This window comes from Sander lucioperca, chromosome 20 (assembly GCF_008315115.2).
Source record: "Sander lucioperca isolate FBNREF2018 chromosome 20, SLUC_FBN_1.2, whole genome shotgun sequence".
NCBI lineage: Eukaryota > Metazoa > Chordata > Actinopteri > Perciformes > Percidae > Sander > Sander lucioperca.
Window position 1 is genome coordinate 27,763,115 of NC_050192.1, and position 61,787 is coordinate 27,824,901.

Below are 61,787 nucleotides of genomic sequence, written 5' to 3' on the forward strand. Positions count from 1 at the left end.
CTCCCGGCGTGTGAGGCGTCCTTTCCTTGTAGTGTTTTTCCTAAACCCAACCTCCGCCATCCCGTTATTGTCGCGCGGCCGTCTCCCCGTAGGCCGTCTGAGCCGTCTCAGTTGTCCACTGTATTGGTTCCTCCTGAGAACAAGGTCACCCTGTAAAAGAACAGACACAATTTGTGATGTTAAAATAATACTCTAAAAGTTAATTCCAAATGTATTTACAATTCTATATTACATTACACAATAAAGAACAGGGAAAAATAAGAGTAGCAATATTATAGTATTCTTACAAAGATTTCTACTTGCCTGTATGAGACTACCTCTCCTGGAACCATCACCTTATCGTGGTGGAGAGGTTTGTGTGTCCCTATGAACCTGAGGGCTGTGTTGTCTGGAGCTTTGTGCTCCTGGTAGGGTCTCCCAAGGCAAAGTGGTCTCAGGGGAGGGGCCAGACAAAGAATGGTTCAAAAACCCTATGAAAAAACGAGGTAGAGATGGAGTGACCCTGCCCGGAGGAAGCCCGGGGCCCCCGTCTGGAGCCAGGCCCAGATGGAGGGCCCAGATGGAGGGCCCAGATGGAGGGCCCGTCAGCGAGCGCCTGGTGGCCGGGTTTGCCACGGAAAAGCTACATGGCACCTTTTTCTCCAACCCATGGGCCCACCACCTGTGGGAGGAACCGCTGGGGTCGGGTGCGCTGCCACATGGGTGGCAGTGAAGGTCAGGGGCCTCGACGGACCAGACCCGGGCAGCAGACGCTGGCTCTGGGGACGTGGAACGTCACCTCTCTGTGGGGGAAGGAGCCGGAACTTGTGCGGGAGGTGGAGCGCTACCAGTTGGATCTGGTGGGGCTTACCTCTACGCACAGTCTCGGTTCTGGAACCATACTCCTGGATAGGGGTTGGACTCTTTTCTTCTCCGGAGTTGCCCAGGGTGTGAGGCGCCGGGCGGGTGTGGGGATACTCACAAGCCCCCGGCTGAGCGCCGCTACGTTGGAGTTTACCCCGGTGGACGAGAGGGTCGCCTCCCTATGCCTGCGGGTTGTGGGGGGGAAAACTCTGACTCTTACTGTTTAACTTATTTTACTATTTTACTATTTATTTAATTTTTTTTAATTTATTTTTTTATTTATTTTATCATTATTAATACATACTGTGTGTATATGTTTATACTTATATTGTTTATATTCTTTTTATCCTTCTTATATTTGTATGTGTGACATGCTCCAACAACACCATGACAAATTCCTCGTATGTGCAACGTACTTGGCAATAAAGCCCTTTCTGATTCTGATTCTGATTCTGATTCTGTTGTTTGTGCGTATGCACCAAACAAGAGCTCGGAGTATTCGGCCTTCTTGGAGACCTTGAATGGAGTCCTGTATGGGGCTCCAGTGGGGGACTCCATAGTTCTGCTGGGGGACTTCAACGCGCACGTGGGAAATGATGGAGACACATGAAAAAGAAGAAAGAAAGAAAGAGAGCTGAGCCAGAAGGCAAAGCTCTCAATCTACCGGTCAGTTTCCGTTCCTACCCTCACCTATGGTCATGAAGGCTGGGTCATGACCGAAAGAACGAGATCCAGGGTACAAGCGGCCGAAATGGGTTTCCTCAGGAGGGTGGCTGGCGTCTCCCTTAGAGATAGGGTGAGAAGCTCAGTCATCCGTGAGGAGCTCGGAGTAGAGCCGCTGCTCCTTCGCGTTGAAAGGAGCCAGTTGAGGTGGTTCGGGCATCTGGTAAGGATGCCCCCTGGGCGCCTCCCTAGGGAGGTGTTCCAGGCACATCCAGCTGGGAGGAGGCCTCGGGGAAGACCCAGGACTAGGTGGAGGGATTATATCTCCAACCTGGCCTGGGAACGCCTCGGGATCCCCCAGTCGGAGCTGGTTAATGTGGCTCGGGAAAGGGAAGTTTGGGGTCCCCCTAGGTTTTATTTTCATTAAAAAGGGTTAGGGTTAGGGTTTCAAACGCACTTTGCTTTTCAAATTAAAATTGACTTAGTATATTTAGGATAATGTGCTGTGACTATAAAACATTAAATAGTATTTGTATGATAAAATTTACTTTTTCTTTTCAGTTATTACATAAATATAAAATAAATGTATACATTATATGAATTAATTTAATACATTTTACCATACCACAAAGTCATTATTTTTTTAGTCTGTTCATACTGAATTAATTTCTTTTTCATGCATTTTCAAATCTTGTCTATTGATTCATATTCCATTGAAACCTTAAGATGTTTCACATCACAACAAAGACTTTTATTCAAGATTTAAATCTCATTCATACTAATTCGATGCTTTTCCACTTTTTCTACGAATCATAACACAATGGGAGTAGAAAGGAACAATAAAAATATTGTCAGCCAACAATACTACAAAATAATAAGACAATAAAACAACACAACACCAACAGTGCTGTTAGCTACTGCCAATGTCTGGACTGGCACCCACAAATCTAGCACACCTGGCATTAGCTCCATCAGCTGCAGCTGCACCCCACACCCATACCGCCTTATTTTAACAGAAAATATTACTTAAAGCTGTTGAAACTCAAAATGTCTTTCCATCCTGGATAATATATGCAGCCAATAAACTTTTGTCTCTGGGCTTGAAATTGGACTATACCTGAATTTGGAAAATACTGACAATTGTAACACAGCAAGCCTGATATTTTATCTTTAGATCAGAAATGTGTTGGATTGCATTGTGTACAGATGTCTGTTGTTGCTGAGTGAGGATGAGTTGAGGTGGCTCTACATTAACAGCTGGGAACTCTTCCTGATCAAGTGTAGGCAGTGTTCTCATTCCAGTATTGCGCTAGGATAGCATCGATGTTTTGGTCGCTGTAGGGATTTTCCCCAAACACATTGTTGACAGCTGTGCTGTCTGTTCCAATGTTTTTGAGCATGCCCTCTGTCCAGAGTTGAGTTGGTGTGTGATTATTTTCTGTTTGCAACGGATGGAGGTTCCAGGCCTGTCTAAACTGCTCCAGTCTTTTTTCCAATTTTTTGATTGTGAACTGATTGTCCGGTTATGAAACCTCTGTGTTCAAGTCCTTGAACTAGATGCGTGAATAAAGCCACAAGGATGTTTTCACCACCATGGTCAGATCTGACTCTTGACGGTAGGGCAAAGAGGCATGTTGCTTTCAAAAACTGAGAAAGCACTGTTGTGGCAGTATTGTCTGTGCTGCAGTTGAGGTAAGTTATCAGACGGGCGTATCCATCAATTGCACCATGAATCACAAAGCCCCATCTAGAAAGGTTGAAAAACAAATATAACCTGAAAATGATAATACCACTGATAGTAGTCTGGAAACAATATAGCTGTAAACTCCAGTTCTTCACTTGCTTAAGTTCTTTTCAAAATATAAAAAAGTATGACAAGTCTGGTAATAATAACCTTATGAGACGCATGTTCCTATCAATGTGCCACAAACTATTGGAGTAAGGTACATGAGAAACACGTCTTGCAACTGTCCGGCTACATCTCTTTGCAGCAGCAGTAGGATTCACCTGTGTCAACATCTCACGCACCCTGGACCGGTAACAAGCACACCCTGTGCATGCAACAGGGCTCTTATCATCTGAAACTTGATTTTTGAAAAGATCTAAATTGACATGATATTCACAAAACAATGGCACACAAATGTGAATTAAATACAGACTAAAGATAAAGACCACCAATTACCTAATTTCCAGAATTAGGACATTGGCTCTGAAGTGGCCTCACATGTTGTTCTAGTTCACCATCATCTTTTGCAGACAGCCTACTTCTAACAGGTATACACATCAACTTTGACTTCTTGTACAGAAATGATGATGAGCATCCCAGTATTTCAGCAGTTTTTGCAATTGTATGGCCTTGCTTAAGCAGAAATTCAATGTGTTCTCTTGGTAACATCAATGGCTGGTCAGCCTCTTCTCCATACAAAAAGTCACTAAGTTTAAGTGTTTAAGCAGCATTGGACTGTTTATATTTTGTTTTTTGTATTTATAGTATACAGTACACACGTCAGCTATGTAATCGCTGACAACCAGGACAATTGCAGGGCAGATCACACATTTTGATAGGCCTACTGTCAAATTATGTTACCCTATTGTTGAGTATAGTGTTAACTAGCTAGCTGTAGGTTAATGTTAGCTGCTGTTGAGTATAGTGTTAACTAGCTAGCGGTAGGCTAACGTTAGCTGCTGTTGAGTATAGTGTTAACTAGCTAGCGGTAGGCTAACATTAGCTGCTGTTGAGTATAGTGTTAACTAGCGTCACGTGCAGCGGTGTTTGGGTTACCTGTATCGTCTGTTTCAGAGCATCAGAGAGAAGTGCAGACATATCAGTGGCACCAGATTTGGGGCTTCCATGGTCCACGTGTTGAACACATGTCATGTGAAACCACCGGTCACATGTGTCACATTGGACGTGTAACAACAAAGGTGAAGACAACATAGCAACCATTTGAGAGTAAATATTTGAAATACACAGTAAAATAGACGCTATAATTGAAGTATAATGATGGATTCCTTTACCCATTTGGTTGTCTCCCCCATCTTTAGAGAAACATTTGTGTTCTCCACAATGGTGGCACAGCTCACGAAGGTCATCTGGTCATCAGTGACAACAATAAGACTTGTCAACAATTGTGTCAATACAATACAAATACAATAACACTTGTCAATATTTGTAGGAATACATGCATCATGATTACAGACCAGAATATAAGCTACATTACCAGACTTCAAAAGTGCCCTGGCCACCTCCTTCCTGTAGAGAGCCACTGCTGCTCTTCTATTGGAGAATATCAGTGGCTCATCTTTCAGTATCTTCTCAGCATACTAATGTGACACAAACTTAATTAGCTGTTTGGTCAACTGGTCATACATTCAACACTTTGTATTGTTTGAAACCACACAGCCTACACAGAAACAACAAACTTACTTTCAGGACAAAGGCTCCGCAGGAGTTGCCGTCGCCCTGCAGGGTGTGTGGAACAGTGCCGGCTGTCCACCTTGACACATTGCACCCTTTCTTCCGGATGAATGCCCTGTTGGTACACCAACACCATGACATATGGCAATACATTCTCAAATATGTGTTTTTAAGGGAAACTTTTTTACCTTGGTTTTTATGAGTTACCTTGTAGATTCCAAACATTGTTGGACCCTGCATTCATCATCGCCCAGGGGGTCCACCACAATACTGCGTCTTTCCTTGGAAAAGATCACCTAAAGAATCAGAAAGTCACATATGCTTACATTGTCTTCAACATATTTGTCTGAATAAAGGTCTGAAAAATATGTTGGGTTTCCCCTGCAATTCTTCTGCAATTCTGAGGCGGCCCCCATTGGACCATATGTGTATTTCTGTGTGTGTGCATATACAAGACCAAGTACTTGAACTTACAATTAATATCCAGTGGCCTGGCTCATGGACAGCACCCATAATTAGGTTGTGTTGGGTGGGATCACACTACAAAAGACCAGGAGCATTTACAGAATCACTTACATGACATCATTAAAGTTGGAGTCTTTTTACAGAACTAACCTCGACTCTGTCTACCTTCAATCTTGACCCCTTTCCTTCCCAGATCCTAGTCATTTCAAAAGACTCGATGAAGAGGGCCTTCTCCCCACCTTGTTTTTCTCTGCTACCATCTTGGACATCAGTGCGTTGATCACCTGAAGTGCAAGTACAGAGTTGGGAAATAATTGTAAGTCATGTGACATATGAATTATGTAAGTATTAATGAATTACTTTATTTCAATATGACTATACAAGTACATTTCAGATTTCCCTTAAAGTGCAACCAGTAACACAGCTTACCTCACTGTCCAACTGTTGTCCCGGCACAGTTCTTGCAATGTCCCAATAAAACACTTTATATGGGCCTATGTGGGACAGCAGGACATGGGTTTTATTCCCTCCCCAGGTGTCTGCTATGCCTTTTGATGACATGATATTTGGCTATCAATTACTTGTAAGTACATGGCATTCATTTCTATTTCGATACACTGATATGTATACAGGAGTTTAAAAAAAAATCAATAGGCTAACATGATTACAGTTAGAGTTATTTTGTCCACCTACACTGCTCATGGAACCCAGGGTTTGAGGTTTGGTTGCCCTGGGGGCATCCTCATCCATGGGGGCTGGGGAGGTAACAGGGTTCGAGGAGCCAACAGGGGGTGGGGTTGGGGAGGTGTCATCCTCATCCTCATCCTTATCCATGGGGGCTGGGGAGGTAACAGGGTTTGAGGAGCCAACAGGGGGTGGGGTTGGGGAGGTAACAGGTGATGAGGTGTTAACAGGGGGTGGGGTTGGGGAGGTAACAGGGGTTGAGGTGTTAACAGGGGGTGGGGTTGGGGAGGCGTCATCCTCAGCATCATCCTCATCCTCCTCCTCATCCATGGGGGTTGTAGTTGTTATCGGGGTTGAGGAGCCAACAGGGGGTGGGGCCCTTTTCAGCCTTTGTGGCACTCTTGGGACCTCCTCCACATACATTTTCAAGTGGTCGATGCTGACCTTGGGGAAAGTGCGGCCATTAGTGTTGATCAGGTCCACACTTTTCCCATCGACCTTGGCCACCGTAAAAGGTCCCAAGTACTCGGGGTCAAGTTTCCCCTCTTTCCTCTGCTGGCTCCTCACATTTCTTACCATACCAGAGCCCCCAATGGTAACACAAGACCCTTCTGTCTTGTCCTTACCCTGATTCTGTCCTGCTGCTTCTTGGTGTTCTCCTCCACAATCCTCATGATCTCCTCGTGGTGCAACGTCAATGGCCACCTCTTCAGCCAGGAAATCATTCTCCATAGAGTGCTGCATCTGTGGAGACATGTAAGTAAAGATGTCATCTATATATCATATCTGTTAAATGTATATATTATGTTTCAGTGGACATTGACAAAGTCTGTAAATGTTATGCTTCACCTGAAAACGCTCAGGGACCTGACACGGATAACGTGCCTCCCTTCCAAACATCAGGTGGAAGGGGGAAAACTGCGTTGTAAGCTGACAGCAGCCGGACAGGTTTGGGAGCCCAAAGTCTAATGCCAGTGCTTCCTCTTAAACCTCAAGCCAGCCCCCACTTCGATGCCAAGGCGTCATGACATAAGTAGCAATCACATAATATTTTACTTCTATATGGTAATAATATTTTACTTCTGAATGGTGTCATTAAATTTTTCCACCAGTCCGTTCGTCTGTGGGTGGTAGGGGGCACACAGGCTCCTCTTGATCCCCAGCAAACCTTTACATTGCCAAACACTTCACTTAACATTATTGACAAACCCTGCAATCCCTGCCATTGTCTGTCAGTATCTTTTGGGAACCTCAAACTGAGGCAGCACTAAGGAGGCAGTTTGTGACCTCCACTGCAAATTTTCGTTTCATGGGGTATGCCTGCGCCCATCTAATTCTGTAATCAATCATTACACAGTGTTTTGATTGTCATTGTCCGTTTTCAACAACTTCCCGATTAGGTCCATCCCCACCAATTCAAATGGAGTCTTGGTCTGTTAACAGATAATAATAGACAACGTTAACATAATGAACAAAATAGATTTTAGCTATTATAACTGCTCTTGTTTTAAATGAAATTCTGGAGTTGATACCGTTATTTGGGTGAACTCTGGTTGGAGTTTGATGGATTTCCTCTTGGATTGGCACTCTGTGCACTGTGACACCTGCAAACATTTATAGAGTGAATACATGTCAGATGTTAATGTATTAAGTCAATTTATTCAGTTAATGACAATGTCCTCAGACTGAACCATCCATCTATGTGTTCTTTACAGTGCAGGAGCCTACCCATTTTTCTATGTCTGTGGACATGCCAGGCCAGTAGAAACGCTGCAATATGGCATCTCTTGTTTTCAACTGGCCTGGATGCCCACTGATGTCTCCACAATGAAATTCTCGAAAACTTTGATCTGCCTCCTCTGCTGTGCTCACAACTTTGCTGGCAGTTTCCGGCAGTGTGCCCTTCCTCCTCTTGTAATAAAGCTGTTCCTATGTGGAATATGATATGTAATTGGTCATACTCATTATATATCAGCCCAGTCTCATGGCAGTTCGTGAAATGGTCACGTTATTGAATCTATTGATTCGTGAACAGGACACGAATATGTCGTTTTTTTCGTGTAGTGAATTTAATGTATTTAAATGGGAAGCATATTTCGTGATCACAGCACGACAACGGTAGGGAGTAGTATGAATAGCAGAAAATCTCAAGTGTATCTCGCTGCAGTCTGCAGGAAGGCAGGGCTTGACATCAAGTCAGCCATTTTTCTTTGCTGACGTCACTCCCTATACGCTCGAACGGACCAAGACAGCCTGGTAGCATTTTTTACTATGAAGAAAATTATTTGGATAAATGCCATGTTTTCATTTTGAATCTTTTAATTTTATTTGAAAATGTTATATCTATAAATGTAAATGATCTGAAAGAAAACCGAATAGGCTATTCACCAATTTAAAAATGACATGAAATTATATTTTGAAACTTTAAAAAAGGACTGACAAATAAGAAAGCCATCCGGACTCTGAACATTTACAATGCCATACAACCTCTTTAATGTAAATTTCATGCGCCCCTTTTTCGTGTATGTATGTATACATTTAATGTTTTCAATGTGTTTATGGATCTGTACTTGAATAATAAAGTTTTTTGAAGACAAAAAAAAAAAAAAAAAAGACAGCCTGGTAGCGAAGCTGATATAGCCTCTTGATTCACATTAGATAGAAACTGATGATGTAGGCTAAACACAAACGACATTTCATGCAACAGTGAAGTTTTCATGTAGTTACTACTGATTTCCGATTTTGAAATGAAATCCAAATTTGAAAAAATGGGTCATTTAAACCTTGTTAATATTGATGACAATGTGCTCAAATGGAAAACGAGCCATATTTCATTTAATTTAGCCCTCAAAAGTAGAATGGTGTGTTGTTTCGTTATGGACTTTCCTATTAACAGCAAGAATTCAGACTACAGGTGCATTTATGCTGATATCTTGTATTATAGTGAAACAGTATGCAATTAAAAGTTTAATATATTTACCAAAAATCAACAAAAAGACATTTTCTCATTCTGATTGCTGTAGTAGTTGCCAAAGGCAGGCTGCTACTTAATGTAGGTGACTTTTTTTAGTGAAACAAGATGGGAATAATTATGAAAAACACACCAAAGGCATTGTTAACAAGTCATTTTTTAATTAGAGTAGTAAAGAAGGATGGATGTAGGCATCCTTCTTAAACAAAAACAAAGCCCAGTAATGTGTGGGAGTTTCTCCCATCTAGCGTTGAGATCATATATCAATCAACTCTCTCGCACCACGCAGTTCAAAGTACGTATTACAGCTACGGTAGCCTTCACACTTCAAAAAGCCGGTCTCTTGCTCTTTTCAATCTCCTTTTGCTTTTTCTGGATGAAGAAGAAGAAGACTCCTGTTCCTGAAATTTGGATTTTGAATATGTGTGGTCCTCCATGTTTCCTTCTTCAGGAAGCTACGATATCCATTAGCAGCATTAGCAGCACCTGTGAGTTTATCATGTGACAGCGAAAACGCGAAAGGGGGAGCAGTATGTCCTGAATGTCCCTTACCAGCTAACGTATTTCTAGATGGAGCATGAATATGGAGCGTCTACCCCAGTTCATGCAAATGCAAATGTAAAATTTCAAGCCAATAGGAATACTTGGAATTGATGGTGGAGGTAAATATTCATGAAAAAGGACACGTTTGTGAACGGGCAACACAGATTTAGCTAATGAACAACTAAACACGTTACACACTGGACCTTTAAAAAAGAAGGAAAAGAAAAATGGAAGTGTGACCATTGTGTGGGCCGTAGTGACTGATAAAATGGGTGCTGTCATTATATGAAAATAATACTCTGTGAACTGACAAAGGAGAGAGGAGGATGTAGGCTAGATGAAACTACTTTACCGGAAGCGTTTACCAGATCACTCTCAGGGTCAGCAGGATCAACGATGAATATTTGGCTTGTTGGAGCATGAAGGTACTGTCCAGGGATGCACAAAAATATCATTCAGAATACATACAAGATTAAAGAATGACCCGCCCATTACATTTAACTTTGGTGTGTCAACTTCTTTTACTCATCACAGACTTCCAGTGGTTGTTGTTTTCATTTACGAATCCAATCACACCATCGTACTGATCAAAGTCCACCTATGACATTATTTAAATAACAAATTAGTAGTTTCAGAACAATGTTATCATTTCAATGACAGAGTAGACATGTTCATAGTCATTCTGTACTTACATTCTTTAAACTTTGCCTTGAGACTCGTGAGGTTTCTCCGAACAAAATTACACCCACGACGAAGTGATGTAACACATACAGTCGGCGCACACCCCCCATCCTTGAGAGTGGCTTGAATGAAAAACTCTATTGTCTAGAAATACATTTTCAGAAATACTGTGCCTGTTATGGACAGCAGGATACATTTTTAGTATATTAATGTGTGTGAAAAAGGCATGTTCACCTACCTCACCATTGAGCAGATTGTGTGGTCTTAGTGGGATGAAGTCATTATGCCTATGCAAGGTAAATGGTTGAATTACTATTGTTTGACTTAACTGCTGCAATGACAACCTCAGTCCCCTTCCTTTTCCAAAGAGTCTGTGTCTAGGTCAGGTAATAGGACAATATCAACAAACCACTTATTTATTACATTCTATCAAACTATTTTGCAAGCACTAATCACAAATTACTCCCATAGCATCAACCAAGCAAATAACTTCATGAGTGGAAATGACACACACAGTGCAGCCCAGTCTCATGGCAGTTCGTGAAATGGTAACATTATTGAATCTATTGATTCATGAACAGGACACGATTATGTCGTTTTTTTCGTGTGGTGATTACAAATTTTAATTTAATTATTTAAATGGGAAGCATGTTTCGTAATCACAGCACGACAACGGTAGGGAGTAGTATGAAAATCAGAAAATCTGCGTAGGGAGGTTGGTCGGGGTGGTGGATGGGTCAAACAACACAGGACTTTCACCCCGGAGACCGGGGATCGCGTGCCGAGTGTTGCAGTTCCTTTCAGCTTTATTCTCTTCCTAACCACAACCGTCCCGTTGTTGTAGTTTATCGTGTGACAGTTCCTTTCCCAGTTTTTCTTTTCCTAACCTCAACCGTCCCGTTGTTGTGGCGTTTCATGTCTCCGTTGTTGGGGTACAGTGTGGTTGTTGGTAAGCATTAGGGATGAGCGAGTACAGCATTATCTGTATCTGTATCTGTTAACCATATTAATTATCTGTATCTGTATCTGTACTCGGACTGGGCGGGGCCTAACCCGGAAGTGGGTTGGGTTGTCTTGAAATGGGCGGGGCTTTAACCGGTATGTTATTTTAAGCATGCAATTGATATGGGTTGATCAGAAATTGTTATATTTATTGCTGATTAGAAAACTATTTACATGATAGCATCAGCATTGAGCTTCAGATCAATGGTTTTGATCACGATAACAAACTATATACAGAACGTTTTGCAACAATGAATACAACACATGTGGTTGCAATTATGAAGTAAAATGTAATGAACAAGAGTTTTCATACTCAACATAACTTTCTTTTTTTAACTTTTAATTTTTTTATGATCAGTGTGATTTATTTTTTTTTTTTTTGGTTCTTTTTTTATTTCCACACCAGGTATGTGTGTGTGTGTGTGTGTGTGTGTGTGTGTGTGTGTGTGTGTGTGTGTGTGTGAGTGTGTGTGAGTGAGTAAGAGAGAGACAGAGAGAGAGAGAGAGAGAAAGAGAGAGAGGGGGGCGGGGGGGACTGTGTTCTACGGATCAAATAGTCCGACGCTGTTTTTCAGATCTGTTTAGAGCCAGCTGACGGTTTAAAAAAGAAAAAAAATCTCCGACAGGCAGAGACGCAACGCGAGTCGCATTCTACCAAGCACCACGTCTGAACAAACCCCACGTTTACCAGAACTCTACTGGTTAATAAGTAAGTACTACAAACCGAAGTAAAAAACAAACCTGAGAATCGGAGATTTTTTTTCTTTTTTAAACCGTCAGCTGGCTCTAAACAGATCTGAAAAACAGCGTCGGACTATTTGATCCGTAGAACACAGTCCCCCCCGCCCCCCTCTCTTTCTCTCTCTCTCTCTGTCTCTCTCTTACTCACTCACTCACTCACACACACACACACACACATATCTGGTGTGGAAATAAAAAAAGAACCAAAAAAAAAAAAAAAAAATTAAAAGTTAAAAAAAAGAAAGTTATGTTGAGTATGAAAACTCTTGTTCATTACATTTTACTTCATAATTGCAACCGCATGTGTTGTATTCATTGTTCTTGTTCTGTATATAGTTTGTTATCGTGATCAAAACCATTGATCTGAAGCTCAATGCTGATGCTGTCATGTAAATAGTTTTCTAATCAGCAATAAATATATAAATTTCTGATCAACCCATATCAATTATCAATTGCATGCTTAAAATAACATACCGGTTAAAGCCCCGCCCATTTCAAGACAAACCGACCCACTTCCGGGTTAAATCCCGCCCACTTGCGGGTTAGGCCCCGCCCAGTCCGAGTACAGATACAGATACAGATAATTCATATGGTTAACAGATACAGATAATGCTGTACTCGCTCATCCCTAATACACACACTACACTACCAGTAGGCAAGAACACCACCAGAAACAAGTTTTCATCACCACCACCAGACAAGGATGACAGGCTGCTTTTAATATTGGAACCCTATTCCTCTGGCTAACTACCTAACCAATACTACCTCTCTCACTCATCCCTAGTCTTCATGCAGGCTAGGCGGGATAAATTAAGCATAAGCCCAGTAAACCGGCTAACTTTCAGCATGCTGAAAATCACCTAGACAGCCATGGAGTGTGTAAAGATTTGGTGTAAAAATGTGACCCAATACCGGTCTGGCCAAAAAGGCCAAAATAACCTATCTGACTCCATTTAGATCACTACACCTCACACCCCCAAATTTTAAGTGTTCGTTGACTGGTAGATCAGAAATAAAAGTCAGGATTCGTTCAGTTAAAATTATAACAAGCTTTAGTGAAAATTATATTGCAACGTGTACACGAATCAGGTATTACAAGACAAGTCTATCTCTCCTAACAAACCGACAGAGTCTCGCCAAGCATCTGATGCCGCTAAGTTAAAATCCTGTCTTTTTATCCAATTCTGTCCCATCTTCTGGTGGTGCTGTCATCAGGGTTAGGGTTAGGGTTGTTTGACCCATCCACCACCCCTAGAAAAGCACTATATAAATACAGTCCATTCCATTTAAATACATTAAATTAAAATTTGTGCTAACCACATGAAAAAAATCGTGTCCTGTTCAGAAATCAATAGATTCAATAACATGACCATTTCACAAACTGCCATGAGACTGGGTTGGCCAACACCACCGTGTTGCTGGGTTTTTATTGATTGCAAAGCTGTGTTATCCACGTTGTAAGCAGAGCACCGCGGAGCACTATAAACGTTGTATTTTTCAATATGGGTAGTCTCAATTGCAACACTTGCTGGTAGCCAGGTTTCTGTTACAGCAATACAACTATAATCAAATTGCTGAACTGAAACTGTTAGGTCAGGCAAATGCCCACGTAAAGTTTGCACATTTAATGACAATACTATGAATGACATAAATTGTTATTTAAGACTGTATTGGTACAGGGTATAAACTGTGGCATGTTTTTGATAGAGTCCTGGATGTTCTCTTTGCAGTAAATGGTTTTCTCTGCAAAATCTTGAATGGTCAACCCAGTTACACTCTTAACACGACTCAAAGCAACGTATGCCTGATCTGGTGCAAAAATCTTCTTAAGGGAAACTACTGCTTGATCAACGGTTAAACCCTGGACTTTGTGGACTGTACAAGCCCATGCTAACTTCAGTGGGAACTGTCTACATATCCCTCCTTTCCTACAAGCCCTTTCTTGTTCCATATTGGAGTGGCAAACCTGCTTGTACTAGTTGAACACAAGAACACAGCCTTTTGCTTGCTCCTACTTTGTCATCATCAAACTGCACAAACACAGTACTCACAAATGTGTTATTAATATTCTTAACCTTTGTGTGGTCCTTCGGCCTTGTGCGAGTTAGGTGCGTGCATGCAACACAATCACATACACAGGGGTCTCTGCGACCCCTAGGACGAGGCGAGGCGGTTCATGCGAAATGAAATGAAATGAAGGGAGGGTCCCAGAGACCCGAAGGATCGAGGCATGGGTAAAATGCAGAGTAATGCAGAGTCATGCTTAATGTTTTATTTATTTATTTGTTTGTTTGTTTGTTTTTACGACTGGCGCACCCCGGAAGTTCGCCCTCAGACAAGCAGCAGAGAAGGCTACGGGCTCACACATTCCGTGCAATAGGCCCGCGCGCAGCTCCCGCAGACGTACCTCCGGCAGACGGCGTTCGTTTTGCGGTCGTTGCTCCTGGGACAGAGCTGACACCTCTTCCTCTCGCCGGCCGCTCTCGGCGCGGGTGGTTCCCGCTCGCCCTCTCGTCGTCGTGGGCCCTCGACGGGCCCTCTCGTCGCGGCTCTGACAAGCACGGCGGACGCCTCCTCCTCTCGATGAGCGGCGCGATGAGCGGCGCGAGGAGCGCCCGTCCCAGCTGCTCGAGGAACGCCCTCCTCCTGTTGAGCTTGCCGCGCATCCACGCGGGCCAGAGCTCTCGCCAGATCACGAAGGCGTTGTAGGCGGACACGTCGAGGATGTTGTGGAACACGGCGAGGGGCCAGCGCGCAGTCTTCCTACGGCAGCTGTACGTGGCCACGAGCTTGTCCAGGTTGTCCACGCCGCCCTTGGTGGCGTTGTAGTGGAGCACGATCTCGGGTTTGGCTGCGTGGCTGCTGGACACGACGAGCCGTGCGTCCCCCGCGTGCAGCGTGCTCAGCAGCAGCACGTTCTTGTTCCTCTTGGGCACGTAGGACACCAGAGCGGCGGCGGGCATGAAGGCGAACCTGGACGAGGCGACCGCGCGGCCCCTGGTGTCGAGCAAGGCGGCCGGCAGCTCGGGCTTGTTTTTGCGCATCGTGCCCACCAGGGTGAGGCGCCTCTCGCGCAGGAGCCGCCGCGCCAGGTCGTAGGAGGTGAAGAAGTTGTCGCACGTGACGTTGCGAGGGCCCGCGAGCCCCTCGGTCAGGTCCAGCACCACCCGGGCGCCCTGGTTCCTCTCGGACGCGCCGCACGCGGACTTTCCCGTGCAGACCTGCACGTTCCACGCGTAGCTGGACTTGGCGTCGCAGGCCACCCACAACTTGACGCCGTACCTCGCGGGCTTGCTGGGCATGTACTGGCGGAACGGGCATCGACCTTGGATGTGTGGCACAAGAAGAAGAAGAAGAAGAAGCAGAAGAACAAGACGAAGAAGAAGATGATGAATAAGAAGAAAGAGTTAGGTACACTCTTAGGTAGCTGCTCGTCCACGGTCACGTCGGGGCCCGGGTTGTAGAGGGCGGGAAGCCGCCGCGCCCACGCGTCAAACACGTCCCGTATGGCCGCCAGTTTGTCCGAGGCTCGTCTGGCGGCTCTCGACTCGCGGTCGTCAAATCGTAGCAGTCTCGAGTACGCGTGGAACCGTTTGACCGGCATCGTGGCGCGGAATATGGGCCTGCCGCTCTCCTCGTGCCACAGGCTCTCCGCGGCCTCGTTGCGGGACCTGTACACGCCCGAGAGGATCAGCAGCCCGAGGTAGCCGCGCAGGTCCGCGGCGTCCATCGTTTTCCAGTCGTGGCCGCATTTCCTCAGGCCCTCGAGGTTTGTGGCCGCCACTACGATCTCCTCCACGTCCCGTACCGGGCAGCAGCAGTAGCAGCAGTAGCAGCAGAAGCAGAAGCAGCAGAAGAAGCAGAAACAGCAGAAGCAGCAGAAGCAGCAGAGGCAGAAGCAGTAGCAGCAGAAGCAGAGCGTATGTGCTCATGTTGTTGTTGTTGTTGTTGTTGTTGTTGGTCTTCATTTTCGTTTTCGCTGCCACAGCGACGAGGTCGAGGGCTGCCGGGATGATACGTTTTCGAGGACCACTCGATTTTACCGTCTTTTGATACAAACGATTCCTCTTCTTGTTCTACTACTACTACTGCTGCTGCTACCACTCCCCCGTTGTCGTCTTCTTGTTCTTGTTCTTGTTCTTGTTCTTCTTCTTCTTCTTCTTCTTCTTCTTCTTGTCGTTGTCCTTGTTCAATGTCCTCGTCTTGGCTTGTCTCGTCATCTGACGCGCAACCGCAAGATTCGCATTCTTGGTCCTCATCAGAGTCACGTTCTTTTTCTTCTTCTTCTTGTTCTTCTTGTTCTTCTTATTCTTCTTCTTCTTCTTGAACATTGCGTACAGTGCCGGTCAGTAGCCGCCCTAGGTTCCCATCTAGAGTGACACAGCGGGCCATGCTGGCTTTGCACCTGGCTGCTAAATTGAGGATCAAATGTCCACAAGAATAAAAAACGGACACCAACGACAAAAAAAAACACATGAAGACAAATGTGTACAGTATGTGTGTGTGCATATAATAAAAGTGTTTAGTATGCCGAGGTCAAGCCAGGACATTCCCTTTCCCTTGCCCTTTCCCTTTCCCTTTCCCTTTCCCTTTCCCTTGCCCTTGCCCTTGCTCTTGCCCTTTCCGTTGTTGTTGTCGTGTAGCGGAACCGGTGCTTGTGTAGTAGAAACCAGACGCCGCAAGCAACGCGGGGGTCTCCGGGACCCGAAGGGACCGGGCTTTGTGTAGTAGAAACGGTGCGCGATGAGCAACGCGGGGGGTCTCCGGGACCCGAAGGGACCGGGCTCGTGTAGTGTAATCGGTGCTTGTGTAGTAGAAACCAGACGCCGTGAGCAACGCGGGGGTCTCCGGGACCCGAAGGGACCAGGCTCGTGTAGTGTAATCGGTGCTTGTGTAGTAGAAACCAGACGGCGTGAGCAACGCGGGGGTCTCCGGGACCCGATAGGGACGAGGCTCGTGTGGTAGAAACCGAACGCCGTCAGCAGTGGGGTGGGGTCTCCGGGACCCGAGAGGGACACTAAAGCTCGTGTAGTACAAACGGTGCGTTGATGAACAAGCAACGGGGGGGTCTCCGGGACCCGAGAGGGACACTAAGGCTTGTGTAGTACAAACGGTGCGTTGATGAACAAGCAACGGGGGGGGTCTCTGGGACCCGAGAGGGACACTAAGGCTCGTGTAGTAGAAACGGTGCGTTGATGAACAAGCAATGGCGGGGTCTCTGGGACCCGAGAGGGACACTAAGGCTCGTGTGGTAGAAACCGAACGCCGTCAGCAACGGGGTCTCCGGGACCCGAGAGGGACCGGGCTTGTGTACTAGAAACGGTGCGTTGATGAGCACTCGGGGGGGTCTCCGGGGACCCCAAAGGCTTAGGCTTGTGTAGTAGAAATGGTGCGTTGATGAGCGATAGGGGTAGAAACCGAACGCCGTGAGCAAAGCCCGGGGGGGTCTTCGGGACCCGAGAGGGACACTAGGCTCGTGTGGTAGAAACCGAACGCCGTAAGCAAAGCGCGGCGGGGTCTTCGGGACCCGAGAGGGACACTAGGCTCGTGTGCGTGATGAGCAGTGGGGTCTCCGGGACCCGAGAGGGACACTAGGCTCGTGTGGTAGAAACCGAACGCCGTCAGCAAAGCGCGGGGTCTCCGGGACCCCGACAGGGACTAGGCTTGTGTAGTAGAACCGGAGTGTGACGAGCAATGGGGTCTCAGGGACCCGAAGCGCGAGGAGAGGAGAGGAGAGGCCAAAATCTACTCAAATACACTGAACCGGTCCCCGTGACCCCCAAGGACAACACAAGGGCTAAGGCTTGTGTAGTAGAAACGGTGCGTTGATGAACAAGCAACGGGCGGGGGTCTCTGGGACCCGAGAGGGACGAGGCTTGTGTAGTAGACCCGGAGCCTGACGAGCAATGGGGTCTCAGGGACCCGAAGCGCGAGGAGAGGCCAAAATCTAATCAAATACACTGAACCGGTCCCCGTGACCCCCAAGGACAACACAAGGGTTAACAATGTCTGTTACAACCCCACAAATTCCATTAACTAATCCATCAGTCACATCAATATTTTGAATCAACATAACTCGTGCACCCTTTCCCAACATCGTCTTTGGGGTAAACACGAGTTGTACACTTTTGAAAAGTGCCCCCTTTTCAGCTGAAGACGTCCTGTTTGTTTATTTTTCTCATAGTCTTGAGCCTGTATACAAATATAGTCTAGGCAGCATGCATTCAACTGCAAAATATTGTGTTCATCTACTTGTGCATTTGTTGGGAAAATATGCAATGCAGAAGAGCTTTCCCCCATTTCACGTTTTTGCAGAAAGTCAACATCACTAGCAACAAGTGGTGTGCTCTTAGTTCTTGTACGCAACCTGTTCAAAACTTCGGCAAAGGTAGGGTCTTGTTGCCGAACAATATAAGTTCAGCAATTCAGAAACTTCAAAATTGCCATTCCACAAATCCACAGGGGCATTTTCTAAATACAAGGATTTACCCTTAACTGGACTCAGTTGGAAAAAGTCCCCCACGGCAATGGCAATTATGCATACTTTACCAAAAGGAAAATGGTCACCTATCTGCTTTATTTGCCTGTCTTCCATGTAATTAAGCCAAAGAGTTGTGGTTTACCATGGAAATCTCATCAATAACCAGTATCTGTATCTCACTATAAGAAGCACGTAAGGTATTCAGCTTTTCTTCACTCAATGGCGTGTATGGAGGTTTGACATCAAGTCCTATAGAGAAGGTGTTATGTAGTGTGCCAGCTCCTAAATTGAATGCAGCAATTCCAGTAGGAGCAGTCAACAACACAGAAACTTTGTCTGGTGCACTTGCAACTTGTGACAGCAATCTCGTTACTTCATAATGAAGAGCCTTAATTAAATATGATTTGCCCGTCCCAGCACCACCAGTAATAAAAACCCGGAAAGGTGTTGGATTTTTACTGGTTACTTTTTTAATGCACCACTGTCTAACTTCATTAAAAACGTCCCCCAGAGCAGCCCAGTGTCATGGCAGTTTGTGAAATGGTAACGTCGAAAATCGTGACCTGTACACGAAATAAACGAGAAAATTGTAAACCTGTACACGAATCAATAAATAAAAGTAACGTGACCATTTCACGAACTGGTGTGAGACCGGGTTGACCTTTGGTGTCTTCCTTTTGAGAGAACTGCATCATTTTGAATCTTTTCTTCCTTGGCATCTAAAAAAGAGACAAAAGAAAAACAAGCTATTTAATTGAAATAATGCACACTTGTTAAAAAATTAGAAGTATTGCTTGTCTAACTGTGACATGAATATGTTGTTAACAAAGTGTTTTCTTAATGTTCATGTTCATATTTTGTTGACCGTTGAGCTTTACATAAAGAGTTATAGACTGTTTTGAAGTCATGTTATTGTATGTTCATATTGTAAATGAAACTATTGGTTCTAATGTAATGTATTTATGTAATGAAGTCTGTTTATTGGATAATAATTCAATTAAATAACTTGAATAACTGAACATAGGCCAGGCAATTTTATACAACAACATACATGAACATAAATATAAACATTTTATTTCAATCAGCGTACTCCGCGAGGGGGAGGAGCATTAGCATAATAAGGTCTTCCTCTGCTGCTACCTCTGGTTCTCCTCCCATTCCATCTCCTCCTCCTCATCCTCCTCCTCCTCCTCCTTACATTTAAAAGAGAGGCGATGGGGGGACAGCTCCGAGCCGTCCGAAACCGGGGAGGGATTGGGGTGCCGGGCTCCTCGGGGATGGGGGGCAGTGTGGTCCTCGGCCTCGGAATGAGATTTACTTCCTTAAAATAAGCCACCTCCTTTAAATGAAAAATAATTTACTAATTAACTCAACAACATATGATCTATATTGAGTCGAATAACAACAGCTGTTATCTCATACAACTTTTCATATGAACATATTCTATAATATATTATTTAAATAAGTACAGATATTAAAACATGATGGATTATTACTATTTTATATAGTGAAACACTTACTGAACAGGTGGGCTCCTCAGCCAGGAGGGGGGTGAGGTTGGCAAGGAGCCTCGCCTCAGCTGCTGCCAGTTGCTCCACGCTGGGACAGTGGGCCACCTGTGCAGGGGTGTTCTATAATAAAGAAGATGCACAACAAATATGTTAATTTCAATTACAACGTTGTAACCTTTTATGGAACGTTCCCCTAATGTTCCCCTAACGTTGTAACCTTGGAAAATTCAAAGCCACTGTACCTTCAATCGGGTCCCAAGATGAAGTGGCAGGCCGAGCTCACGTTACAATAGACCCATCCAGCTCTGGGCGACCGGCTGGTTTCCTGTGTGGTGTTGACTCATCTAAAAACAAAGTTGATATGAATATTGGTCAGTTCATTTATGGTAGGTTTCTTGCACATTCCATTGCAAAAGATGAACCTATGCTGTTACATTAGACAATCGCTAAAAAAATAAGAAACTTAGGTGGTGGAGGCAGTGATGTCTGCTGACCTGAAAAAGGGCAGGAAGAGACAAACACATCAGAACAGTCACATGATACGCACCAGGTTGAGTGTCAGTAGTTCCATTGTAGGAAATATGACTCTGGTTTCTTAAATGTATGCATAAATGTTAACTTCCGGACAGGGCTTCCAGACACACGCTCCGTCCTGGAATGCTTTCTTGCTTGTGGATTCATCTGAAATAAAAGACCATACAATTTGTACTGATTGCAAAAAGAATATTTGAATGTATGTAAACATTGTATGTGATAGGATTTCTCCGGATTTTTTCATTGTAGCCCAGATACTTTCTAATGGGGAGACACAGCATCCATAGAAATGCATGGGGTTAGTTTGTAAAGCCAGTAGGTAGCTGTGTAGCCTACACATATTCTGTCCCTTCCTGTACGCTTCCCCATTCACTTAAATAGGAAAATAGCTTGCCGATAACTGCCCAAAGTGTGTTGCAAGATGGCCGCCGAGCACACGTCGTGCACATAGACTGTATATAAGAGTGGACCAACAGATCCCGTTGCTCTGGATGGAGACCAGTGAAGGCCGTTAGAAGCACTTTTCCGGTGAGCGCTGAGCGTTACTGCGCAGCCTCCAACTGAGAGAGACGACGTAAATGTGACGTGAGCAACGTGTCTTAAAGTTGTAAGTCTTCTGGTAGCTGTGCCAAGAGAAATCTCAATCATTCCCAATCTAGCAGAGACAGAGAGCGTAGATATATGTAAGGAGATGACAGACACAGGCTAATTATTGCTAACTAAAATGATAGTTAACATTAGTAATTAAACTTAAACAGCTAATGTGAGACGAAACTGCCTGCGCGCTTCTCCTGTACTATACGGTAATTCCTCTACTATGCGACAGCAAGTCGCGTGGGTATGACACAATCGTTAGCCTATTTTTATAAAAACGTCTGCTACGGAGCCATAACGTGAGGTACAAGGTAATGGAGCCTTTTATACATTGTCGTGTTTCTTTAGAAATAAACTTACTAAATTAGAAATAAAAATGGACAAATAGAGTCTTTAAACGCTTCAGACGTAAAGTTATTCGCTGTCAAAGTGGCGCCAAAATGAATGGCAGTCAATGGAATGCTAACGGGAGGTGATCGCTTTGTAGCATTAAAATGGCGCCATAGGAGGTTCGCGGTCCGAGGAGAGGCTTACCCCCTTGGTCATGCACAGCAGCACAGCAAACAAAGACTTAAACAAAGCGCAATATATATGCAGTCCATTAAAAGCGTAACTCTCGCCAAAATGCAACCTATGGTCTTTTTGTGAATGTACCCGAGTCAAACTTTCGTTTAAAAGAATATTTATGATGGAAGCGCCACTTTTAAGATTTTACGTATTCTTGTTTTCGGGTCAAATGGCCTTTTGAGTGGGAGTGCTAGGGGCTACTATGATCGCATCAAAATCACTATTTTTAAAACACTAAGAAGGCTCGACACAACATGAAACTTTGCTCCAAGTGTCACCAGGGGCTCTACACATGAACTCAGCATTGAGAACATTGTTTGTGTACCCAGAGTTTACTAAAAAGAGAGGATTTGAACAACTCACTGCTTGACAAGATGGCGACGAAGGGGAAAACAACTGCTAAAGTGAGTTGTTCAAAACCTTTCTTTTTGGTCAACCTGATCAAAATCGGAATATAACAAAACCCTACGAGGGAAAGGGCTTAAGGTTAAACCCCAAACCCTTGCATTACAACCACAACATCATGAAACTGTAACGTATTTCACTTTTTCGTGAGATGTTGAAGCCGCGTATAGTTCCATAGACAGTTAAAGAAAGTAGGTCATCCAACACAGAAGTCAGGACAGGACTTGAGTCTTCCCCCTACTGGCGTGGGGGTGCAATGGTTGGATTTGTACACTGAACGGAGCCACTTGTTAGAAGTGAAATGAAAGAAGTGAATTTTCTTAGTTGTGAAAATCGTTCTATTGGTAGATTCTTGTTTTAAGGGGGTGATAGAATGGTTATATACGGTATTTCACGCTGTTCCTTAAGGTCTCCTAATAGGGTATGTAACATTGGTTGGGCTGAAAATGTCTCTTTTGCTGTTTTTTTTTGCCCTAATGTTACCCTGTTAAATGGGACTGGACTGAAACGAGAGCTTTTCTGCCTTATATGGTCTGCTCGTGAATATTTAGATGAGCTGCACGCTGATTGGTTGAGCTTAGCACACACACACACATACACATACACGTTCCCCTCTGTGCCCATGTCCCCGCCCTCCCCCGCCGCCACCACACACACACACACACACACACACACACACACACACACACAATCCCTTCTCTCTGAGGATCCATGTTGAAAAAAAAAGTTAACGTACCGTGAACCGCCGCCGGCAGGCAGCTCCTGCGCACTGCCCATTGCGAGTCCACTGCGCCACTGATTTAAATCCACATGTCCCGCTCAATTGTCCGCTTTTCTCTGGGCCAGTATTCCGTGTCTCCTGAGAGAGCTCCAGCCAGAGTGCAGCGGTGCAGAGTCTGACAGTCCAGACAGAAAGCCAGCGATCTGGGCAAGCACCGCGCCGCTGCCACGGCATACTGTGGAACTGCTGAACTCCGAAACAGTCGTACTAAATTTGCAATTAGCCATCAATTTTTGTAAAACGGCCCATATTTGAGCTTTATATAGGCAATTTCTCGCATAAAAAAGGATCAGAAGTGAATTTAGTAATGCAAGAGCAGGCGAACAATGTAAAAAGTGTCTGAGATTTGCGCGACCTAGATTTAGAAGACTAACTGACCTCAGATCAGTTAGTGGCCTATGTAAATTTTGGGGCGTTACAAAGATAGAAGGTAGAGCCAAATGAGGAGGAATTGAGAAGTTGACGTGAACTTTTAGCTTTGTTGAGATTCGCCCGTTTTCAGCAGCAGTTTCAAATTGTGAGATTTGCAGAGGAAAGAGGTGTCAATGGGATTTTGAGGTTCTATGTATGTCCTATTTACCCTCCAAACTGTCGTTTTTCAACTATGACAAGGTAAAATTGGTTTTGCATTCTATCACCCCTTTAAGTATTTTCACCTAATACAGTTAAAAAACCGAAATCAAGCACAAAAGTATTGTTTTTAGCAAAATTGATATCAGCCTAAAAATAAATATATTCTCTTGCTATGCTGTTTATCTTACTTAGTTTGTATAAGACCAATCATTTTTGAGTGAATCTAAATCAAGTGACTGTAAACCTTTTATATGCTACTTCAAAAACTTAAATAAACATTTCAAAACCGCACTCAGAACCACCAAAAACAACCAAACGGGAACATTGTGTGGAGGTACAGTGCAACCACAGGAGAACGTTTCAGTTAGTTGGTTCCCTTAACGTTTAGAGAACGTTATAACCCTGAGGGAATGTTCCCTAAACGTTTTTAGTTTGGTTCGAACTAACCTTTAGGGAACCAGAACCTAACGTTCCCCAACATTGCCTAAATGTTCTGTGTTAGTGGGGTAGTTCTCCCTCGATGTGAGGGGGCAGCAAGTAGGCTGGCTGATGCAGAGTGGAGTGGGAGGGTTGGGGTATAGGGTTTAACCATATCCTGGATGTAAGCTGGGGCTGATCCGTTGTTATAGACTATGACCCACCCAGACCTCTCAGGTCGTCTGGGACAGGTCTGCTTGCTGTCCCCAGAGTCTGAACTAAACGGGGAAGCAGCATTCAGTTTTTATGCTCCACATATCTGGAACAAACTCCCAGAAAACTGCAGGTCCGCCACAACTCTAAGTTGCCATTTTTTAAATAATTGTTAATTTCTTATATTGCACTGTCAATTTTATTCTCGTCTTTTATCTAGTGGTATTTTTGAACAGATAACTGACATATTTCTGAGAATTTCTCCAACGTGGGTGTAACATAGATTTTATGATAAATTCTTAAGGAAAACAGTTGGAACTGTTTAGGATTTTGCAAAGTTAGCCTAATAGCGATGACTATATTGTAGGTAAAGAGAAGTACTTACACTCTTGTTATGGGTAACAAGAGTAAAAAGTCACATGTTCCTGCGGGGCCCATGGTGGATGAGATGGTAAAGAAATATGGTCCTGCCTGTTTTTTTTTTTGTTTTGTTTTTATCATTTTTAACTGCTCTTTAATGTTTTATGTAAAGCACTTTGAATTGCCCTGTTGCTGAAATGTGCTATACAAATAAAGCTGCCTTGCCTTGCGGCCCTGTCACTGAGCAGCTTCACATCGCTAGAGCAAACTCTCTCTCTTCTGTCGTCGTCCTTCTGGACCTTTCTGCTGCCTTCGACACAGTGAACCATCAGATCCTCATTTCGACACTCAGGATCTGGGTGTCTCAGGCTCTGCGTTCTCTTTGCTCACATCTTACCTGGCAGACCGAACCCACCAGGTAACTTGGAGAGGATCTACCTCAGAACCTTGCCCACTCAAAACTGGGGTTCCTCAGGGATCAGTCCTGGGTCCCCTCCTCTTTTCTCTGTACACCAACTCTATCGGGTCTGTCATTCAGTCGCACGGCTTTTCTTATCACAGCTACGCAGATGACACCCAACAAATTCTCTCCTTTCCGGAGTCTGAAACTCAGGTAGCAGCACGTATTTTGGCCTAGCTACTTATTATACTTACGTATTACTGCTAAACATGACATGGGGTCAGTCAGGCATACATCATATTTTTCCTACTGGCCAGCAATTTTAATAGACATGACTAATTAAAGTGCCCATATTATGAAAAAATCACTTTTTCTGGGATTTGGGGTGTTATGTTGTGTCTCTGGTGCTTCCACGCACATACAAACTTTGAAAAAAATCCATCCATGCTGTTTAGAGTGAGATACGGTTTCTGAATGTGTCCTGCTTTCAGGTGAGCTGTTCAAAATCGGCATGGCTTGTGACGTCACAAGCCGAAACGAGCAGGCTAACCGCAACCATTAGCTCGTAGCGTTAGCATGCTAACGCTAGCATGCTAACGCTAGCATGCTACCTCATTCTCAATAGCAAAGCACTGCTACAACACACACAAGTTCACCATAATCTACAAAAGAACTACTTACATGTGCACCCTCATTTAGAAGTCTCCCAGCTAATCCTGCCTTGTAACTGACCGAAGTTGTAGAAACAGCCTTTCTTTTACTGTCTATGGAGCTAGCTAGCTGACATGATCTACATCTGAGCTACTGAGCATGTGCAGTGCAATCAAAGATAGTACAGAAAAAGAAGAAGAAAAGAGGTCTCACTCTGTAGCTAAAACAGAGACCAGCTGAAAAGAGGATCTGCAGCAGTGAGAGAGAGCACTGCAGTACAACAAAAATATGGTGTTTTTTGAAAATTAAACCATGTAAACCTATTCTGGTACAACCTTAAAATGCAATTATGAACCTGAAAATGAGCATAATATGGCTGCTTTAATAAATGTCAGTATACACATGTAATTGCAATAATATTAAGGTTAGAAATATTGTTTGATTGTTGAAGTACCCTTGTTGACTTTGACTTCAAATATGGTGGTCTGTCTTTATTAAACCTGTACTCTGCAAGTTTCTTTTGCATATAGAGTGACAGGTAGAACTCTCCTCCGTGGTTTAGGGCTGTTGGAACGAATTCCGAAATTCGAATATTAAAAAAAAAAATCAATACTATTCGAATGCTGAAGTTACTATTCGAATATTGCTTTTTTAAATGTATATTTTTAATTTTTTATATGCAATCTTACCTTTCTCGCCCCTTGGCTTACACGCATGTGAAAATGAAATGCTTTTGTTTCGTCTGATGAACAATAAAGTTTTTGAATCGTAACACAATTATTATCCACGCTGTATCATCATAACAATACTGTCAAAAATGGCGGAGAACGTCTCCGCTGAAACGGAGATCACCACTCCTGACAATTTGAGAAGCAATGTGTGGAAGGTGTTTGGTGTCGTAAGGCAGGGAATAATAGGACCCAAACGCAGAGAAAGCACACAGGCAGGCAGAAGTTTTGAGCTTGAGGATTTAATTAACAAAAAGCGGCAGTACAAGGACTGGAAAAACACTGGGAAAAACATGGAGGGAAGAAATACCAAAAAAGACAGGGCACGGACACAAACGAAAGCAAAACGATCCAACAAGAGACAAAGGGAACACAGAGGTTAAATACATGAGGTAATGAACAAATGAGGTACAGGTGGTACAGCAGGTGAAACACATCAACAGCAAAACTAGACAAGATAGAACACAGACTGTCAAAATAAAACAGGAAACGGAACAGGAATGCACAAGACAAACAAGAACACACAGCTAAAACGGAATAAACAGAAACACAATGAACAAGGGAATAAGGAACAGAAATATACACAACAGGAATATACAAAACAGGAAACCTACAAAACAGGGGCAGAAATATACCGAATAAAAAATACAACAGGAAACATACAGAAATAAATAATACAGGCAACAGAAATGAACAAACAGGTAACAGAAATGTCCCAAACCACAACAGTTTGGATTTCAAACCATAAATGGAAAAATTACAAATAAAGAAGTGGCAATCTGCAGAATATGCAAAATCCAAATTAAATATCACTCCTCAACTAGCAACCTGAAGGCACACCTGATGACGTTCCACCCTGACAAGCTAGGCGATCTGTCCGAGGAACCACCGCTAAAACAGGCAAGAATTACTTTTTTTCTGCCTCTCTCCTCATCACGGGGCTTACCAGCTGTCCGCCAAAAGGCGATAACAGACAAACTGACAAGGTTTATCTGTAAAGATATGAGACCGATCAACATCACGCAGGGGTCTGGATTTAAAGACTTTATTTGCGAGCTTGAGCCAAGGTACACAGTTCCTAGCCGCACAACAATCACTCTATGACACAACATCAGGCAACATCAGACAAATGATCAGTGGAAAAAAGATCGCCCTGACCACAGATGGCTGGACATCACTTGCCACAGAGGCATATGTGATGGTCACTGCACATTTTATAGATAATGACTGGGAATTAAAAGATGTAATTCTCAAAACGGCTGAAGCGCAGAAAAGCCACACCGCCGAGAACGTTGCTGAGTGCATCTGAAACATACTGCACACTACACCCCGTAACGCCCTGCTGTGCCCTACTATGACATGAACTACTATGACTACCATTGTGATCACTGCTTCACTATCTTTATTATGACTATTATTGCCACCATTCACCACTCCCCCAACTGGTGCCGTCAGACACCGCCTACCAAGAGTCTGGGTCTGTCCGAGGTTTCTTCCTAACAAAAAAAGGGAGTTTTTCCTTGCCACTGTCGCAATAGCTACTGCTAATGCTTGCTCTTGAGGCAACCACTGTAATAGTTGGGGCTTCGTAAAGTACAGAGTTTGGTCTAGACCTACTCTATCTGTAAAGTGTCTCGAGATATCTCTTGTTATGATTTGATACTATAAATAAAATTGAATTGAATTGAATTGAATTGAATTGAATACTCGGAGAGTACAACGTTAGTCGTGAGTCAGTGCTTTCCATCACCACTGACAACGCGGCTAATTATATCAACGCTGTCGAGAGGCACCTGCAGGTCGTCAATGTCCCGTGCATGGCACACACCATTAACCTGGCTGTGAGGAAAGGGCTGGCAGTGCGAGCTATAGAAATTCCAGTCAGCAGACTGAAGGCCACAGCACTGCATTTTAACAAATCCGCTACAGACAGCTACCTTTTGGAATCCAAGCAGAAGCTGCTTGGTCTTAAACCTGCAAAGCTAATGAACGACTGCGCTACCAGATGGAACAGCACTTACGACATGGTGTGTCGGGCAGCCGAGCAACAAGCTCCGTTAGCAGCAGTCATCATGGAGAAGAAACTTGGTCATCTCGAGTTGACTACCAGCGAGTGGACCCTTATGGAGCAGGTGAGTGACAAAAATGATGTACATACTGTATGTATGCATGCATTACATGTAATAACCAGGTGGTATTGATTGACCAATTAATAGGCTAGATTTTTCATTAATAATACAGAAGAGGGCATAGCAGCATATGCATAGCTGCGTTACGTTAAGCTGCTAGCCATAAAGTTATTCTAATTTTGTTTGTGTGTATTTTCGTAGGTGAGAGCAGTGCTTAAGCCATTCAAAGTGGCCACTAAGGCGTCATCCACCGACCGATTTCCAACAGCATCAGCTGTTCTCCCCCTGAAGTATGTACTTTTGTCACATCTTCAGCCATCCACCGGTGATCCGGCAGCACTCAATGAAATGAAAACGAAGATAAAGACGGGCCTCTACAATCGATACAGTCCAGACAAAGATGCCTTCAAGCTGCTTAATATGGCTAGCTACCTTGACCCGCGTTTCCAACGGCTAATTCATTTGGAATGAGACCAACGGCAGGAGGTACGGGAGAAAATAAAAGTTGAGCTAAGTCAGCTGCCAGTGTTTGCGGAGCGAGCAGCCATGGCTATGGGGATAACGCGCCAGGAGAAAACCGCTCTCAGTGCTATGGGCAGGGGCGATTCTAGGGTCAGAGCTTTAGGGGTGCTGAGCACCCAATGAGCCCCACTGCCACCACCCACCCTCTTTTCACACAAAAAAGAAAAATATGTCTATTGAAAAATAACTATCATTTTAACATTGGTTCAACTAACTCTAACATCCAGATTGTTTTTCTTTTTTTTGAGACCTTTTCAGAGCACCAGCTTAATTGTGAGAGTTCACACAGACAGCCCCCTGTAACAAACACAAAACCTTCTTCACTCAGCTGGTTTTCCTGACCGTTAACTCCATGTGCCTCCTTTTTGTATCAACAATCATCAGATTGGTTAGATTAGATTCAATTTTATTGTCATTGAACAAAGTGACAGGTACTTGGACAACAAAATGTAATTCATCTTCTGTAAATTATTTACAAATGGCCATCTCTAACATATCTGGTTGCATGCCTGTCTGAACTTTCATAAACCAATACAAGTCATCAATAACTAATAATAAAACAAGCTTCACATCAAGAGCAAAAAAAAAAAAGAAGGTAAAACCAATGTTGCTCTACAACATTCCCTTTTGACAGGCTTGCTTTGTAGCTGTTCCAACAAACCACACTGTCCTTATGTGACTGTGTTGTTTCATGTTTTTGAAACTTGCTAAGTGCCTTTTGCCAGTTATTAACTCCATCATTAACAAGTGCATCCTTTCTGACATTTTTGCCAAATACCCTACAAGGAAAGCAGAAAGCAGCATTTTGTCTAGCTGAGTATTCCACCCATCTGAAACTTTTGAACCACTGTTCTTGAAAGGCTCTTTTTTGTGTGCCAAACTGAGTATGAGGGTATTGAGACAGCTTTAACTGTTTAGGACCAGTGTCCTTATCCCCTAAGTCTGAACAGCTCTCTTCTGTCTCTGCTGCTTTGGCTTGGTGGTCTCTATGTTGCACTCCCTCTGTCTCTTCATTTCTTTCACTTGTCAATTCTCTCTCATCCCTTATGGACTCTCCCTGTTGTTTTCCTCCTCCTTTATTATGAAGAAATGTGGTAAAAAATAATTTTACAAAAAGTAAATGTAATATAGGCTACAGGGGACCATTGCCTAGATAAGTAATTTGATACAACAGATAGCTGGTTTGCATTATCTGTTACTTTAGCTTAACAGTTTTCACAAACACATACAAACTTTGAAAAAAATCCATCCATGCTGTTTTGAGTGAGATACAGTTTCTGAATGTGTCCTGCCTTGAGTCTCCGGGTGAGCTGTTCAAAATCGGCACGGCTTGTGACGTCACAAGCCGAAACGAGCTGGCTAACCGCAACCATTAGCTCGTAGCGTTAGCGTTAGCATGCTAACGCTACGAGCTAACGCTACGAGCTAACGCTACGAGCTACGAGGTAGCATGCTAACGCTAGCATGCTACCTCGTTCTCAATAGCAAAGCACTGCTACAACACACACGAGTTCACCATAATCTACAAAAGAACTACTTCCATGTGCGCCCTCATTTAGAAGTCTCCCAGCTAATCCTGCCTTGTAACTGACCGAAGTTGTAAAAACAGCCTTTCTTTTACAGTCTATGGAGCTAGCTAGCTGACATGATCTACATCTGAGCTACTGCATATGTGCAAGTGCAATCAAAGATAGCACAGAAGAAGAAGAAGAAAAGAGGTCTCACTCTGTAGCTAAAACAGAGACCAGGTGAAAAGAGGAGCTGCAGCAGTGAGAGAGAGTGGTGCAGTACAACAAAAATATGGTGTTTTTTGAAAATTAAACCATGTATACCTATTCTGGTACAACCTTAAAATACAATTATGAACCTGAAAATGAGCATAATATGGCCGCTTTAAACCACAAACTACGGAGTATGTTTTGGACATTATTTAACCTTGTCAAAGACGAACAAAAATAAATAACAACATTTCTTACTCCAAGTTTTAGGGGTGCTGAGCTCCTTTTTAGGGGTGCTTCAGCACCCCTAAAAAGGAGCTAGCCTCGCCCTTGGCTATGGGGGACCTTTTTGATGATGTTTACCGCCAAGGAGCAGACGCATCAGGTGGTCCCTTAGATATAGGTGCCGTGCTAGAGCAAGAAATGTTGATCTACGAAGGTGAGACCCCACTACCCACCGATAGCAACCCATTATCGTGGTGGAAGACCATGATAATGGTCGTCACAGTCTAAGTACCTGTGACGACCAGTAGGGTTGTAGGGTAATTGTTTTTCTTCAATTTGTGAAGATCGGTTGTGTTCAATAGAAGCTGTGCAGTTATTCTCCTGTTATTATGTCTCCTGCACCCATTGTTTTTTTGTTGTATAAAAAAATGCTGTGCAGTTGATGCATTGCAGTCTCAGCACCCATTGTTTTTTTATATATAAAAAAATGTTCATTAAAGTTGACAAATTAAAGTCATTAATTTTGTCCTGCTGTTTTATTGTTAATAAGAAAGCGATCACCTGTTTTCAAAAGTTTGTTTTGTAATGTTAGTAGTCCCTCTAGTGGACAGAATGTGTAACAACAACCACATGCTGATAGTGGCATTGGCCATCCATAAGCCTGTGTAATATCGTAAATATTAATAACAGGATGAATTTGCATTTAATATTCGAATATTATTTGAATATTAAATAAAATAACAAATGGAATTCGAATAGTATTATAGAGGAAGATTGACAGCCCTACCGTGGTCCACTCTGAGCTGATCCCAAAGGCCATACCTTAGAACAGCATTCCTGCTTACACTGCATGAAAAGTGGGATTTTCGTCCCCGGAAATCCCCATAATTTTTGGCAGTTAACGACAATTTACAGCCTGTAAACGTGGCGTTCGTCTGTGCCACATATTGACCGAAACGAACCATGACGTATGTGGAGAGCTCCCGCAATTTTTTTTCATATATGCTATGTTGTATATTCATGTCATTGTTATCCTAAGGAAAATGATTTGCCAGGAATGTGCTGTTTATTCAAAGATAGAGCTTTATTAACACAAAACACAAACGCAATCAGAAAAAAACTATGTACAAAGCACACACAACAAATCTCCCACTCTCACGAGAAGCCAAATCCTACAGCACCGTCAACTGTCTGCCTGCCGCGGCCGCCTCTGAGCTGTAGGTAACTGGCGGCATTCTGTCTGAATTCGGTCCATTTTGCAGACGTCTGTGGTGCGTTGCCCTGCATTTCGGATCATCAGGTCTAGGGTGGTGCACTTCCAGATGTCCACCTCACCTGCAGCCAGCACACTCTGTCTCGCTTCCAGCAGCTGTAAAATCAATCAATAAAGACAATCAGTACTGCGTGATGCAGTGCTTATGGACACAACACATCTATGAATGCACCTGAAAAATATTCACATTGACTAAAAACGTATCTAATCTAATCTTACGCTCTTTTCTTCTTGACCGACTCTGAGCTGAACTCTTCACAGCTTCCGCCTGAGATGCAAGATCGTTTCTACCTGAAGCTCCTGCTTACTGTCTCGTAATTACAGGGAGCTGGAAAACAATTAAATGAGAGTGGCATGAATAAAAAACACAAGTCACAGTAAAATTAAACAAGGAATGAGAAAACAGGAAAAGTTACTTACACACAATGCTGTCATTGTCAACATCATGTAAATCTGGACTTGCTCCAAGCAAATATAGGTCACGGCCTCGTTATGATGCGAGGTTAGTCTGTGAAAACAAAATGTACGATTAAGATCGGTCTATTAACGTATCTATTTCCTTATACAGCAGAATGAGAGCATATTCTTTAAATCTTACCCTTGCTCCGGTTTGTAGCGCCTACAATTTGTCTTTGAGTTGTGAAGACGGCGTACTGCTTCCTGTAGATTACAAGACCAAAAAAATACACTTTTATAAAGCAACTTACACTGGTCCCGCTTATTAGCTCTGCCTAATAATGAATCACGCTGAAAGCAGCCACACAGCTCTTTGCTGCTCGCATTTAAACTTGCATGCATGGTGGGGTTTAAAACATTACTCCCAAAGTCTAAGTAGCCTGTTTAACATCAAAAGACAGTCATTGTACTTCTCAAGAGGTAATAAACAATACAGACTAGCTCACCGTTTTATTGTTGTATGTTAAAGTGTATTTTTTATGTGCTGCCTTCTTGGCCAGGGCTCACTTGTAAAAGAGCCCTTAATCTCAATGTGATTTTTTTCCCCTGGTAAAATAAAGGTAAAATAAAATAAAATAAAAAATGAATAATCATATACTTATGTAGTCTTTTCCTTTTCTGTGGGCGCATCTTTACGGAGCCCCGGAGGTGACATGGAGGAAAAAAATCAAAACGCTCCGCACATCTTGAACAACTCCTGCGTGTTTCCTTTTTAGGTGCGTGGTTGTAATTCCATGATAAGCAAGTGCAGTTTGACAGAGTGTACAGACAACTCTTTTACCAGTTGGCCTGAAATACTCCCATACTTTGGAAGCTTTTGCTCAGCTCTAACTCTCGGAGGAGTCATATCCCTCCACTATTTTTCAAATCAAAGCAGTGAGGTGGGGGTAGGGGCAGAGTGATAGAGAAAGACAAAGAGGACTGGTGTGGAGGTGAATTACAGTGAGTTTTAATGGAATACTGGGAAAGTTTAATAACAATAGGACAATTGAAGTCCAGATTATGAGGCCATTTCAGCAGAGCTAACAGCTTCATATGCTATGGACATGTGAATATGGTGCTGACTTTGCCAGTATTTTAAGAAGACAAATGGTTGGGACTTTGTCATGCAATGCCAAAGCTGATATGCTTTATGTGAAGCACAGTGTTTTGGTGTCAGCAGAAAGACTTCTCTTAGAAAACTGTACAGTGGTGCCTCTGTCTCCATTCCACCAGACAATCTTGGATGAGCAAGACCAAAGAAAGGTCACTGTAGTCATGCAACTATGTACAGTGGATGAGCTCTAGGAGACTGTGATGTTGTTTGCATGGAATGCACATTTTACCTTTGTCGCAAAGCCTGATTAAAACTAATTGTTGAAATAAATTGTTTTGTGTATCTTTTTTACATAACATTGGTCATTGCTAATGACATACACAGTAATTAATCTGGCATACTTTCATTAAATAAATCAATTCAAGCTAAAATATAAGTCTATTATTAGGCTATATACTGAGCCTGATCTATTTATACCAAAGGTTTTCTTAAAATGAAGTTAATACCTTTTAGAAAAATGTCACCTGGGGTAAAACTCCCCCTGCTGCTACCCTGATTTGCATTTGTATAGCTCACAGCATTTTCATTTACATGTTAAAGCCTCCCCTAGAATTAGTGGGGGGGGGGTCATGGGGGGACAACTGCCAAGCAATGCCCACGTCAATTTCCGACAATTAACGGCAGTTTTCGGTGTTGCCGCCTGTAAATTGCCGTTGAAGGATTTAGTTCTAAGATGTGACCAATTTGACCGGTCTGGCCAAATTGTGTTCGTTTACTGGTAGATCAAAGAAATAAAACTCAGGAATCAAATCAAGACCAAGATTCGTCCAGTTAAAGTTAATAACAAGTTTAGTGAATGATATTGCAGAATACAAATACATGTACATGGATCTGATACAAGGCAAAGTCTATCTCCTTACGGACCGACAGCGTTTCCCCTGGCATCAGGTGCTGCTAAGTTAAGATACTGTCTATTTATCCATTTCTGTCCCATCCCTGGTGGTGCCCTCATCAGTTTGGATCCGGTCCAAGATCTTCTGGCTCCAGCCGGCTCCTGACTAATTTGTAACACTGTATAAAAAACATGACCTTGACTTCCAATTCTCAGCTCAGAAGAAGCCAGCCGCTATTGTTGGATTCTGAACACCTGTGTTTTAATCTCCAGCAAACTTTAAGGAGTTTTCATGAGAGCCAGGTCATTTCCATACAGTGTCACAATTGCAAAGTGCTGACCATTGTTTGCCTCGTTCCCTCCCCTGATCAGAGTTTCTTTCTCACCCTTCCTTTGACCCAGGGAAACAGAGACATTGAGGTCAGCCCCATGAACTCTAAAACCTTTTCTCAACACTTTCACAAAATATATTCTAACACCGTTTACAGTCGTAAACCTGAACTTCCACAACAATCTACAGTGCCGCTTACTGACGAAAATCCCACTTTTCATGCAGTGTTAAACAATGACAAAGGGGAAAACGTTCCACATTGTATTACAAGTATTTTATCATCTCTCTGTAATTAAATACAGTGCCGCTTGTAAAATATTTCCTTTGATGAAGAATGACATGATAAAAGAGAAAGTCGTTTTTTTATATATATATATATATATATATAAATACATGTTATATATATGTTAGTAGATGTTCCTTACATTAAAAGTTTACTACATGTCCTTTTTAAGACCCAAACAACATTGAAAGTCAGTTGAAGGTCATGTTATGAAATGTTAATCTATGAATTTACTAAAATGTCAGCAAATTGAAGGTGTTTGATGAAACAAATCAAAATCCGTCCTAACGCAAGTGAATGACTGAAGCAACTGTCATAAAGTTTTTGGATGTCATAGCCACCAGAGCTCTTGGATCACAGATTCATACTGTATTGATGAACACATCAATGTATTTGTAAAATAACCAAAACATAAATTAATCAAAATTTTCTTTTAATCATGTTTTTTTTAAAGAAAATATATTTTTGATGAATACATAACCGTAATTATTTTTTTTCTTAAATATGTGAAAACAAGAAAAAAAGTAATGTCAGATCCAAATATAGTATGTTAATTCAAATTGAATTAATTCACTGGCACTTACTCACCTGTACACGTCGTCATAAATAACCATGCTATTTTTTTATTGGCATGATTGACTGTAACCATCAATGGCCATTACATCAGTCACTCCATACATGGCCATCTTTTCATTTTGGTCCATGTGCAATTTATGGCCAAAGTATAATGCTTTTCAAAAAGGCTCTATGCTAGACTTTTGGATGACACAAATAATTGCTTGTGACCAGCCTTTTAATACATTGTAATGTTTCATTGGACGAGAGTTAGAGAGGGAGGTACAGTAGGTAGGGAGGGAGGGATGTGGATTAACCTATTCATTGGATTGTCTAATACAATCAGAACACATCTCATGAGCTGTTGACAAACACTGAATTTGCAGAAGCTGGTGTACACAAATAATAGTATCATTGTGATACATAGGCCATGGTAGACTAGCTTTGTCATGTGACTTCTTGAATCTGAAAGCAAACATCCATTCTCAGCAGGCCGTACTTGAGTTGGTCTACACCTGACACTTCAGAGCTCTGTGGTCAAGTCACAGTTTGGATTTTCGAGTCAAACATCCTTTGCACAAAACGAAGATAGGAGATTAAGCCCGACCAGGCTAACAGCCAGGATTTATTAATCCTGGTGCCTTTTCTGTTCACTCAGCAGTGGGTTTTACCTTATCATTATTAGCCTGCAATAAAATACATGTGCATATTGCTGTTCAGTTAAGCACTGTTAAAGTTGTGACCATTATTTTTATAATTATTCATGTGACAGTCATTGTTACTGTTATATTGCTGTATGGAAACTACTGTTGAAATTGTTGTTAGAAGGTTGATAAATTTATTATGGCAGTTGTGATATTTAGAAAAGGCTGATAAAGTTGCAAATGTGTTTTAGGTCAGTGATGAAGAATAATATATAAAGTGCTATACACATGTTAGTGGTTCTAACAATGGCAGACTGGTCAGAGACAAATATACCTTTAATTATTTTAGTTGATTTATTTCTTTTTGTATCCTAAACAGAAAAGGATCATGTATGTTCCTCTTCCATGTGCATTTCATTTGGCATTCTTAGCACACAATGTGTGTTGTCTCCAGTAAACTGGGGCTATAATTAGGGAGGGTTGTACAATTATAAAACCTATCCTAATAATACAGTCCTCACAAATTATAGTCTTAGTTCACTGGACCAGTAATTATATTCTAGGCTACTGTACATTCATGAAACAGGGAGAGGACAGCTCAATGGGTTTGGACCTTATATTGAGCTGGGGGGAAATAACTGATGAATACTCTGTTACAGTCATGTTTACAGTGTGCATTGAATTTATAACTTAATTATCTTTATGATTTCTAGATTTCAGAGTCTAATTTCTTCAGTGTCTTTCTTTTCTATGTCCATATAAAGGCCTACGAGGAATATATATATATATATATATATATATATATATATATATATATATATATATATATAGCATATAATATGTAAAGAAGGAAACTCTGCCTCTGTATAAAAAATAAAAAAAATTAAAAAAAAGTGGTAGTGAGAAAAAGTGTGGCAGAAGCAGACCGACTGAATGGTCTAAACATACATTTACGAACTACTGCTCATATATGAAACCATTCAGGAGTCACTTGTCATTTGCACAAATGAACAAGATGTACACTTTGTTTGAGGAGCGAGCAGTATAAGTTACATAATGTTACTTATGGTTACTTTTAGGAAATTTATATTTTAGCCCATAAGAGAGAGAGAGAGAGAGAGAGAGAGAGAGAGAGATTTATGCTAGGGTGTAATTTCCACTGGGGACAGGGGGGCCATGTCCCCCCCACTTTCTTTGTGGCATAGGACCAACAGACCTCCTGTTTTGTACCCCCCCCTATTTTTGGGGCTTTTACTTCCTGCCTGTGTGTTTTTCAAATGCGACTGTGTGTGAACGTGGTCAGCGTTGACAAAGGTACGTGCGTGCGCGCTCCGGTCAGATTAGCGCTCCGGTCAGATTAGCGCTCCAGTTGCACCGTTGATAAAGGTTTATAAAAGATATTAATTGTAATTTGAACAAATGTATTCAGTTATACTGTATGTAATGTCCGATTTGTCCTGTGTGATTTATACAGTGGTTTGAATTCGCTATTTAAAGTTTTTCAATTATATATTAGTTCTTTGATTAGATAGATGGCTAACGCTAGCAAAGAATTTCTAATTAGGGTATAGTATTGCGTATTACGGAGCTGATTTCAAGTGCTAGTGGGAAGGCGGCGTAAGGGTATATCCATAGACGGGCTTTGACGATAGCAAGCTTAGACCGTTGTTAAGGCTGTTACTATGGCCGTTGCTAAGGCCGCTGCTAAGCAACACTCTCTCTAGAATAGAGTAACGTTAGAAGAAAACTCTGTCATACCTCGTAACCCGCTTTCATTCTGCTCTTTTGTCAGAGGATCTAATCAGATCTAGTGACCACAAACATTATGTCCTGTGTGTTTGTTGAAACCACAGCAGAAAATCCATCGTCTCCTGCCTCATCTGTCGCCAGAACACAACGCAGAGATTAAAAAAAAGGGCTAGGCAAACACACACGGGTTACACATATGATTAGGAGCTATAAGATTACATTATGATTATGATAATATGTGCAAAATAGTTTTTTTTAACAGAAACGTCCTTTACATTGGAGGTCTTGCTTGAGATTATTTAAGATCACTAAAGCAGACGATGGTAGTAAGGAAACTTAGCTAAATAAAACAAAACGTGTAATAATGTATTTAGATTTAAAGATACATGTTACTGGGAAGATATCTGACACTATTATTAATATTAATGTTGGTTTTGGGGGCGGCCTCTAGCTCACCCAGTAAGAGCGTTCGCCCCACGTTGGCTGAGTCCTGCAGCGGCCCGGGTTCAAATCCGACCTGCTGCCCTTTGCTGTGTGTCATCCCCCATCTCTCTCCCCCTTTCCTGTCTATCCACTGTCACTACTTAATAAAGGGAAAAGCCTAAAAAAAAAATGCTGGTTTTGGTGCAAACTAACTAGCTGTATCCATCGTCCAGCTAAGCTTCACTAGTCTGTTATTAAGGACATTAATGTGTTAATGATGATGTCTCGTGCTGTGCGTGTTCTGGATGTGGCTATATTGCCGGTTCTCTCCTGGATATTGATGCACGTCTATTCAAGCTGTTACTATATCGTGCTGTAGTCTCCTTTTTAGCGGCACAACGCAAAATAATTTTTGGTACGACACCGAATACAGCACAGATTAAAGCGGGAAGTCAGGCTGTCTTGGGTTTTTACATTTTTCTACAGAAGCTCATTTGACACTTGGATTTGCACTTCATTGGCTTCTCAGCAACACACCCACCCAGTCCCAAGTAGATAAGATAAAACTGGAAAGACGGACAGACACATACATGCCACAGGGTATACAAGAAACGTCTTGATGGCAGATTTTATCAATGCATTATATTTTATGCTGCAAGCCTGCCTGATTGCTTAACAAGCAATTGCATTTCCTGTGCTAAACTTCGGTGATTCTAGCTGCTTGTAAATTTGGCATACATGAAAGTAGAGATGTAGCTAACATTAGGTAAACTTGCATTTTTATGTTATCAACTTAACTTACCTCTTGAATAGATTCTGCAACAGCGCCAATTGTTCATTGGACACCAGTGCATTCTTCCTAATGTACAATGCACAAAACTTTTTAATGTTGGAGACAGATGCTCCTTTCTCTACACCCATGGAAATCAATGTTCTTGAGATTTCATCGAATGTTTTGTTTTGCACCATCATGCTCTGAATCAAATCGAGATGTGGTTCAAGCACCATCTCTACCTGCCTCTCTTGGTCTACTACACGGCAAAACAAAGTGCGGGAACTGGCAGGTGTTTTGCGAGATACTGAATGACTTCAGGAAACAGGATATAGGTCCATGGAGCATGCAGTAGTAAATGTAAAATGTACAATAAACCCCAAATGCTACTGATATCAGGTTCAGTTACATTTCTGGATAGCCAATATGTGCTTGTCAGTGTTTAGTATTTGTCTTTTTCAAGTGGTAAACTTCATTTTTTTAGTTAGAAACTCCACATATTAGGTTGTATGTCTGCAGGCATTAGCAAGTTAAATGTAAGTCTTTATAGACATTTCAAATGCTTCTTAGAATAACTAAGGTACAAGTATTACATTTAGTAAAAGCAAAATCTTTGACATTTGTCCAAATTTGTATTTTGGTCCAAGAAAAGTACAGATTGCAGCCATAACCACATATAAATAAGCCTCATGTCTTAATGTATGACACAATGTATGAGCAACATTAAATATAAGACACATGAAGACTTTTTAAAAGGTCCAATATGTAGCCTATTATATTTACTGTATTTAATCAAAAAATGACCACAGTATGTCATCTAATATTATGGAAAAATGCCAAGTTGAAATGCTACACTGTTAGACTTTGCTGTAATTTCTACAGTTACCACAAAATGCCCAGTAATATACCATCATTTTCTTTTCCGGTTCATTACTGTAATATGCATTGCATTATGGGTATTAACATTTAATTTATAGTGATTTACTGTATGTTTTCAATTTGCGGTAGTCTGCTATAAAACAACAGCAGTAGTGCTACTGTAGTTGAATAAGACAGACTTAAACACTACAATACTGTATCTGAAGTCTCTTTTATATAGGCCTTAGTGGTCCCCTAATACTGTATCTGAAGTCTCTTTTATATAGGCCTTAGTGGTCCCCTAATACTGTATCTGAAGTCTCTTTTATATAGACCTTAGTGGTCCCCTAATACTGTATCTGAAGTCTCTTTATATAGGCCTTAGTGGTCCCCTAATACTGTATCTGAAGTCTCTTTTATATAGACCTTAGTGGTCCCCTAATACTGTATCTGAAGTCTCTTTTATATAGACCTTAGTGGTCCTCTAATACTGTATCTGAAGTCTCTTTCCTGAAATTCAGCCTTGGTGCAGAATTACAGCCACTAGAGCCAGTCCCACAATGAGCTTTCCTTAGGATGTGCCATTTCTGTGTCTGTAGCTTTAAATGCTATTGAGGAGGAGAGGGGGGGGGCAAGGTGGAGGGTGGGCTCAGATGGGCCGATCTGGAATCTTGTTCCTTATGAGGTCATAAGGAGCAAGATTCCAGATCGGCCCATCTGAGCTTTCATTAGGCTCGTTCGAGATGAACTGCGCCCGACTGCACCTCGCCTGTAAAGTAGACGAGAGCAGGCGGGAGCAGCTGGGGGCTGGGACAAAAATCTGCTGTCAAGTCGGACACGTTTTCCATCAGCCTTCAAAGCATATAAAGGTAGTCACAAACATGTTTACATCCTGTTTGATCATCTGTAGGCTACCTGTAGTTTGCAGAAATGGTTGAGGAAATCGCATATGCGTTTTTGATGGCTGAGGAAATTCAGTATGAAGAGATGCCCTTTCTTATCCATGAAGATCGACTTCAACAGAGAAGGTGATTTAACGCTAAATATTTCAAAGAACAGTGCACACATGGCTGCAGTTCATTTAAGCTAACGTTAGTGGTTTCATTTTTCTGATCGCGTACAGTAGAAGCACTTATCGGTTTTGATGATGCTCCTAAATGATCAGGTAATAATGAGTTAGAAGTTTCCCTGCAAATTAAAACACTCACTCATAAATAAGATTGAATAAAAGAGGAATATATTATATATAATATATAATATTTTTTTATTGTTACGCTGTTTAAGACAGGGTTTAATTATTATTTCATATAAAGAATTAAATAGATGGTTATCATTTGTCAGCAACCATATTAATTCAATAACTGCTCCAGGAAGCACAATGAGTTCTTAATAACTCTTTATAAAATCAGCTTCATTATTCTTCTCCTAGGTTGGTTCCAAAGATCCCACATTTTGTTGAGGAAGTCGTACCTTTGTACACTGTGACTGACTTCAAAAGTCATTTCAGACTGTCGAGAGGACAATGAGAGGTACATTATCTGAAGCATTTTAGTAGGCTATTATCACTGATATTTGTAGCCTACGTCAATTTGATCATTATTTCTTCTTTGCTATCTAGTACGTTATGACGATGTTGGGACGATTCTACACAAACAGACAGCATACCAAGTTGCCTGTATCCCACGCTGTTCTTGCCAGCCTGTGGACGCTAGCCAACCAGGAGTAGTATAGGGGTGTTGCAGAAAGATTTAACATTTCAGAATCCACCATGTCAACCCATCTCCATCACTTCTGTTCCCTCTGTCACATCACATTTCATGGCCCACAGGGGAAGCACTTCACACGGCTTTCCAAATACAGTCTGTGCTCTTGATGGATGTAACATTCCCATTGTCAAACCATTTTGCAACAACCTCATAGCCTATTATCACAGGAAACAATTTTACTCTATCATTCTCACCGGATTCTGTGACAGCGAGCGCCGCTTTTGTCATGTTAATGTAGGTCACCCTGGAAGTTGTCATGATGCAAGAGCATTTCGAAAAACACAGATGTAGCACGGCAACTGGAATTAAATCCTCAGGCGCTGGTACCAGAGGGGATGCACATGATTGCTGATTCAGCCTACCCTTTGTGGCTACATTTGATGAAGCTCTACAGGGATAATGGGCACCTTACATAGGCATAGGCGCTTTAACAGAAAGCTCAATGCAGCTCGTGTGGCCATTGAGCATGCATTTGGCATCTTAAAGTCGAAGTTCAGGAGGCTCAAGTGTCTGCACATAAAGGAAGTGGCAAACATCAGTGCAGCAGTCACATGTTGCATTCTTCACAACATTTGTTTAGATTCTGGTGACTGGGTTGATGAAGATGAGCAGGATCTTCTTCAACAGGACATTGAGGATCCACACCCACCACAGCCCAACAACCATGATGCCTCTTGTTACCGGGACATGATTTGTGCCCACCTTTAAGGATAAGATACACTTTAGTTTACAGTCATACCCCCTTATTTCCCCCTCTTTCATTTACATGTTTTTGTGAGCTGATGTTCAGTATGCCACACGGTGATGTGAGGTACCTCAGTCAAATGCCAAGTTTAAAATAGTAATACAATGTTGCAATGTTTTAAAAGGCTCTAAGGAGGGTTGCAGCAAATGTGTAAGGGTCATTATAACTAATTTAATGACTTGAGCTTTTGAGACAGTTACCTTACAGTTTTAACCCTAAGGCATTTTAATTTGAAGTGCCTCTACATTAAAAAGACTTCTGCTGTGCCTCCGAGTGGCAGCTCATGGTAACTGGGGGGTAAGAACCCTGGCTAAATCAGCAAGGGATCGTGGGAGTATTTCACCACTGTGACCACTCATTTTCTGGTGTTTAAGTTTCTTTATGTATCAATAAGACAGCCACATAATATCATTTAACATCTTTATTTTTAGTGATTTTTTTCTAGCAATTAATATTAATAATTTAATATTCATGTTTGGCATAGTGAAAGGAGAATGTACCTTGATTGTGGTCTGCAGCTCTAACCTGCTCCAGTATGTCACTGGCATATCTGCTGTCTGAAAAAAAACAGATCTCAATCATTTCAATAATTGCCACCCACATGTATAATGGTATTAAGGTAACTGACTTTTCTTTTTTTTAATCACCAGTTGTCAGTCTTTCAGCTGTTTCTCTGCTCATTTTTAGCATCACAGCACCTTGGCTATCCCTCACGGTGACGCAGATTTTTTCCTCCATTGTTTGTGATCAAAACCAGGTTCTGCAGGTGCCTTTTATACCTACCTACAAGAAATCTCCACACACTTGCTTTATTGTGTGGGAACCCCATTATAATTGCCAACAGGTTGTGCCTATCTCAGTAGTAATTGCATAGTGTTTTGACAGTTTTACTGATGTTGTTACTGCAGTACATTTATTGAAACTGATCTTTGACTCTGTGTGAGTAATTTGTTTTTTGCAGTTGTTACGTGATATGTAGCCACAAAATAATGGTTACACAAATTTCACAGTATTAATGATCTTAATACACACATAAGATGTGGTTTGTGTTTTTATTCTCACAAACCTAACAGATAGAAAAACAAACTTTGTATGAGTTAATTGATTATTCTGGTTAGTTTTAATACCATCAAATGACTTTTTACAGTGGTCAAGATAATCCGATATTCTAACGTGTGGGATTCTTCAACTACAAATATTACATTATCATTGACTATATATATATATATACAGTCAGGACAGTGCAGAGTACAAGAGGGTAACTACTAATAGCAGTAGAACACTACAGAGAGATCACTAGTCTTTTTCAACAAAAAAAACTCATAAGTTTTGTTCTGTGTCTGAGTTATACTACCCCAGCCCCAGATGTTTAGCCCTATGGAAAATACATGAAGCAAAAAAGATTTTTCCTTGATATCAAACTGATATGCTGATATTGACATCATATGTTGCCAGATGCCTAGGCTCTCTTGAGAACAAAAAACATGGTATAACATGTATAGGTAGCCTTTATAATCACCAAGATATATTTTGGTAAATGAAAGTAATAAAATTATCTATAGATTTTATTATCTATATTGAGGGCACTTCAGTATTGTCATAAGCCTGTTCTGAAACTGTGTCCTGTCCTGTGCCCTTTTTTTGTCTAAAGATCCTGCCACAATGGGCACCACAGAAGTCCACAACTTTTTTGCCAGTTGTGTTCAGGTGGAAGAGGAGGAGCCATCGGATGATTTGGAGGAGACAACTCGGCAGGAGGTCATAAAGTACCTCAGCGAACCATTGAAGATGCCCACTGACCTCCTCACTTTCTGGAAAGATAAGTGCCGGAGATGCCCTTGTTCCTGTGGCCAAAAGACTTCTAGCCATCCCAGCAACAAGCACCCTGTCTGAGAGGAGCTTTAGTGTGGCAGGGAGACTAATTGAGGAGAGACGCACTGCCCTCAATCCAGAGTGTGTTGATAATTTACTCTTCCTCCACTCCAACGTACCCTGAGACTCTCTCTGTCTCTGTCTCTCTCTCTCTGTCTCTCTCTCTCTCTCTCTCTATGTTAGAAAATGCTTGTTACAATTTCCTAAATCTGATGGCTTCAGTTCAAATAGTCCAGTTAACACCGGGAATCATAACACATAAGGCAAAATAAAACAGTAAATGCCCACAATTGAAAAGCTGAAACTAGGGATATATTGTCTGTTGTATATCATTTTAACTCTCAAATTGAGATAATATAGTGGTACATGTTGGTGTCCAGCATTCACGTGGGTAAAAGTAAGAAAATGGAATTGGATTGACAGACTTCATATAAATATGTGATGTTGTATGTCAGATATTTAGGATTTAAAGCTTATTTCAATGCCAGAAATACATGCACATTGCATCAGTTGTTATTCATATTGATGATTATCATCCTGAAAGGGCATCAGTTCCAGCTGTGTGTTATGAACAGTCGTATGCACTGCAGTGATGCTAATGTATCAGATAACTATTGTGCACTTGTCAGTGCCGTCATCTGGGCTGAGGTCGTTGGAGGGCAGTTTCACTCCTGTTGGATCCACTGCTGTTTGTGAAGGATCCTACCTCAGTGCTATAGGCATTTTTTTCTCTTAAGACCTATCACCTTTTTAAACACATTCTTCCCATCCGTCTCCCTCTACTTAATGCAACAAACCATCTTTAACTGTATTTCTCTCTCTCTCTCTCTCTCATGTAAAAATTCTGTCATTTTTGCCACAGCGTTTATATTTTCAAAGTACAGAATGTAATAACAAAAAACTTTTTCATTGAAATTACCAAAGAAAAGGACAAAAGGCCATACTCTGGCTGGTGAGAAATGTTGCTCTGCATCTAAGTTATGTGGCTCTCCGTTATCCTCTCTCTCTCTGTAAGGTAAAAATTCAAAAGTTCTGTCATTTTTGCCATAGCATTTATAGCTCCATAGCAGGTGGGACAGGTTCAATCCACTCACTGTAATGTACTGTTCAGCTGCTTTATTTGTTGTTCTCACCTCATTAACTGTCTGTCCTCTCTACCATTACATTTGTATGAATAAATTAATTTTATAAATATGAAACTACACAGTGTCATTATTTAATCAAAGAGACAAGGGGATATTAAGTCTATAATATGCCAATGTGTGCGGTTAACTCAGCTGCAAAATGCAGTAATAGATCGCTATCTTTGGTTCGTCTGAATTCCTGTCAGGTCTACCCGGCCGGCACGCACCAAAACTGAAACTCATGTGTTGTTGCTACGCCACCTGGGGAAACAAAGTTGTGTGATATCCGACTGTTTAAAAGCATGTAGCTTAATACTAGTTAGGTAGTAGTCGGATGAGTCGAGTCCATTCATGACGTGGATGGAATAAGACGTGGAAAAAGGACAGGATTTTTTTTGGGGGGCAGTCACGTGATCGGGATGTGACGGAAGTATTTTCGTGGACTTGGGATGGGATGGGAGCGACAATTGATTCCCGTGTCACCCTTTACTATGTCCATGGAGAGGAGGCAGGGAATACCTCATCCTCAGACCCAGGACAGTCACAGGCGACAAGGCGATTTGCTTTTGCAAGTCAGCCCAGCGCCTCAACCAGCCGCGCACAGGTCCCACCACCTCCAGGCCCAGCTCAGAGGAGCTATTCTAGGTAACATGAATATTGAGGAAAATAGACCTACAGTTCGGTTAAAACAAAGTCACCACAGGTTGAAATTCAAAAGGTGTTTCTGGTCAAAAGAATCATGCAACTTAAATTAAAATTTCCCTTTAAATTATAAACCCTCTCTTTCTATATTCTTAGCCTTAAAAATTAGGCTATAGCATATATGTGCCGTTTGAAATTTTTATTATCTGTGATTTTTTTTTATAACACTGAATGTAGGAATAATTAGGCTACTTGTCGAGATCCAAATATCTGACATTGTGAGTAATCAATATTCTGCTTTTCTTCGGAGAGTAGTTAGTGCATATAATTAACTTTAATCAATAAATTCCCAAACTGAATAATTGTATGTGTTTAATAGCATTTCTGATATCCTTAATTTATTGCCAGTGAAGATAATTAGTTCGACCTTTATCTGTATATCATTTCTTTGTGCCAGTGTTTCCCAAAGGTTGAGAATTGAATAATGTTCAGCAGATAAAATACCAGATTACCTGGAGCCCAAATGTTCTATGTATAATAGGGCTATCTTAACCCTTGTGTTGTCCATCGGGTCACGGGGACTAGTTCAGTTTATTTGACTTTTTGCATTGGCCTTCGGGTCCCCGGGACCCACACTTGTTTAATTTCATGTCACGTCTACTAACGTGGTCCTGGCCCTTCAGGTCCCGGGGACCCTGGCCAGTATTCCATCGTATTTCTCTACTACCGCGGCCTTCGGGTCTCTGGGACCCTGGCCAGTATTTGATTTTATTTTCCCTGCTACCGTGGCCTCGGCCTTCGGGTCTCGGGGACCCTGGCCTGGCTTGTATTAGTAACACAAAATCAGTAAGGGAAAGGGGAAAGGAAACAAACCCCAGGCTTGACCTCGTCCTATTAGACACTTTTATTATACACACACACACAAACACACACACACACACACACACAGTACACATTTGTCTTCTTGTTTTTCATCTTTGCTTCTTCATTTGGACCTTTGTACTTTTTGTACTTGGTTCAGCAGACGGTTGCGACGCCAGCATGGCCCGTTGTTCGACTCTAGATTTGCCCCTGAATCGGTTTTACGCCATCCTGGCACAAAATGTCCCCGAAGAGGAAGACGAAGATGAAGAAGAAGCAATTCGACGACCGCGAAACGAGAGCCGCCAGACGAGCCTCGGACAAACTGGCGGCCTTACGAGACGTGTGGAACGCGGCGGCTGCCTCTCCTCTACAACCCGGGCCCCAACGTGACCGTGGACGAGCAGCTGGTTCCCTTTCGAGGTGGGTATTTGTCGCCGCAGCTATTATCATTATCGTCATCATCATCGTCGTCGTAGTCGTGGTTATTATTACTATTACTATTTGTTTGTAGCCTGACAAGCTCCCCATTGGCAGGGCTCAATCCGAGGTGTCGGGATAAACGGTTGTCCTTCAAATTCCCTCTGCACGCAATAAATAGATAGGATAGCGCTGCAAGCAACCAGAGCAACGCTTCTTTGGTTTCAAGTAGTAGCAGGGGAATTCACACGGAACCGTGGCAACTCTACCGTAATCGTGTCAAGCCCGCGCCCACAGACTCTATACACGATGTGCATGGCCTGACTAGAGTTATTTTTTTAATTTTTTTAATTTTTTTAAAATGCTGAAATGTGCTATATAAATAAAGCTGCCTTGCCTTCATAGTGAACAAACGGACTGGCATTGCCGCTAACGTGACTAAATATCTAAAACAGGCAAAAGTCAAATGATGAAAAAAAAAAAAAAATACTGACTCATCTCTCAGTAACATAGCATTAAAGTGTCACTTTAGTCTTCTTCAGAGTCATCATCTTCCTCCTCAGACGTCTCCTTCTCATCTTCAAGTTGGGTCTTTCTCTTCTTGGCTCCTCTTTCCATGAAATCTGGCATCCTCGCTCTGACGCTGGCCTAATGCCACAGCTGTATGGCTGAGTCGGGATCAAAGTCTTCAATGTCCGGGCTGGACAGCTGCACTGTGAGCAGGTCAGATAGTGTGTCTGACCTCAGACCTGACCTCCAGTCACTCTTCACTTGTTTCATCAAATTGAAACCCCGTTCACAGTCTGCTGTGGAGGATGGAATACACAGCAATACATTGACAAGCTGAAGGAAATCAGGGCACTGGCCTCACAGTCTCTGATTTATCTCTGGCCAAGTCAACTGGTCCATGTTCGGATGCTGCTGGTACAAACTGCTCTTGAGGAATGTCTACTGGTCTGGAATCAGATCCAAATCGGCCCAGAGGAGGCCAATAGTGGACCAAAGTGCTTATAAGACACTCCACATATGCATCTCCAAAATCTGCAGACACACACAAGGAAAATTTACGGTTGCACAACAGTAAAAGGTTTCAACTTCAAGATGTAAAATACATATGATGTTAAATGTGCTTGATAATAACCTTCACATGTATCTGCATCAGGCCAGCTCGTGATATCCACCAGTTTGGAAGCATGTAGTACTCCAGAGCTGAAATCACAAAATCGTGTCGCCATACTGCTGCAAAATTTGTCTATCAGCTTGTCCTTTGTGGAGTTCACACGAGCCAGGGAGAGGTCATCTCTGGGTGCTGCCAAGGTAACACCCTCAAAGGTGTCTGCTGGATTTTCCAGGCATGCCCTAAGCCTGGGTCCAGGTCTTATAACACAACAAAGCACAATGTTATATTAATTATATTTCAAAATATTCTGACACACACACACACACACACACACACACACACACACACACACACACACACCTGTTCTTGTGTTTAGTTAAGACAGCCTGTGTGGCTATCAGACTGGTCTGAACCTCTGCCACTGTTAGAGATGGCTGTTGCATGGATGCAGACAGGTTGCTGAGGTGGGTCAGGCAGTCGTGCATAAAGCAGCTGAACATCACTACACCTGGATCCTTTGCTGTTTGGAAAAAATTGCGTGCCTTGCTTTTCTGCACAGGATTAACCCCTGTTAATCTGGTGACTGAATCTTACACACACACAATATCACATTTGAATCAATTACGTTCAACTATTCAATTAATGATTATTAGTACCATTATGTTGAATTGTTAACTCTAGTCAACTAATTTAAACTAAAATGATCATTAGCCTTGCCTTAGCCTATACTACTGTACCTGCTCAAAATGCTGGATTAGGCCCCTATATCCTCTGAGGAAGTGGTCCAGTGCCCTGAAGAGATGAGCTAGCCACCTGGTACCTCCTACTCTAGTTGGAAGGAGTGGCTTCATTCCTAACACCTTGAAGCTGTTTTTCAAGTTTGCTCTGTTGAGTGGACTCTTGTGATAAAACACATAGGAAGACAAGAGGTCATCCAACTTTGTGCACTGGGGGCAACTCTTCACTGCATCCTTAAATGACAGCTCCAGCCTATGGGCTATGCAATGGACACCCAAGATATAGGACTTGTCGCCACGTAGTCTGCTGCTCCATCTGTTGTACAAGCAATCAGTTTCTCCTACCAACTCTCATCACCCTCACACACCTCTCTCATCATCCTTATGATGGCTGCTGTGATGTTCTCTGCATTTGGCTTTTCAACAGCCTGGATTCCAACAAAGTGCACCTCGACTTTCCCTGCTTGGCTCACTCTGGTGTAAAGAAGCTCTTCCTCCAACACTGCACTGTCAGTTGATCCATCTGACATAATTGCCAGATACTTTGAATGATCAATCTTATTTTTAAGCTGCCTCCTCGACACCTCAGCAATGTAGTGCATTAAAACCCTGGCCTGCTTCTTGTTCTGGTAAGTTTTCCCTATCACCAGTCCTTTCTGCTCATCCACTCTGAAAGGAGTTCGAATGAGAACTGTAACTTTGATAACATTGATCTCCATTACAAATATGTAATTCGTTTTATTCATTTAACAATATGAGTTATGCTGCACTATTTCCTCGCGGCTGCTAAAACTAGCGGTCTAGCCATCACAAAATACAACTTCAAGTTAGTAATTCACTTACTTGCACATCCAAACGTAGTCTCGAAAAGGTTTGCCCTTTTTGCCAATCGCATGGACGTTTCTGAATAGAATTCTCATTCGATCCAACTGCGCCGATTGCATGGAGCAGATAGCCTTTATTGCCACACTCTGCTCCTGGGGCTCCGTCTTCGCCAGCTGTGTGGCAGTGCACTTTATATGAGACTTAGATGACTCGTGGTCTTTTATCGCCTCTAATTTAAGGTTAGTTGTACCCCTAACGAACAAATTGTTAGCATTTTCTGATGATGCGTAGGTTCGACAGTAGGTACAGTGCATGGACTGATCGTTGGGAAGGTAAGCTAATGTTAGAAATAAATATAATCAGTCCAGCTGGCTGTGCTTTATGAGAATACAAATTATAAGTTGAATAGTATTGTGTGTTTAGTGGAAAAGTACTGTGACAGCTTAGTCATGCAAAATGAGGAAAGGATACAGCTGTACGTGCAGAAAGCAGCACTGATGATGGTGGTCAGAAAGCAACAAGAGTGCAGCAACAAAGTTAATATCAGTTTGATATCAGTTTGACCATGAAGTTACTCCTCAGTCTGTGACAGACAACAGCGCATTGTTCTCTCTGACCACCAGCACAGTTAAAGTCTGCCTAGCAACTGATGAAGAGGGCGTGTGCCAAAAGACTGGGACCAGTCTGTGCACCAACCAGGGGAGGCTAAGTTTAAACCACGGTACTCCTCCAACCTTTAATAAACTAATCAAAATGCTCTTAGAGACTGCTATATGAATTCATGTATAAGCCAGGAAATTCAGTCTGATGAGAGAAGCCTGAGTGCCTGCTCAACTCAGACCCGTGTACACATTTATGCTCTTATGATTTTACCTAAATAAATACTTGTTAAACTTTTAAATCCTCTCCTTGCCTACTTGGTGGATTTTAACACGTACAGATGGGAGAAAAACGTGCTGTGGTTTCTGGCTTACAACCCCCCCCCCCCCCAATAATCAGAACTGGCTCGTACAACCCCCCCAAATATCTAATGATAAGTTCCATGCCCTTGTTAATGTAGGATATTTTGCTTTGCCCTGACATCAGTCATGAACAGGGAAATATGGACAGAAGCACAGCAAAGAAATTAAACATATGACATGAATTAGGAAGTTGTAATTTTAATTTAACAGTATCTTGGACATTTTGAGTATGTTTACCATGTGAGGCTTCAACAAAAACAGCCATTGGTATTTGCCATTTGCCAAAATGTGAAACAAGTGAACATGTGAAATGCGATATTCTGCAGTATTGTACAGTAATAATAGCTTCCCTGAAAAGGCATAAAATAAATATAACATAACAAACATTTATGCTTAATAACAAGTAAGTAAAAGTTTTACATCTATTACAACAACTACACAGAACAGCAGACCTTTCTGGACACCATCACTGTCCAAACGTTCTCATGAACAGCAAGTATGTAGTGTATTTAACTGCTAAATGCAAATCTGCAAAAACCCATGTGTCTGTACTTTACATAACAAACATTTATGCCTGTTCTGTTAAAAAGTTCACATGAAAGTTTCACGTGAGCACATCAAAGTTTTGTGTGAGCACATGAAACTAAACTTTAGATTTTTTTTGCTCATGTCCCTTTAGGGGCTCCGTAGCTACTGTACCCATCTACTACAATAACATTTGTCACTGTAGTATATGACCATTCTATAACTTTCTATAAACTTTGCTTAAAGGTTTGTTATAAGGGAGTCCTATGAACTTTACTTTACATTTACTGAGAACATCTGGAAATTGTTAACATGAGTAGGGGTCCCCCCAAGACAGAAGAGACCTTTTTTGGAGTTGTGCCAGATAACAGGCATTGATTGGTTAGTTATCCGTCCAATGATATACTCACACATATCATGTCCTATGTTGATACAATGCATAGGTTATATACGTTGTTCACACAAAGAAAAGGCAGAGCGACAAATTNTTTGCTTAAAGGTTTGTTATAAGGGAGTCCTATGAACTTTACTCTACATTTACTGAGAACATCTGGAAATTGTTAACATGAGTAGGGGTCCCCCCAAGACAGAAGAGACCTTTTTTGGAGTTGTGCCAGATAACAGGCATTGATTGGTTAGTTATCCGTCCAATGATATACTCACACATATCATGTCCTATGTTGATACAATGCATAGGTTATATACGTTGTTCACACAAAGAAAAGGCAGAGCGACAAATTTTGAGGTTTGGGTTGGTCGTTCTCCAAGCTCTCTGCAGGAGTTTGTAAAATTGATGCTGAATCTTTGCTTGTAATAAACCTTTTTATAATCAAGAACAGTGTCGGCGGATTCCTCTTCATACAGCATCACAGCATTACTATTTAAGACACCACAATTTTGGCGACGAGGATGGGATCGGTTGCATCTCCCAGGTCATCGTTTCATCATGGGCACCCAGGTACTGACTCCCGCTTCATTGGTCGACTATGAGGTGAGCTTTCTCACAGATTTGGGCGCTGGTCAGTTCATGTGTGGCTCTGTGTGTGCGTTGAGGGATTGCACCGTGTCGAACCTGTGTGTGTTTTGTGTAGTGATTGCTCTATGATGGGGGTTCTGTTATAAATTTATTTGCGTTAAAATCAACGCAGACAGGGGGAAGTGTGAGTTAACATTTGAGAAATAAGAAGAAAACAAAGCAAATGCTTTAAGGAAGCTAGAGAAATAGAGAAAAAGGAATATGAGACAAATGAAGCAAAGGCTTAAGGAAGTTAGAGAAACAGAGGAAAAGGAAATTTAAGTGAAGAAATAGAGAAAAGGGAGAAAAAAGTAAGGGATTAAGGAATATTCACATAGACAATGTGAAAAGGTTTTAAGGAATAGGCAAATTGGATTAAAGAAAACAGTTTAACCCTGGCCAGGGCAATTTGGCTTAAACAACAGAAAGAAAAAGGAAACAAGAGAAAATAAAAACAAGAAGTAATAAGGAGAAGATAAAAGGAAAGAGAAAATAAAAGGAATACAGAAAATAACAGGAAAAATAAAGAATAAAGAGAAAATAACAGGAACAAAGAATAAAGGATAACGCCGTTAATCTGATAAAAAGCCCTTTGAAAAAAGGCGATCACAGGATGGGCCGTAGTCTTGAACTTTTATTAGATGAAAAGTTTGAGCCAGTTCTGAGAACTGAGGTGTAGACTAACAGTTCAATGGTAGGTTTCCCAATCGATTCATTGTTGACGAATAATGTCCGAAGCAGACTTCCCATTGGACTTCTATATCTAGGTAGCAAAATAAAAAAAAAAAAAAAAAAAAAAAAAAAACAAGACAGCGGAAAGCAGACTCTTTTTAGGAATTACATGCATGAATGATGTCGACTTTTGTGTGTATGAGAGAGTGTGTGTGAACAGCGGTGTGTGTGAACAGTGGTGTTTCTGCTGTGTGTGATAGGTTGTGCATGCGTTATAAGGATCCTATATTAGATAGATAGATAGATATATACATATATGTTTTGGTTGAGAACAGGAGTCTTAGTTATCTGTAAGGTTAAGATATTCTCTTCATTATGGCTAAAAATATGAGTCTCTTTTTGAAGAGAACGTTTTCAAAGTGTTAAAATGTATGAGCCTTCTTTGGGAGGACTTTTGTTTAATAATCTTATGAGTCTTCTTCGAAGGAGAACGTTTTCAAAAATCGCTAAAACTTATGAGCCCCTTTGGAGGATGTGAAAATAGATTAGGCTAACCTATAGTAAAAATAAGAAGCTTCAAAAGTAGTATTTGTGGTTTGTTTTGTCCTGTGTCATTGTTGTTTTAATGTGGTCTGTTGAAGGGAAAAATGGAGAGACAATAGGTCTGTCTGTTGAGAGAATTTGTAAGAATCATTAAGTTCTCTCTGATTTCTTTGAGATCGTTTAAACTGCTTTGTGATAGCATATTGCTATTTGCGTTATCTGCTGCTTTGAAACTAGTAAGATTAAGAAATTCTATGTTAAAGTAAGCTGAGTGATTCTTTAGTTATTCTTCTTGGTTGAGTGTGAGCCTAGGTGCTGTGGAGTTCCTTTCACTGTGAAATCACACTGCTGACTGATCTGCGCATGCCCAAGAATGCTAGGAATTCAAGTTTTCACAGAAAGTTTAGGCCACTCCTTGCCTGCACTAAAGGGCAGAGACGGAGCGGCTAAAGGAGAAGGGGGGTTGAGTGCAGCTCAGTAAAATATTAAAGTGGCTGTTGCTTGACTATTTAACTATTTGATAGGGATCCATCAAATTTATAAATGAGAGTTATGTTGATAGATAAAAAAGAGAGAGAAAAATGTCATAAACACATAGAGAAATGGCATTAGAATTTAAAACGTCCTTCTAATTAGGAAGCCTTAACTATGCTTGCTTCTGTAGCATGAAAAGAAAAATTGGGAGAAAGATTTGAGAATAAAAGTAGGATAAATAAGGCTCAGGCCTGAAAGAAAAAGGAAAAAGACAGATTAATAGTTGGCATAGGTGATTTGCTGGAACTCATATCAGTGATTGATCACCCTGGATTAAGAAAAGTCCAGCCTCTATACCTCTATTGAAAGTAAGAGATGAGAGGACTGATTGATGGGCTTCAGGATTGTCACCTCTGCCATTTTAAAATGTTGGACCACTTGTTTTGAGTGGCGAGGCATCTAAAATGATTTTACTTTGAATAAAACAATTCAAAATTTGATAATACTATAAGGTTTTTGATTTTGCTAAAGTTCTCCACTGTTACATGTGGTTATGTCATTGCACCAAGGAAATGAGTGACATTTGTGAAGGTGGAAAACAGAATGAATGAATCTGATTCCTGTGAAGAAACAGCGAGTAATTCAATCCTAATCAAACAGACTGAGTTAATAATGGGTAACAATTGTTACAAAAGATGGTCAGGAAAGCTGAGAGAAGTGTATGCTGTAGAAAGGGAAAAGAAAGTTTTATGGGATAATGGAAAAAAGGCATGACTTTAAGAGAAAGTTAAGGGTACAATAAGGTACTAAGGTGGTTAAAGACAGAAAGAGAGTGTTGTGAAAGTGACAGAAAGACAAAGAAAGAGATAAATGTACTTTTGAATTAGGATACTGGAGTTCATACTAATATTGTTGTTACAGAGACAACTGTAGCATTGGGGTTACAATCTACAGGAGGGTAAACGTTTAGATGAGAATAGTAAAAACTGCTATACCACAAGCACCAAAAAACTTAGGGAAAAAGAGATAAATTATGTCATTTTCAGGAATGACTAATGGTAATTTTCAAGACAAATTGCTTTTTGATATTATTGTAATTTGACATAAATAAAAAATGAATTAGGATTTGTGTAGAACAAACATATGTTTCTGTGTTGTTACTTTTGATACTTGGAGTACATATTGTTACATATTGATACTTTTCTTACTTAGGTAATATTTTTGTAGCAACATTTTGAATCAATGATCATAGGTTAGAAGCAAGAAAACTAAAATGAGTATGATTAAATGTATAAGTAATGCTTCTTGGAGGTGTTGTGTTTTGTGTTTATTCAGTGTGCCTCGATGGATGTCAGAGCAGACCTGTCTCACTCCTCTACAAGCTGATTTGTTTGGTCCCATCCCCCACCCACTTGCACCAGAAACTGCATCTGGAGCTGGAGCAGCAGAGAAGGAGGGGCGACAGATTTACAACTGTCCATGGTTAAGTGACTGAAGTGGACACCCAGATGGCTCTCAGGGCGTGACCAGAGACTGACATTAAAGAAGTAACGTCACACATGCCTACAAAGTACTTTGGTGAAACATTCACAGATGAACAATAATTGAGAGAGGACAAGCTGAAACAACCATAAAGATGAATCCAAGCTCCAAAAGTAAGAAGAAAATGAAACATCTGGAAACTAAGGGCAGACTGAGGTTTAGCAAGACAAAGGACGATGATGATGATGATGATGATGATCAGAGTGATTCAGAAGAGTGTTATGAAAGTGAAGATGGAGACAGCGATGAAGATTTGAAGAGCAGAGGAGCTACAGGATTTCATCCTGCAGCGATTAGCATAGAAGAGATTGAAAGAGACATGGAGCAATTGGAAGAGCACTTTGAGAAGCTGAAGATACAGAGGGACAAAGTGCTGAAAAAAGGATCCCAGAAAGTGGAGAAGAAGTATACATTGCGCCCAAGACAAAGGGGCACAGGGAAAAAGAGGCTTCCAGTGATCATTCAAGATTTGGAGTATAAGCCCTTGCAGAACACTGATATGTCAGATATTCTTGATAAGTTGCCTACTCTTCAAGACGGAGCACATCCTTGGATTGCAAAGTTGGAAGAAATTACGACGGGAAGACAGTTTGCCATAGGAGATATCAAGAGACTTTTGGCTAATCTTGTTGGGATTCCAGCTATGGGAGAAATCTTCCAGAGAGCAGGACTTAATCGATATGTGGGGACTTCTGTATATGATCCTGAGTTGTTTGCCGCAAGTAGAGGTCGTCTGTGGAGAGTACTGAGAGATGAGTACCCAACAAATGTGAATCCAGACAACATTTTGATTGAGCCATTGGGACAAGAAGAAAATCCAAGAGCGTATGTGTCGAGAGCCCACCAAGTGTGGAGAAATATTACAGGAAATGATCCAGAGGTGAGTCAACTGGAAAAGTCAATTTTGCGAACCAAACTGCAGGAGGGGCTGCCCCTACCAGTAAGGAGTAAGTTAGCAGAAGTAGTGGGACTTGGAAGTATGACAATAGGTGTTTATACAAATCAAATAGCCCATCAAGTGAAGCTATATAGAAATGAGCAGAAAGAACAAGACCAAGAAACTCCCAGAACACTCAATCAAATGCAGCTGGTGGAGAATAAGAGGAAGAAGAAGAAGCAGGCTTTGGTTATGCAAAATCAATGCCCACCAAAACAACAGTCACCACCACAACTTCAGCCGAGCCACGTCCAACCGCAGTTGCTCCAACCACCATTCGTGGTTCCAGTTGTTTTATACCCACAGCCAGTTTTTGGACAGATACAGAACTGGAGAGGAAGAGGACGAGGAAGCTTAGGCAGAGGAAGAGGAAGAAGATTTGATTCATACTCTATGCAACCACCACAAGCGTGTTTTAATTGTGGACAGGATGGACACTTTGCCCGTGAGTGTATTAGACCAGGAAGAAACTCCAGAGGAAATTACAGAGGAGGACCGATGAACCCTTATAGGAGTCTGGAACCAGGATTCTAGAGATGCCCAGAAGATCTGAAAGGGGGGTGTCAGCTGGTGTCATCAGGGCAGGAAAGAGATCCAACAATTGAGGACAAGGACAGTCACAAGTTGGTACAGATCTGCACAGATGAGCGTTGACATCAGCAGACTGACCAGAGAAAGAGGGAGGAGTGAGAGAGAGATCAGATTTGCTCTGACGCATCGACGCATCGACGCATTGATACATCAACACATAAAAAGGAGGTAATGCACCAACAAACACACAATTTGAAAATACACATACTCTAAAGAAGTAATTATTTTTACTTTTAAAATAGAGTTACTCCTATGTGAACACACCTAGGTGAAGGGTTAAGACATCTAAATTAAGCAACTTGGTATGAAAACCTTACATTTTGTCAGTATCTGGTGAAATCTATTCTGTTAAATTTGTAATGACTTTCCTGTGACAGCTTCTATCAAGCCTAGTGACAAATATGTTACTTTGGTTAGTGTGTCAGGAAATGTTTTTTTATGTTTTTTTTTTCACTGTTTTATTTTTGTGGTCTAATGACATAGGCAACTTTTGAAGATGTTTCTATTATTTGAGTGTTGCCCAGATAATTTATTGGGAAGTGATCTCATGTATGAATTTGAATTGGATTGATGTAAAGTTGTTACAAACAGCAGATTGAGAGTGCTGTTCTCAGAATTTGGTTAAAAGTAAGCTTAGAACAATTGTGTAACTATAAGTAAAATAGGGATGCATAGAGAATGCATAAAAACATTAGCAGTGATAATGTGAGAAAAGATAAGACAACTCCCAATCACATATATTTTAGTCAAATTAAAAGTTGTTTGCATTGGTTAACTTGTTGTTTATAGTGTACCAGTCATTTGTGCATGATTTCTCTCTAAGATTTGCGAATGGAAATCAGTTATTATAGCCCAATGATGGATTAGCATCTTTTGTCATTTATATAGAGGTTTAGAATCTGATTTGAATTTCACTAGTCTGCATAAGTGCAGTGGTGTTATTGAAGTATGTAGGGTTAGAAGAAAATAATTACAGGACAATTTAATGGAGAGGAACGATTGTTCTGCACATTACATTAGCAACTAGACATGGTTTGTCTTGTGTTCAGGATGAAAATGTAAAGATGTTAAATGTGAAGAGTTTAGGATAATTTTCATAGTTTAAGATGGCTACACTGATGGGTTGAGATGTTAGTTTAAGTATCAGTCTTAATTTCGATGAATGCTTGCATTGGACAATTGAGAATTCAGTATTGACTAACACATGCATGGTTATAATTTTACAATGTGGCAAAGTGGCTGCATTGCTTTATGCTAGTATATTGCTGTGTCATGTTACCTTTCAGCCTTTGTCTAATTTAAACAGGAATGTCACATAGATGAGGTTGACAGAGTTGGACATGAGGAGATTTATTACACCCACTATCTGGTAACCAAACAGTGAAGAGAGACTTTTGTGTGGTACTTTGTAAAAAGCAAGTAATTACATGCTACAAAATGATTGGCTAAATTTTGTTTATAAATGAGGGTTTGGTTTACTGTATGTTTTTTCACATTTCTTTGAATATTGTAGTGATATTTAGTGTTTTCTTATTAGTCGAAGGGGGGAAATGGAATGTGATTCATATTATTATATATTATTTTTGATATTAATTTTTATTCTTATTTGATGTTTTTAATTTTCATGTGTTGTTTTGCAAACGATACTGGTCAGTGTTTTCTTTTCTTCCAGAGCATATGGGGTAATGTGCAGAGGGAGATTCAGATACAAATATGGACAATATGAAGGAACTAGGAGACTTCTGAACCAGGACGGTGTGGATCTGTTCAGATTTCACAACTTCAACATTACTGAGAAGCTGCAATGTAGTGGACTACATTCCTGTGTTTGTCTGATATATATATATATACATGTTTGCAGACTAATACATACTTTGTATAATATTCTTGCATTGATTGTTTGAAGAATGATGTTTTCTGTCATGAAGTGAATATATGGAGACCTCAGATGTTTTTCTTTTTTTGTTGACGCTTAGGGAAATGGGGTCTAGGAAATAGAAGTCCTTTTTCAGATCCGAAGGGTCGACCTGCCTGAATTTGGACATTGTTTTGATTTTATTTCATTTTCTGAGGTTTTCACATGTATTTGCTTAAACCATAATTCTACATAAATTGATAAAGATATATTTTCTAATTGATCTGGAGTACTAAGGTGGTCGCCTAGGCAGAGGGACCGTGAGAGAGTTTTCCTATCTTGATTGATTGATGGTTACTTGAAAAGACAGCTGCCAGATGGGTTTTTCGCTCTCGCACTCCATAAATTAAATTTTGTTACACTCTACAAGTTTGTTTACACTCCGAAAGTTATATTATAAGGAACATGTTATAATGAGAAATGTTATTCCTACTCTTCTTGTTTTTCGAGACTTTATTAAGTCTCGAAGGGGGGAAATGTAGTATATGACCATTTTATAACTTTCTATAAACTTTGCTTAAAGGTTTGTTATAAGGGAGTCCTATGAACTTTACTCTACATTTACTGAGAACATCTGGAAATTGTTAACATGAGTAGGGGTCCCCCCAAGACAGAAGAGACCTTTTTTGGAGTTGTGCCAGATAACAGGCATTGATTGGTTAGTTATCCGTCCAATGATATACTCACACATATCATGTCCTATGTTGATACAATGCATAGGTTATATACGTTGTTCACACAAAGAAAAGGCAGAGAGACAAATTTTGAGGTTTGGGTTGGTCGTTCTCCAAGCTCTCTGCAGGAGTTTGTAAAATTGATGCTGAATCTTTGCTTGTAATAAACCTTTTTATAATCAAGAACAGTGTCGGCGGATTCCTCTTCATACAGCATCACAGCATTACTATTTAAGACACCACATCACCCCAAACATTTTTCATTTTGATCTAAATGGAGTTTATGACCCATGTAGGCAGCATGGTAGGGCACTGGGTTAAAGTTCCGCAGACCCTGTAATGTGAAATTAAACAATTTTGACAAGATTAATTATCTGACAATTTCATATCTGCCACCCACTGTCTGTCCCACTTTCATTTGACATGGCACCACATGGCTAAAACATTTGGTTGTGCATGTGCAGTGGTTCTCAAACTGGGGGGCAGGCCCCCTGTGGGGTTGTAAAGCCACTCCAGGGGGGTCATGGATGTTGGGCAGACCTAACATTATATATGAATATGATTCATGTGTTGAAATAATCTGCTCTGATGTTAGCAAGGCTATTTTGTTAACCGGGGGGGGACAAATCTGAGATTTTGCCTTTAATATTGAAAAGGCAAGGTATTTCTGTTCTTAAGTGACACTTAGGGCCTATGTTATGTCCTACATAGGTCATCTAATAAGGACTGCAGTAGCAAAGAGCACTGATACTCTGACAAATAGGCCTACACAAGAAAACGGAAACACCCCATGGCAAATCAGTGTCACTATTAGGCTACTGACTATCGCCTTTAACTAATTAACTATTTAAATATATTAAATATTCATTTGATACATAGAAACGAGAAAGGGGTCAATATTTATTTTTGAAATCCTAAATTATATTAAAAAAGAAAAATCTACTTTTCATTCAGTTAGTGACTACAGATTTTTGAAAAATCAAATACCACTTGTTTTTGGTTTTCCATTTCACTTCCAAAAATAGAATAATGAATGAACACAAAAGTACACGGACCTACCCTGACCGGACAAAACATGTCAACTTAATGCATCTCTGCAGATCCCAGACACAAGATAGGTTTGAAATTAGTGAATCAGTGAAAGAGCATTTGTCATTGATGTGATAATGCCAGACCATATTCTCCTGTGGAACTTCATTATTCAGAGTGAATATTATAAGGTTTATTCTCACAGATGCCATTTTATTGAAGTCAGGAGAAGAGCCCTCACTTACAAAAAGTGAGATACACCATACGGAGCCTCCCTCACTCTCCCGGCTCCTGATTGGTGCCAAGCTGATTCACCTGCTCCCAGCTGCACACCTGCAACCCATCCACTAATCAACTCTGCACCATAGCAACCACTCTCAGCTGGCCACATCCTTGGCTCAGCTACAGAGGTAGTGGCACATTAGAAGACTGAACGGACTTTGAACAGACTAAAGACATTGGGCGTTTCTCAATCTGTGTTCTTCTATTGACTTGTGTTCTTGTGTCCCTGTGAAACATCATATACAGTTCACTACAATAATATAGAAATGATAATTCCACATAACACTAATGGACACCTAGGACTTCTTTTTTTAATTTAAACTGACTTAAACTAATACACTAATAATAGTAGGGATCACGTTCCACTCTTTTGAATAAGTAAGGGGTGTTTGAGCTAAACCATAAACAATAAAATTAAAGCT

At 41.5% G+C, this 61,787-nt stretch overlaps 1 protein-coding gene and 3 long non-coding RNA genes across 4 annotated transcripts; 1 reads left to right on the forward strand and 3 right to left on the reverse strand.

Annotated features, from left to right (window-relative positions):
* Window positions 1-2,996: 2,996 nt before the first annotated feature.
* LOC116034057 lies at window positions 2,997-3,976 on the reverse strand. Its single transcript, XR_004100966.2, has 3 exons — window positions 3,689-3,976; window positions 3,401-3,584; window positions 2,997-3,253 (listed from the first exon to the last, which is right to left on the reverse strand). It is a non-coding gene; the product is annotated as an uncharacterized LOC116034057 (long non-coding RNA).
* A 27,842-nt stretch (window positions 3,977-31,818) lies between these two features.
* On the reverse strand, window positions 31,819-32,376 carry LOC116034054. Its single transcript, XR_004100965.1, has 2 exons — window positions 32,313-32,376; window positions 31,819-32,189 (listed from the first exon to the last, which is right to left on the reverse strand). It is a non-coding gene; the product is annotated as an uncharacterized LOC116034054 (long non-coding RNA).
* A 15,674-nt stretch (window positions 32,377-48,050) lies between these two features.
* LOC116034055 lies at window positions 48,051-49,261 on the reverse strand. Its single transcript, XM_035995990.1, has 4 exons — window positions 49,003-49,261; window positions 48,664-48,899; window positions 48,394-48,563; window positions 48,051-48,170 (listed from the first exon to the last, which is right to left on the reverse strand). The coding sequence occupies exons 1-4, from the start codon at window positions 49,140-49,142 to the stop codon at window positions 48,051-48,053; spliced, it is 666 nt and encodes a 221-aa protein (XP_035851883.1). The 5' UTR covers window positions 49,143-49,261.
* Window positions 49,262-50,592: 1,331 nt separating this feature from the next.
* Window positions 50,593-57,718, forward strand: LOC118493985. Its single transcript, XR_004896042.1, has 3 exons — window positions 50,593-50,774; window positions 55,371-55,374; window positions 57,708-57,718. It is a non-coding gene; the product is annotated as an uncharacterized LOC118493985 (long non-coding RNA).
* The last annotated feature ends 4,069 nt before the right edge of the window (window positions 57,719-61,787 follow it).

What these genes read in the sequence shown, in the direction of transcription:
- LOC116034055 (XM_035995990.1), bottom strand. Translation starts at nt 49,142, where the DNA reads ATGTTCAGCTGCTTTATGCACGACTGCCTGACCCACCTCAGCAACCTG. An exon ending in TGATGCAGATACATGTGAAG is followed by an intron (nt 48,564 to 48,663) that starts GTTATTATCAAG and finishes GTGTGTCTGCAG; the next exon opens with ATTTTGGAGATGCATATGTG. An exon ending in CCAGAGATAAATCAGAGACT is followed by an intron (nt 48,171 to 48,393) that starts GTGAGGCCAGTG and finishes CTGTGGCATTAG; the next exon opens with GCCAGCGTCAGAGCGAGGAT.